The sequence below is a fragment of the Denticeps clupeoides genome, chromosome 11 (genome assembly GCF_900700375.1).
Source record: "Denticeps clupeoides chromosome 11, fDenClu1.1, whole genome shotgun sequence".
Taxonomy (NCBI): Eukaryota; Metazoa; Chordata; class Actinopteri; order Clupeiformes; family Denticipitidae; genus Denticeps; species Denticeps clupeoides.
In genome coordinates, this window is record NC_041717.1 from 18,059,026 (window position 1) to 18,119,973 (window position 60,948).

Below are 60,948 nucleotides of genomic sequence, written 5' to 3' on the forward strand. Positions count from 1 at the left end.
GGTGGAGTCGTTTGCGAATGGTTTGTCTGGAAACTCTAGAACCCTCGCATCTCGTAAACGGGCCTGCAGATGTGTGGCAGTTGCAGAACGATGTCTGAGTGCATAGGTCCTTAGGTACTGGTCATCATTGCGGTCGGTCACTTGTGGGGCTCCACTCCTGGGTCTTTCATGAACTCTGCCAGTAGTTCTGTGTCTTGATGCTGATGACACTCAAGTTCTCGAGCAACATCTGCCTGCCTGCCACCGACCCAAAGGCGGGCCATGGCCAGGCTCGTCCATTAAGTGACATTGTGTGTTCATGGCTGTTTGAATGATGAACTTGGAATGACTTACTGACAATACCAGCTCTTTATATCCACAGAATGTTGATATTGATGTCACATTGAGAAAGGTTGTCTCTTGGTATTGGCCCCAATATAAGACACATCTGCACACAATGACACCATTACATGTGTCTATCACCCCAATACAATTGCCTCCCTATCCCAAAAATGTCTGAAGTGAAACTAACACCATATGTATGACATCCACTAAGTCTCTCACAATATCCCTAACTTATTGTGAGTAGTTATATATATATAAAACTATAAATATAAAAAAACGCTTAACAATTGCACTGTAAATACATACACTTGAATAACTATACATATTATATAGTCATAGATAATATAAAAATTATAGATATATAACATTTTGACAAATGTTAATCTTAGGGATACATATATACATACAGTTGAGGAAATAATTATTTGACCGCTGATTTTGTAAGTTTGTCCAATGACGAAGAAATGAAAAGTCTCAGAACAGTATCATTTTAATGGTAGGTTTATTTTAAAGGTGACAGATAGCACATCAAAAGGAAAATTGAAAAAATTACTTTAAATAAAAAAGACTGATTTGCATTTCATTGAGTGAAATAAGTATTTGAACCCCTACCAACCATTAAGAGTTCTGGCTCCCACAGAGTGGTTAGACACTCCTACTCAATTAGTCCCCCTCATTAATGACACCTGTCTTAACTAGTCACCTGTATAAAAGACACCTGTCCACAGAATCATTCAATCAGGCAGACTCCAAACTCTCCAACATGGGAAAGACCAAAGAGCTGTCCAAGGATGTCAGAGACAAAATTGTAGACCTGCACAAGGCTGGAATGGGATACAAAACCATTAGCAAGAAGCTGGGAGAGAAGGTGACAACTGTTGCTGCAATTGTTCGAAAATGGAAGGAGCACAAAATGACCATCAATTAACCTCGGGAGGAGTTAGTTAATGACCTCAAAGTAGCTGGGACCACAGTCACTGTCACACGAACTGGGATCAGAACGAGAGAGAATTGTAGGAGGAGATGAGAAACCTCGGTGCGGCAGGACGCAGTGAGACAGGTAAGTTCCTCCGCGTTAATCTGCGAACGCGGACGGCGCGAGCCACAACACCACGCTGATGTTGTCGTTCGCGTTTTAAGACACAAGACAGGGCAGAACAGGGCGACAGGAAGGAGTTCGGGAATCAGGAGAACAGAGAGGACAGGTACGGTCTTACTTGGGTTGAGGATTTCGGGGCCGAGTCAAATAACGTGCGTCCTTCAATGACTGAGCAGTTGGCAGCTGCTCTCTAGCCTAATTTATGGGAGTCACGTTACCTCGTTTCCGTGTTACTCCCGGTCACATGATGGAATCATGTGACAATACCCCCCCCTCTCCAGGGCCAACCCCCGACGGCCCCGGAGCGGCGGCGGTACGCTGCCAGTACTCAGTCACCAGAGAATGGTCCAGGATGAAACGACTCGGGATCCAAGACCGTTCTTCTGGTCCATAGCCGGTCCAATGCACCAGGTACTGGACCCCCCGACCTCTGCGCCGAGAGGCAATAATGAGCACCACCATGTATGCGGGTCCCCCGTCGACGATGCGTGGTGGTGGTGGATCCGGAGGATGAAGCGAGGATCTGACAAAGGGTTTTAGTTTGCAGACATGAAAAAACGGTTGGACACGAATGGCAGGAGGGAGTTGGAGACGGTAGGTGAGGGGATTGATCCGGATGAGGATCCGGAATGGCCCGATGTATCGAGGGGACAGTTTTTGTGACTCAGTCCTGAGACGCAGGTCTTGGGTGGATAGCCACACTCTCTGTCCCACTCGGAAGCGCAGTCGCAGATTTCCAGGCCTTTCGGCAACTGCGGATCATCTGACAGACCGAGGGGACCCCACCTGCGGGCACCTGGTGAGTGAAGATGGGGGGCTGATATCTATGGCATGGCAGATCTCAAAGGGGCTATGGCCAGTGGCGGAGGAGACTTGCAGGTTGTGTGCCAGCTCCGCCCAAAGGAGAAACCCGGGCCAGGTGCGTTGATGTTCCGACGCAAAGCACCGCAGGTATCGTCCCAGCTGTTGGTTGGCCCTCTCCACCTGACCGTTGGTCTGGGGATGATAGCCAGAGGAGAGGCTGCAGGTTGATCCAATGAGGCGACAGAATGCCTTCCACACAGCTGAGATGAATTGGGGTCCCCGATCAGAGACGATGTCCTGGGGGAACCCATGAAGGCGGACCACGTGTTGAAGCACGAGGTCAGCGGTTGTGGCAGAGGACGGTAGGCCGGGCAGGGCAACCAAGTGGACCGCTTTGGAGAAGCGATCCACTATGGTCAGGATGGTGGTCATACCATTAGCTTCAGGGAGACCGGTGATGAAGTCCGAGGCGAGTTGGGTCCAGGGGCGATGAGGAATGGGAAGAGGACACAGGGGCCCAGCAGCCGGAGTGTTGGGAGTCTTGGCCCGGGCACAGACGTCGCAGGCATCAACGTAGGCCTGTACGTCCCGCCGTACCGAAGGCCACCAGAATGCCCGGTGAATGAAGGAGAGGGTCCGTTGGCGTCCTGGATGGCCTGAGAGCACGGAGGAATGGCCCCAATGCAGTACATCGGGCTGGCAGGTATTTGGGACGTACAGGCACCCTGGTGGGGTGTTAGCTGGGCCAGGGTCGGACACCTGGGCAGCCCGGACCTTTGTCTCGAGGGACCACCGGAGAGGGCCCAGGATGCGATGAGGAGGAAGAATGGGTTCGGGGTCGGAGGATGGTGAGTCTGGGGTGTGTTGACATGAAAGAGCATTAGCTTTTTGATTTTTGGACCCGGGACGGTAGGAGAGTTGAAAGTTGAATTGCTCGAAAAATTATGCCCACCTCACCTGGCGAGGGTTGAGTTGTTTGGTGGCTTTGATTGATATGAGATTTTGGTGATTGGTCCAGACCAGAAAGGGGGTGTCACTGCCTTGTAGCCAGTGCCGCCACTCCTCGAGGGCCCACCTGACTGCCAGCAGCTCACAGTCCCCCACCCCGTATCGTCGCTGTGCAGGGGTGAACTTCCGTGAGAAGAAGCAACACGGGTGCAATTTCCAGTCTGGACCGTATTGAGAGAGGACTGCACCAGCACCCACCTCTGACGCGTCCACTTCTACAACAAACGGAAGGGAAGGATCTGGGTGTTGAAGAATGGGGGCAGTGGTGAAATGACGACACAAGGATTTAAAAGCATGAATGGCCTCAGGGAGCATCGTTGATGAACTGCTGGAAGACGGCAGGTGCATTGCACAGACCAAAGGGGATGACCAGAGATTCAAAGTGACCAGTGGGGGTGATGAAGGCTGTCTTCCACTCGTCGCCCTCTCGGATGCGAATCAGGTTGTAGGCCAAACGGAGATTCAGCTTTGTGAAGTACTTCGCTCCCGAGAGGGCGTCGAGGGCGGTGTTGGTGAGGAGTAATGGCGTTCGTTTTTAGATAGTGATTTTGTTGAGTCCACGATAATCCACACACAGTCGCAGACCACCATCCTTCTTGGTCACGAAGAAGAACCCTGCCGCGGCCGGGGAAGTCGAGGGGCAGATGGTGCCATTCTGGAGCGCCTCTGCCACAAACCGCTCCATGGCCAGTTGCTCTGCTTTTGAGAGGGAGTACAGATGTCCTTTCGGGGGAGTGGTTCCCGGTAGCAGGTCAATGGCCATGTCGCCTGGTCGATGGGGAGGCAGCTGGGCAACTTTGGCTGGGCTGAAGACGGCAGCTAGGTCGTGATAGCAGGAGAGGACATGGTCTAATACAGGACGGGTCGGTTCTGGGTTCGAGGAGGCAGACGGGGAGGGCTGTGGCAGAAGGCAATAGCGATGGCAGTGCACTCCCCACTCCAACACCACGCCCAATGACCAGGAAAGGTGGGGTTCATGGAGGGACAGCCAGGGGAACCCGAGGAGGAGTGGTGAGGTGATAATATTGGTCACAAAAAACTGAATTTTCTCCACATGTGAGTCGATCCAGAGTTGAAGAGGGACCATGCGGTGAATGATGGGTCCTGAGGAGACCGGTTGACCATCCACGGAGGTGATTGTGAGAGGACTTTTGAGGAGTTCCAGGGGAATGTGTTGTTGCCGGACTAAGGAGCGGTCTATGAAATTTCCAGCCGCCCCGGAATCCACAAAGGCTGTGGTGGAGATGACTCGCTGATTCAATTCCAGGACGGCCGGGAGAGTGAGTCGGGAGGTCGGTGTCATCAGATGTGGAGGAAGGGACCTAGCTGACCGCGGCGTGCCGATCTGCTGGGTGTCCCGTTTCCCCGGACGAATAGGGCAGGTCAGGCGGAGATGTGAGGGGGAAGGGCAGTATGCACACAAACCCTCCCGAAAACGTAGCTGCTTTTCTTCGGGCGTGAGGGTTCCCCCCTATGGTCTGGAGGAGTGACGGTGGGCTGAGGTGGTGAGAAAGGCGGTTGGGGAGTCCGGTGCAGGGTTGGAGTGGGGGCCGCAGTTTTTGGGAGTGCCAGCAGGTGGTGATCAATCCTCAGCGCTAGTTCAAGTCAAGTCAAGTCAAGTCAAGTCAACTTTATTGTCAATTCTGCCACATGTACAGGACATGCAGAGAATTGAAATTACGTTACTCTCTGACCCATAAGAATAACATTAAATACAAAAACAGTAACAGTAACGAATACAGAGTATAAATACAATTTAAAAAGAAAGGCACAATATACAATTTTAAAAACACCATGTACAAATAATGGTGGAGAGTGCAACATCAGGAGAGTGCAAAAACCAATAGTGCAACAGAGTTTTTAGTTTAAAGTGACGAAGTGAAAGTGAGGTAGATGGCAGACCAGAGCTGCACAGAGTGACTGGTGCATGGTCAGTTTGTGTGATTTAGAGTTCAGAAAGTTTGTGGAGCAGAAGAGGGGAGTGAGGGGAGCGGGGGCAGAGCCGGGAGGGAGTTGAGTTTCCTGACCGCCTGATGGGTGAAGCTTTCCTTCAGTCTGCTGGTCCTGGCCTGGAGACTCCGCAGTCTCCTCCCTGATGGCAGCAGGCTGAAGAAGGTTTGCATTGGATGGGTGGGATCAGCTGCTATGCAGAGGGCTTTCTTGGTGAGCCGTGTACTGTAGATGTCTTGGAGGGAGGGGAGAGGGACACCGATGATTCTCTCAGCTGCTCTTACTGTGCGTTGGAGAGTTTTTTGACAGGACGCATTGCAGGCTCCAAACCACACAGTGATGCAGCTGGACAGGATGCTCTCGATGGTTCCTCGGTAGAATGTGTGCATGATGGGGGCTGGTGCTCTTGCTCTTCTTAGTTTGCGGAGGAAGTAAAGACGCTGCTGTGCTTTCTTGGCCAGTGCAGTGGTGTTTTTTGTCCAGGAGAGATCCTCGGTAATGTGCACACCCAGGAACTTGGTGCTGCTCACTCTCTCCACAGATGCACCGTTGATGGTCAGAGGAGCATGCTGAGTGTTTCCTCTCCTGAAGTCAACAACAATCTCTTTCGTCTTCTCCACATTCAGGGAGAGATTGTTGTCTCCGCACCACTTGGCCAGGCGGCTCACCTCGCTTCTGTAGTTAGACTCATCCCTGTTATTGATGAGTCCCACCACAGTCGTGTCATCCGCAAACTTGATGAAGAGGTTGGAGCAGTGTGACGGAGTGCAGTCATGGGTCAGCAGAGTGAAGAGAAGGGGGCTCAGCACACATCCCTGAGGAGCCCCCGTGTTAAGGACGATGGTGCTGGATGTGCTACTGCCAACCCGTACTGCTTGTGGTCTTCCTGTGAGGAAGTCCAACAGCCAGTTACACAGTGAGGTGTTGAGCCCCAGCTGGATCAGTTTTTGTGTGAGCTGTTGTGGGATTATTGTGTTAAATGCTGAACTGAAGTCTATGAACAGCATTCGAACATATGAGTCTTTTTTGTCCAGATGTGTGAGTGCTGAGTGGAGTGCAGTGGAGATGGCATCATCGGTTGAGCGGTTGGGCCGATATGCAAACTGGAAGGGGTCCAGTGAGGGGGGGAGGGCAGACTTGATGTGCTTCATGACTAGCCGTTCAAAGCACTTCATGAGGATGGGGGTAAGTGCAATTGGACGGTAGTCATTAAAGCAGGAAGGAGATGACTTTTTTGGCACCGGAATGATTGTTGTGTCTTTGAAGCAGGTGGGGACGACAGCCTGGGAGAGTGAGATGTTAAAGATGTCTGTGAAGACATCAGTGAGTTCCACTGCACAGTCCCTCAGTACACGACCAGGAATGTTGTCAGGGCCCGGAGCTTTGCGAGCGTTGATCCTGCTGAGGGATCTCCTCACACTGTCCGGGGACAGAGTCAACACCTGGTCACCAGGAGGGGGTGTGGTCTTCTGTGCTGTGGTGCTGTTTTTCCCTTCAAAGCGAGCGAAAAAGGTGTTCAGCTCGTTCAGCAGGGAGATGGTGCTATCACAGGTCTGTGGAGGGGGCTTGTAATCCGTGATGGTTTGTATGCCCCGCCACAGGCTCCGTGTGTCTCTGCTGTCTTTGAAGCGACTAGATATTTCTCTGGAGTACTGTCTCTTTGCCTCTCTGATGCCACGGGAAAGGTTGGTCCTGGCTGTCTTCAGGCTCGCCTCGTCTCCAACTCTGAAGGCAGCGTTCCGAGCTTTCAGCAGTCTGTAGACCTCCCCTGTCATCCATGGCTTTTGGTTGGCACGGACAGTGATGGTTTTGGTGACTGTTACATCCTCAGTGCATTTGTTGATGTAGGCTGTAACAGTCTCTGTGTACTCCTGGAGGTCAATGGTGTTGTTGTAAGTGGCAGCCTGTTTGAACATATTCCAGTCTGTGGTGTTAAAGCAGTCCTGTAACACCTCTGAAGACCCTTCTGGCCACACTTTTATCTGCTTACGAACCGGTTTGTTGACTTTTACCAGCGGTCTGTAAGAGGGCATTAGCATGACAGAGATGTGATCAGAGGCGCCGAGGTGGGGGAGGGGAAAAGCTTTGTAGGCTCCTCTCTGGGTGGTGTAAACAAGGTCCAGTGTGTTATTTCCCCGTGTTGGAAAGTCAATGTGTTGCTGTATTTTTGGAAACACGCTCTTTAAGTCTGCATGATTGAAATCCCCCGCCACAATGAGAAAAGCATCAGGGTAGTTGCATGAGGGCCTCATACGTTGCTGGCATCTCCCGGCTGACCATCTCCCCATGAATTCATGGGGCCAGTCCCTCATAGTACATCATCCGGAGGGCGTGGTCGGCCAGCGGAATCTTTGCAGCCAGGGTCCGGAATCTTGCGGTGAACTGGCTGACAGATGAGAAACCCTGGCGCAGATGGTAGAGCTGCGACGTGACGTCTTCCACACCGTCCGGATGGCAGAAGGTGATTTTCAATTCCTCCACGAATTCGGATTATGAGAGGGACGCAGAACTGGGTGAGCTGATTCGTGCGGCCGCCCACTCCGCCGCGGGACCAACGAGCCGGGTGAATAATAAGGCGATTCGGGACCGGGAGCTGGGGTAGCGGCTAGGCTGCAGCTCGAAAATGAATGAGAGAGTGGTGAGGAGCGCCTCGCCGCTCCCCTCGGTCCCGTTCCAGCGCTCCGAGAGTGGCAAACTGGGTTCGGGAATCATGCTCTCGGTGCGCGACAGTAATCTCATGTAAACGCTGCCGCAGGAAGCAAACCTCCTGCGACAGACATCCAAAAAGATTCTCCTGCCGCGCTACTCGATCGCATAAAGCAGCGAGTTGTGAAGCGCGTACTTGCGGCTCAGTCATTCTGTCACACGAACCGGGATCAGAAGGAGAGAGACGTGTAGGAGGAGACGAGAAACCTCGGTGCGGCAGGACGCAGGGAGGCAGGTAAGTTCCTCCGCGTTAATCTGCGAACGCGGACGGCGCGAGCCGCAACACCACGCTGATGTTGTCGTTCGCATTTTAAGACACAAGACAGGGCAGGACAGGGCGACAGGAAGAAGTTCGGGAATCAGGAGAACAGAGAGGACAGGTACGGTCTTACTTGGGTTGAGGATTTCGGGGCCGAGTCAAATGACGTGCGTCCTTCAATGACAGCAGTTGGCAGCTGCTCTCTAGCCTAATATATAGGAGTCACGTTACCTCGTTTCCGTGTTACTCCCGGTCACATGATGGAATCATGGAATCAAGGAAACCATTGGAAACACATTACACCGCAATGGATTAAAATCCTGCAGTGCTCGCAAGGTCCCCCTGCTCAAGAAGGCACATGTGCAGGCCTGTCTGAAGTTTGCCAATGAACACCTGAATGATTCAGAGAGTGACTGGGAGAAGGTGCTGTGGTCAGATGAGACCAAAATTGAGATCTTTGGCATTAACTCAACTCGCCGTGTTTGGAGGAAGAAAAATGCTGCCTATGACCCCCAAAACACCGTCCCCACTGTCAAGCATGGAGGTGGAAACATTTTGCTTTGGGGGTGTTTTTCTGCTAAGGGCACAGGACAACTTCACCGCATCAACAGGAAATTGAAAATGGGTCGTGGATGGGTTCTCTGGCAACAAAGGAGTGGCTCAAGAAGAAGCACATTAAGGTCATGGAGTGGCCTAGTCAGTCTCCTGACCTTAATCCAATAGAAAACCTATGGAGGGAGCTGAAGCTCAAAGTTGCACAGAGACAGCCTCGAAACCTTAGTGATTTAGAGATGATCTGCAAAGAGGAGTGGACCAAACTTCCTCCTAAAATGTGTGCAAACTTGGTCATCAACTACAAGAATCGTTTGACCTCTGTGCTTGCAAACAAGGGTTTTGCCACTAAGTATTAAGTCTTTTTTTGTTAGAGGGTTCAAATACTTGGACTCAATGAAATGCAAATCGGTCTCTTTCTTTTATTTAAAGTTATTTTTTCAAATTTCCTTTTGATGTGCTATCTGTCACTGTTAAAATAAACATACCATTAAAATGATACTGTTCTGAGACTTTCCATTTCTTTCTCATTGGACAAACTTACAAAATCAGCGAGGGGTCAAATAATTATTCCCTCCATTGTATATACGAAGTGAAGTGATTGTCATTGTGATACACAGCACAGCACATGGTGACAAAACAAAATGTGTCCTCTGCTTTTAACCATCACCCTTGGTGAGCAGTGGGCAACCATGACAGGCACCCAGGGAGCCCCAAAGTGTGTGTTTTAGTCTTCTGCTTTTAGTGTTTATGAAAAATTTCCCAAACCTCAGTGTAGCACCGAACTTGCACCTATGCTAAAAAGGTTTTAAATAGACTGTTTTGTGGGGTCTCCTCGTCTTTTCTGCAATGTTCAGCTCAGGTCCTGGTCCAGGTTTGCTTGAGAGTGATTGAAGAAGAGGAGCACTGACTTCAAACCACCACCTGAGGGAGCCAGAGGGCAGCCAGACAAACACCAAGCAGCCGGAAGCTCAATCAGCAGGGGATGTGATGGGTGTCGTGATGAAAGGATGATAACCATAGAAGTGACATATTTTAATGTGGTGTGTCGATCATGGCCATCAAGTAAAATTCCAAATGACATCTTCCCCAGGGTGACCCAGATGCCACATCACTGATAATGTTCACCAAGAACAGTTACATTTACAGCATTTGACAGTCTTTCTTATACAGACTTACATAAGTGCTTTAAAATGTCTGTAATTAGTTTAATGACTCCAAACCAACGTTTGAAGGTCTTTAGTGATTCAGCTGTCCGAACATCTAGTGGAAGTTCATTCCACAACCTAGGAGCCAAGAGAGAGTGAAAAGAAAAAGTGAAAGTGGTAGTGAAACACTGCAGCACAGACCACGGCACACACAATGAAATGTGTCCTCCATATTCGAACCGGCAACTTGCCGATTATGGGTCCACTTCCTTACTCGCCAGGCCACCACTGCCCAGGGAACAGTCTAGATGTATGCTTTTCATGGCACCTTGAGAGATGGTGGTGCCAGTCGAACAGTGCTGGGTGGTAGTTTCCTGGTGGGTAAGACACTAGCCTGTGAAGACCTCATATGAAGGCAGCTACAGGACGTCAGTGGAGGGAACGTAGCAAGTGGAGTGGTGTGGGAGAATTTGGTAAGGTCGACGACAGGTCGTTCTGCTGCCTTCTGCATCGGATAGAGAGCTTGAGTGTCACTTAATGACAGGCCAGCCAGAAATGAGTCACAGTAGTCTAGCTTGGAGACGACCCTTGGACATGAGTCTGCATAGCCTGTGTCGATAAAAATGGACAAATCTGGCTCTGCAGCCTTGGAAGATGTTGTGGGACAGCTTGCCCCAGGCAGCCTTGAGTCTGGGAATGGCTCAGGCGTGGCATTTCACTTTAAGCACGGGGGGCATGCTGGCTCCCCCGTGTCACCTTTCTGTTTCTCTGGTTTCCTTTTGTGCCACTTTCTTTGCAGAGGAACTGCCGTTCTTTCCAAAGAGGAGATAGAACTCAAAAGCTTCCGGTTTCCTGCGAGGTGGTGAGGGTCTCAGGATCATGATAAACACAAACAAAGAGAAATGGAAGTAAACCTACGATGAGAAAGCTGGAAGCTTTCACCTCCTCTCACAGTTTCCTCAAACTTCTGCGCTGAGATTGCATCAGCTCCTGTCAGGAAGTGACTCCTAGATGGGGGAACTCCGGCTCCGTGATCCAGCTTGGAGTTTAGCTGTGTGAAAGTGAAGTGATTGTCACTTGTGAGCAGTGGGCAGCCATGACAGGCGCCCGGGGAGCGGGGATGGTACTTTGCTCAGTGGCACCCCAGTGACACCTTGGCGGATCGGGATTCGAACCGGCAAACTCCTGATTATGGGGCCGCTTCCTTAACCGCTAGGCCACCACTGGCCCAGTAATGGTGTGTTTCCCTGGTCATGTTTGTGTGCAGCTGATTCAGCTTGTATAAATGTACACCTTGTGTCCCGTGTCTTTGTTGGGCCCTTGACCTGTTTGTTGTGTCCTGCTGTGTGTCGTAATCATCTGACTGTTTTACCCTGAAGCCTATTCCTGGCAAGAGATTGATAATCTGCAAATACAGACCCAGTGGATTTGAACATTTATGGAACTTTGTACTGATCCCTCATCCCGCCATCAGTCATGTTGAAAGTGAAAGTGATTAGTTGTCACATGACCCACCACAGCACAGAACACTGCAAAATTGGGTCTCTGCATTTAACCCATCCCCTGAGGAAGCAGTGGGTAGTCATGAAAGGCGCCCGGGGAGTGAGTGTGTGGGGACGGCACTTTGCTCGGTTCGGGATTTGAACCGGCAACCTTCCGATTACGGGTACCTGTTCATGAACACATTCTGCGTCTTGATTTGACATCAACACTGAAGCCTGGATTTTATGCATCTGAACATCTGCCCCACACTGATGTAATCAGAAAACCAGCTCTACTTTCTGATACCACCGCATCATCTAATCGTCTATTGATGAATAGTTACTGTGATAGTGTGTGACTTGGTGAAGTTTTGTAGGATGTTTGCTGACGTCCTGCCGGTTCTTCTTGGAAGCTGGCATTTCCCTGACATTTGTTTCTCACACTTGCTGTGAAGGTCAGTGGCCTACTGGCCCGCTGACTGGTTACAAACAGCAGAACGGCCATCTCGACACACTGGTCCTGCTGTTGGTACTGCGGCCTATTCATCAGATTTTCACAGTGGACACTTGAATGAGCTTCTGTATTGAATGAATAGCAGAACTCATGTGACCGAGAATTCATAGGTCAGGGACTTTCATCTTCAACGTATAAATCAGAAATGAAAAGACATATGGGCATAAAAGTGACATTTTGCCAAATGTACAGGAGTGTGTTGATTTCGTTTTCTTTTAATCACATGGATGACAGTACACCTACAGTCGAGGCCAAAGGTTTTGAGATTGACACAAATAGTGGATTTCCCTTTTTGTCAGTTGTTTCTGTGGTTTTCTAAGGCTATTGACAACTACATCACGTTTATGCAAAGAGTCAATATTTGGAGTATTGGCCCTTTTGCACTCTCACTTGTGTAAAGATGAGGTCAGCAGGTCCTTTAGTGGCAGGGCAGAAATTTTATTATTTTTATTGTCATGGCAAAGAGGAACTTTGCAATTAATCTGATCACTCTTCATAACATTCTAGAGATTATTTGTTTTTGGTTTAATATCTTAATTCATTAATTATTATTCAAAGATCTCAATTTGTGTCCAAAATGTCAATTATATATCTAATATCTTCTATATCTTACATATCGAATCCCCTTAAAAAAAAAAAAATTGTATGTAGATGTCTGAAGTGCCACACAGTGATGCAGCTCACAAACATTTGAGAACAGAAAGAAACTGGTTTGAATAAACTGGGGTTCATAAAAAAAGCATTTTATTTGTAGTAATATAAATTATGTTACATTAGAAAAGAGGCTCATTTACATATTATCATGGGACATTGTGTGTGCACAGAGTGATGGAAAGTGTCTTCTGTTCATCAATGGGCAGGGTCAAAGGTCATCTCTGGGTCAGCAGAGGGCGACCTGGTTCAGTGTGAACTGCGGAACAGTCAACAGTTAATTCATCACGTGAGCTCTTAGTGTGAAAATGAAGAAGAAGATGATGAAGAACACTCACCTTTTCATCATTAATCTCTTCATCATGTTTTGGGCGAACTTGGATTCAGGGTTCACACACTTCCGTCCCGCTCCGTCCTTCAGAGTCACACTGAAACAGACATGAGACACATGCAGGGTCAGACATGCTGGACCACCTGAAGGAGGTACCTGGTCAAATGGCCACTGGTGCTGGATGCTCACATCATCTCCACGTTTGCACAGGAAGGGCTGGCAGGGGTCAGTTCTACCTTCTCGATCTGGCCTCTGTGAATTATCTTGACCCCAGTGTCCAGACAGAGACACCTGCCTTTCACCCCATGTTGTCCTGTAAAGCAGGCAGAGGAGCAGAGACATGAAAAAAAGGAATGCTGCAGAGAAAACCAGAGCGGAGACACACGAGGACGGCACGAAGGCTCCACTCACCGCTAACTTCCACCAAGAGTTGAAACGCCACAAAGGCAACGGCGACGAGAACTGCAGACTTCATGACTCCTCTGACTCTTGTCTTGATGTCTTGATGTCCTGTGTGATGGATGTGTGCTGATATTTATACAGAGTTTCGGGTCTTCCCCCAAGCGTGACGCTTCACTTTTCACTTTCACTCCTCTTCTTCCTTGAAATGGCTCCTTTACAAGACAAGGCAAAGTATTTATTAATAACAATACTACTAATAATAATGGCAATTGTTGTTTTAATTAGTATTGTTATTACTGCTAGTATAAACAATAATATTATTGTTAGTTTTTATGCAATAATAATAATAATGATAGCAATATCAGTAACAATAATGATTCTGTTTTTATTAATGTATTATTGAAGTGATGCATTTTTAACTTATATTTGTCCTACATCTTTGTGCCATTGCACAATTTTAATAAAGTATCAACATGTGTTGTGTTGTGATGAGACACTCGATTTCACTCAAGCATTTCAAAGAAAGAGGAAGCGGTGACAGTGTGTGTGTCTGTGTGTGAAACCACTATAATTTCAGCACTTTTGAAACCAACCTCATAAAATGCAATAAAAAAATTAACCAACCGCCAATCCGTATTTTTCTTTATTTCACATTTTGTAGTAAATCAGAAACTGTCGTGACTGTGATTCTTGGATTGTCACTGTATTTCTGCATCAACTGCATCTTACAGAGACAAAAATTGCAATGTTTATGAAGATCTCGTCGTACAATAAATAATTCCATTAATAATGATACTATTGTGTTTTAATTTATAATTTTATTAAACAAAAATTATTCATGATTAAATAATTATCATTATAAATGGCTTACCTTTTAAAAGCCTCCCAAACAAATTACCGAGTCTAATTACCTCCCACTGTGCAAGAATGTGCTCTCTCTCTCTCTCTCTCTCTCTCTCTCTCTCTCTCTCTGCGTGTGTGTGAGTGTGTGTTGTTTTTAGAATGTTTTTTTTCTTTTTGCCCCAGGTCAGGTGGTGAGTTTTTCAAGAAAGTTCCCTGTTTTTTTAAACCTTATCTATTAATGAAACATCTCTCTCTCTCTGACATTCTCATTAAAACAGATGAGGACATTTTATTTACTCACAAAGGCCAGGCACTTTACAGGAGTAAAAGGTAGACAGAAATTAGACTGAATCCAGTCATCAGAAAATGGACAGGGTGGATAGTTAGTTGCTCTCCTCTCCTAGAGAGTGATAACTAGACAGTAGACCTTTCTCAATGTTACTTATTTCATCCAGTAAATACAGAACACTTGATGCGATACTTGATGTGACATTAGCGAACATGCCAGTAAGGTTGTAGTAGCACTTAATAAAAGAATGGAGCTTGTGGTTCAGTTCTGATAAACGTTGGGGCCCGGTTCTTCAGAGTGGGTGGGATGAGGGCTCATCTGTACAATGATAATCTACTCTCATGGGCACAGGGTCAAGGAACGGAACTCCAGAAATAGAGGAGAGGATGTGAGAACGGACATTGTGTGTTAGGTGGTAGACATCGAAAGTCCCCTTTCTGTTCATCCCAAGCAACATGACAATCACAGTCAGTTCCTGCGGGACTTTCCAATTTAGCGGAGGTTAAAGTGCTGAGGGACATCTGGGGAAAACCTGTGAATTTGAAAGAAACACATAGGAAATATAAATCTGAGCTGCATTTGGTTAATCACACGAGAGAAAGGTATGACTGGATTACCAATATCTCTTAAACCCTTGATGATCTGGTCCACACGTGACCGGTGGTGAGCCAAATTCCACCCAATGATGGTCAGATCCCGTACCCAAACCATAAACTATAAACCAAATTGAATAATTCTTCTAACTTGAAGCCCCTTTTAGAATTCTTTGAATATTTTTTTGTATTCTCTTTTATTTCAGTTGTATCGTGACATACACAACCAGTAAAAAGTTTGGACACACCTACTGTATATGATCTATATATCTATACGATTGTCACGACTACGGACTTACGGGGGAAGGAAGCGCAGAGGTTTGACATGCTGGGAACGGGGTTTTATTAATACAAACAATAAAGAAATACAAATAAACAGCGGCGCGGTGGCCGAAAACGATTTAACTTAAATAACGAACTGAAACTAACCCGTAGGCGTGTGGCGATTGCCAGAACTCAAAACACTCATAACAAAACCAGGTCAAGTTCGTGCAGAGTCCACGAAAATGCCAGCGACCCCGAACGGGCGGAAACTTCCGGCATTTATGGGGCGTCAGGATTGGGTTCCGGTGTGGAGCCCAGCTGCAGGCAATCCTGACAGAGCCCCCCCTCCAAGGGCTACGTCCTCGGAGCCCCAACAGTACCATCAGTGGAGGCGGCGGGGTGGACGGCGGCAACCACAGGGCTCCTGCCCTGCTGTATCCTCCCCTTGGAGGACCCGGTCCCTCGGGCTGGCTCCCCGGCGTGGTCAGGCGTGGCGGCCCCGGTCCCTCGGGCTGGCTCCCCGGCGTGGTCAGGCGTGGCGGCCCCGGTCCCTCGGGCTGGCTCCCCGGCGTGGTCAGGCGTGGCGGCCCCGGTCCCTCGGGCTGGCTCCCCGGCGTGGTCAGGCGTGGCGGCCCCGGACCCTCGGCCTGGCTCCCCGGCGTGGTCCCGCTTGGCGGCCCCGGACCCTCGGCCTGGCTCCCCGGCGTGGTCCCGCTTGGCGGCCCCGGACCCTCGGCCTGGCTCCCCGGCGTGGTCCCGCTTGGCGGCCCCGGACCCTCGGCCTGGCTCCCCGGCGTGATCCCGCTTGGCGGCCCCGGACCCTCGGCCTGGCTCCCGGCGTGGTCCCGCTTGGCGGCCCCGGACCCTCGGCCTGGCTCCCCGGCGTGGTCCCGCTTGGCGGCCCCGGACCCTCGGCCTGGCTCCCCGGCGTGGTCCTGCTTGGCGGCCCCGGACCCTCGGCCTGGCTCCCCGGCGTGGTCCCGCATGGCGGCCCCGGACCCTCGGCCTGGCTCCCCGGCGTGGTCCCGCATGACGGCCCCGGACTCCCGTACCTGCACACAATAATCAGGGCCGATCCATCTGGGTACGTGTGGGCCCTGTCTCCACATGTCCCCTCTGACACATCTTGTGTCACCCCCTGCACCGCGCAGGGAGATTGTCCCAGAGCCTCCGGCGACTGTTCCAGGCACCCCAGGCTGGTGCCTTCTGGGACTATGCAGCCCCTCTCGCTGCACGGCCCTGGTGCCAAGGGGGGGGCATTGCCAGACCATCCGGCTAGCCCCTTCTGCGTCCGTTGGGACAAGCAGGCCCTCTTCCTGCCTGTCCCAGCTGGGTCCTCATGCCTACCCAGGGGCTCTATGGCGCTCCACCCCTCTGGAGGCAGACGCAGGCCCATGCCTGGCCCACCCTCCTCACTGGCTACCGGAGGACCCAGCTCCATCGCTTCCCCACCTCCCCTCCCCTCAGGAGGAGTCCCCAACCCGAACTGCACCCCCCCAAAAAATTCTTTGGGGGAGCACCCCCCCCGGCTGGACTTCGGGGTACCTTGGGGCTTGTCCACCTCGCCTTGGACCAGCACATTCGGGTCAGGAACCTCCTCCCTGGGGTTCGGCTCCGCGGCTGGGTCGCCATCTGGTGGACACAAAGAGGGGAAGTGGGGGCGACATACGGACACATATGCCACGCACACACACACAGACAGAGACAGACAGAAGAGAGGGTCGTCTGGTTCCCTCTCTGAGCTCTCCGGGACCTCCTCAGGGGGCACAGCCAGAATCTCGGGAGGCACGACCTTCTCGTCGCCCGCCAGTGCTTGGTCTTCTTGTCCCGGATCCTGACTGGCGCTGGATGTGGTGGAGGGGCAGAGTTCGATCCCTGGCTCAGGCTCTGGCCGATCAAACTCCGCCCTCAGCCTCTGCTGGAAGTCCCGAAAACTCCTGTCGGTCTCTCCCTGCTGCCAGGCAGCGTCGCTGGAGATGGTGGTGGGCGTGTGGCGTGGGGGGTGGTGGACGTCTTCTCCAGCATGCGGGGGCGCTGGTGATGCGCTGCCGTTCAGCTGGGGAACGTCCGAGCAGAGGGAAGGCGGGTCGGCGACTGGAACTGAGAGGGCATCTTCCCTGTGAGGCAGTTCCGACAGTGCAGTTGCTGGTTGGCGACCTCCTGTCGCCCTGTTCCACCAGCTTACGCCCGCATCGCTGTCCTCCTCCTCACTGTTGTCGCACCTCTGGGACTGACGTGGGTTTCCACGGACCTCGCAACGGACGGGCACGATGGGCGGAGCCATTCCGGCACCGACTGCCCAATCGGCGTCATCCTCGTGTTGGTCCGTGTCGACCTCATACCCTCGGAAGTCACGTGGATCTTCACGGATGTCGCGACAATCTCGGACGCGCGCGCTGGGTGGAGCCATCCCGGCCCCGACTGCCCAACGAAAATCCACGTCATTGTCGCTTTCGTCATCCGTGTCCTCCCACCTGTGACTCCGAGGGTCGTCCACCCTGCGGACATCCTGGACCCAGGGTGCGATAAGCTCCCATGGGCAGTACTCTGGCCATTCGGGCTGGAGGCTGCCCACCTCCTCGCTGGAGGGACGCCACCGTTGTTGCCGCTTCTCACCCCTCTGGAAGTGACGTGGGTCTCCACGGACCTTGCGACGATCGCAGACTGGCGCGATGGGCGGAGCCCAACTCTCGTCTCCCGTGCTCTCGTCGTCGTCCGTGTCGTCCCAGTCCACAGGGAGCCTGGCCAGCAGAGCGCAGAGTTCTTGGCTCGACATGGCGAAGATCGTGGGGGTCGCATCTTCTGCGCTCGCTGCCCACGTCACTTCCTCGCTGCTGCCGACGCCAACGTCCTCGCTCCGCCCACTCACCCGCCGACGTTGTCGCTTCCGTGTTTCGCGGAGTTTCCCGGGGGTGACGTCATCACGCGGCGCCGCGTACCACGGCTTCTCGGGGAGAAAACGCTCCACCAGAACGGGCGGCGCGTCTCTCCCCTGGCGTCCGCGTTCGCCGCGCCGGGCTGCGTCCTTCGCGGCGTTTCTTCTCCTCTGTTTTTTACCTCTGCGCTTTTGGGGGGGTCGCTGGCATTCTGTCACGACTACGGACTTACGGGGGAAGGAAGCGCAGAGGTTTGACATGCTGGGAACGGGGTTTTATTAATACAAACAATAAAGAAATACAAATAAACAGCGGCGCGGTGGCCGAAAACGATTTAACTTAAATAACGAACTGAAACTAACCCGTAGGCGTGTGGCGATTGCCAGAACTCAAAACACTCATAACAAAACCAGGTCAAGTTCGTGCAGAGTCCACGAAAATGCCAGCGACCCCGAACGGGCGGAAACTTCCGGCATTTATGGGGCGTCAGGATTGGGTTCCGGTGTGGAGCCCAGCTGCAGGCAATCCTGACAACGATTTAGGTGATGAAAGCAAAGTTTGTTATTGCCCACAGTATCAAATTCGCTACAAACAATAAAACATACTTGAAAGTTACTTTTGTAAATTTTCTTTACATTTTGTTAAAGGGCCTAACAAAGACTAAAGATTAAAAAAAAAAAAATTTTTTCCTTCCATTATTTCTTGGCTCAAACATTAAAGGCTTATGTTAGACAAAAGGGATGGTTTTCAACAGTCCTGAAGGTTTATGTTGAAATCTTTCTCATCATTCACTCATGAAGTGGCTTTCGATGATGACAATATTGAACAAACTCATGAAAGTAAAAAGAAGCAACTCTGAAAAAACTCATTCATAAAGCACTGCACTTTCTCCTGCTACAAAATATATTAATACTAAATATGTTTCTTGCGATGGGGTTACAAAATGAACTCCATCATCTCCTTAACTGCCACATGTCCAAACCTTTGAAATGGAATGGAAATTCATTATAGTGTGAAACTCTCACGGGCCAAACCCACAAAGCCCAGATATGCACCCGAGACCACAGGTCCCTGTGTAGGGGAAGATGCCAAATCAGGTGACCTATCTCCACCAACGATGGGCAGCCTCACCCTGTCCAGGGTGGGCAAGATCAGACTCACCGGAGGAAAAGCCACTCCACTCCAAGAAAAGAATAAATGACACTGCACATATTCTGGTGATGTGAAGATATCTACGGAAGCCCTGCCATACATCATCTAAACCCTTGAAACCATGTCCAGGAATGTGGTGACCTCTGGACAGCAGCCCTTGTGTACGTGGAAAGCAGGTGCACATTGCGGAACAATGCGACTCACTGCTGAGAATCCCTCATAAACCCCTCATTGATGCCTGTGAAAAACTGTGCCCACACTGTGTACACTGACAGGGCTTCTCTCCAGTATGTATCCTCTGGTGATTTTTAAGGTTTGATGCCTGTGAAAAACTGTGCCCAAAGTGTGTACACTGGTGGGGTTTCTCTCCTGTATGAATCCTCTGGTGTGTTTAAAGGTTTGATGCCTGTGAAAAACTGTGCCCAAAGTGTGTACACTGGTAGGTTTTCTCTCCTGTATGGATCCTCTGGTGTGTTTAAAGGTTTGATGCCTGTGAAAAACTGTGCCCACACTGTGTACACTGGTAAGGCTTCTCTCCAGTATGCATCTTCTGGTGATTTTTTTTTGGAAGTTGAAAAGGAAAGGTTTTTTAGTTGTACAATACACCCAGTTAGCATGTACTGTGTAACTGTGGTTATTGTAGGTTTATGTCATAAACAAGTTCACTGCAAGGGTTAACTCTCTGCTCACACTGCAAATGTAAGATATTTCTCAGATGCAGCAGATTAATTATCAATTAATTATCTTATAATGAATGATATTATTATAAAAACATTCATTAAATTATTATAAAAAATAATGCAACTAATCACATAAAAAAATTCAGTCACTTGCATAAGAGCCTCACCAGCCCAGTCACCGGAATGGAACAGCATCTGTCTGGAGCACCAAGTTTCAAGTGCTTAATTCTGTCCACAGAAAACTACTTCAACTTGATGCACTTTGTTCACAGAATGATTCACCTTTTACATTTTGTAATGTACATTTTATTTTGTTGGCAGAAATCCAAAGCAATGGTCATCTGAATTATATGAACAGAAAGTTATTTTGTCCACAGAATGTACTTTTTCAAGGACAGAAATTCCAATGACTTTTGAGGGAAAAATTACTGTTGCATTTTGTGGACAAAAGAACATTTTATAAACATTCGTTCCTCTCATTCATAGAATACAGATCATGTCGAGAAAATGTAAAGGTTATGTCAATTACTGTTGTTTTCTGCTAACAACGTAATTATTAAATTATGTACAAAATGTGAAAGGGCTTTATCTTTTCCAGGAGGGCAGTGGGGACAAACAAAGAGCAGGACACTTAACCCTGAGTTGGAAAATGGCATCTATTCTGTTCCCTCTGTGGTGATCATTCTCTAAACCAGGGCTCTGCACCCTTAAAAAGCCGCAAATTCTTTTTGAGGCTTAGCCTGCCTGGCATCGAAAAAGCTTGATAAATATACGACACAAATGTGTCGCATTTGTGAGCGACGCTAACAACCTGCAAGCATGATGCTAAAAGGTACATATTTTCTGTCACAAACAACACTAATTGTACGGCAATGTGCTAAAATCCATCTATGTTCTGTCATGAAACGCCACAATCTACACAAACGGACTAGCGAGGGGCTTACACCTCTTCTCAAATATTAATTAATTAATTCACATATCAATAGACTTTACCTGCTCAATCAACGAAAGGAGATTAATGGCCGCTTAGATTTTCGAGAAGTTTCTTGTGGTTTCAGGCGGTGAAGCAGGGTTGCGTAGAATACACGATTCAATGTATGAAGCGAAAATATTTTGAATATAATGTACCATTACTACACAGACAAAAAGGAACACATTCAAATTCCTCTGATATCAGTACGGTTTGGCATTTCTGGAAAAGGAGGTTAATTGACGGTGAATGAGACTTGCACAAAGTTTCTGAAAGACGCGCGGTTTGGCAGGTCCGCAGGATGTACGCAATTTCAGGCTCTTTTACACAGAAACCGAATGGAAAAATATGAAAATTAATGCAACACGGAGGGGGGAAAGACTCACCATATTTTTAGACATCAATACAATATCAACACAATATTAGTTGGGTTATGCTTGTGTTTTGGCTGATTAGTGTACTCAGTTCATCCAAGCACTAATGTCCCTCAGTAAGACAAAGATGCAAATATATTTCCCCCTCTAAGTACAGGGTGGGTCATTTACATGGATACACCTTAATAAAATGGGAATGGTTGGTGAACACATTTTATAAGTGGTCAGAAAATAACTCATGAAAGAATAAAGTTACCTTAAAACCATTGTTTTTCTTGTGAAATTACCAATAAATTTGATGTGTCACATGACCCTCTTCCTATTGAAAAAACAAAAGTTGGATCCAATGGCCGACTTCAAAATGGCCACTATGGTCACCACCCATCTTGAAAAGTTTGCCCCCTCACATATATTAATGTGCCACAAACAGGACGTTAATATCACCAACCATTCCCATTTTATTACGGTGTAGCCATACAAATGGCCCACCCTGTACAACTCTCCACAGCTCACAATGCACATAAATAGATGGACAAGTAGTTTATCATCCCTTGTACAGAGTACAACGTACCAAGCACAATGAAATTCTTACATGAGTACCACCTCTATAAACAAGACTGCTGGAAACCAGTGATGTACAATTAGAAGCCTTTCTTGAGACAGTGTTGGTGTCACAACCTTGGTGGCAGCTGAACGGAGACGATGAGAAGAGATGACAAGGAACAAGGAGGCATTCGCATGACGTCAAGTAACCGGGGTTTAATTTGTGCAGAACAGGACATGGGAGACATCTGGTAACAGGTGAACATGTAACATAACAAAGACTCGACGGCGAACAGAAACGAACAGGGCGGCTTTATACATTCGACACAGGTAAAAACAATTAGGGAACATTACACAAGACAAACGTGAAACTCCAGTCCGTGTCCCGCTAAAGCCATCTGCCCGTTCCATAGCCAGCACAAGTGTGCGTAATAGTGCGTGTAATACTACGCGTAATAGCGCCAAACGTTTCCGCAAAATGTTCCATTTTCTCCAAGGGCAGTATGAGAGGGAAAAATGCATTTTAATAATCACGTCATTAAAGTCATTCAAAATTTCGATTCGGTGTGTGTGTGTGGTTTTTTTTTACCGGTTGCTGTGACGTGGAGAGTTTCGCTCTAAGGTCAACAGGGAGCAGAAATGTGCTTTGGGCAATAAAATGTGATGCCAGATATGTGCCATGTGTCCAAGAGGCTCATCTCCTCAACACAGAACCTTCTAATTATTCCAGCACCACTGGACATTTCTCAGTGGGAAATGAGCCAGAAGATGATGACAACAACTTCTTCAGCTTTCAGAGTCCACAGGTGACCTGTTCTACAGCGGAGGATGAGGTACAGAGGTATCTTCAAGATTCAGATAAGACATTGGCCTCATTAAAGGCATATCCAGTGATCAGAGCCCTCTTCTTAAAATACAATACGACTCTGCCGCCAAGTGCTCCTGTCGAACATCTCTTTAGCCACGGAGGACTTGTTTTCACCCCACACCATAACCGCATGACAGACAAACACTTTGAACAGGTGCTCTTGCTGCGTTACAACCGCCTTTACTGGACTGGAGACTAAGTGGAACAGATGTAGGTAGGTTGCTGAAAATATCTTGGTATTGAATTGTTCATTGATAAGGCTTGTAACCTAATTCTTTTGTAAACTTAGTGTTTGTTTTTTTGCTAGCATTAGAAAAGCAGCACCTCATATGTTTATGGCAATTGTTAGCCAATTATTGGATTTTTGGGGGGGATTTAATTTTTTCAACCGAACAGTTCAGCACTGACACCTTAGATGGTTCTTGTTGCCTTTTTTAAATGGCCATGAAGTCATGTTGCTGGGTTGCATTAATACATATATTGTCTTGTGTTTCAAATTATATCTGGTGGCAAGGTTTAAAGTGCATTTTGTCATTGTCACATAAAGTTTTAATATCTGATTTGTATTGAAGCATCTTAAGTATTTTGAAATTATTTGTGGAAGAATAATATGGACAGTAAATACTTTTTGAGAATTGTTTTATATATTACCTTTTTTGTCCTAATCAGGAAGAGGGTCATTGAAAATGCAGATTTTCCTTGTGCAAGGCTACTAAGTGATGGAATATGTTGGTGACCATAACAGTAAATACTTTTCAATGGCATATTTTTGTTTGTCTAATACTCTTCCACTTTTCAACTTTATAAATAAAGAAATGGTTAAGGAAAAATGGGGCTTTTTATTATCTGTGATTGCTACATTCATGTACATTTATTACATTACATTTACAGCATTTATCAGATGCCCTTATCCAGAGCGACTTACAATCAGTAGTTACAGGGACAGTCTCCCTGGAGCAATTTAGGGTTAAGTGTCTTGCTCAGGGACACAATGGTAGTAAGTGGGATTTAAACCTGGGTCTTCTGGTTCATAGGCAAGTGTGTTACCCACTAGGCTACTACCACCATGTAGTTGTAAAAAGCATGACAACATATTAAGTAATCCAAAGTATTCAGAATACGTTACTCACATTGAGTAACTTAACGGAATACATTACAAACTACATTTTGGTGCATGTATTCTGTAATCTGTAGTGGAATACATTTTAAAAGTAACCTTCCCAACACTGATTATAACGCAAAACATCTTGTTGAGAATGGTGCTGGAGAGTGTTGCCAAATGTTGAGGGGTTTCCAAAAAATGCACCAAAAACTTCACACTTACTGTATCATGTAATAAAAGTTGATTTGACATTCTAAATAAACATTTTTTTTTTAAATAAACTTTTTTGATTACAAAAGTAAATTGAAAACACTTCCAATCTGACAGAATGGCTCTGTGTAGGCTGGGATGTTGAAAGTATTTACCATAATTTGTTTCGTGCGCCGCTCTACATCATTTTATTACATTTCATTTAAAATGATGTTCCATGTTTTCATGAACAGCATCCTTTGTTCCGCATTTCTATTATGATTCTAATCACATTTGGTTCTAAACTGTTTAGACAATAAACCAATTTGTCCAAATTTTATGTTGTCAAAACAGCAACAGTGTTTTATGTGCATATATATGTGAAGAGTCTCCAATGACAAGAGAAAATGTTTTGTAAAAATCAGCCTTTATTTTTCATTTCTGTAAAAAAATTGAATAGAAAACATTCATAGACAGAATAATAAAATATTAATCAGATGTGCATTCAAGTACACATACATAATTTTTAAAATAACTTAAACATTAAATAAAGACAAAAATAATAATTTTATGTTAAATTAACATTCAATTTAACTGTAAAAAAATGACACATGGTTTTTTGTATCTTTCCCTGTCTGTCCTCATTCAGGACCTGATGTTTTACTTCTACGTGAACTCCTGTAGAGAAAAAAAAGAGAAATTAATAAATATAGGTGTTACATATGGAGCCATGATTTATTAAAGTTTCTACTGCAGAAGAGGCTCTTTCTTCTCGTACCTCTTTTGCATGGCTTTCTTGATTTCCTGGGCGAATTTTGAGTCCGGTTTCAAGCACTTCTGAACTCCACTGTGCTTCAGAGTGACACTGAAGAAAAATAAGAAAACATGGGTGTCAGGGTGTCAGATGCCTTCATCATGAAGGTCTGAATTCACATGCAGGTCTGAATTCTCCTTATGTTCATTCCTGTACGTTTTCTACTTAATATTCAGGAAAACTTACATGATCTCCTGCTTGGAGCAGGATGGACTCGGCATGTAAACTTTTATGTTCTCCACCAGCTGCAGCCGAACAGCATTCTGACCAGGACCCACACATATACAACGTTCTCTTGATTCTCTCTGACCTGGAACAGAGCATCAGAATGAAGGTCCCACATCTGAACTACAGACACGAAAGAGCAGAGAAGATCCTCAGAAACTCACCAGTGACTGGAGCAGAGAGCAGGTAAGCGAGGAGGAGGACGAGTGCTGCTGTCTTCATTGATCCCATGGTTCTCAGTTTCTCAGAGTGGATGTGCTTGTGAGTTTCAGACCAGCTTTTATACTAACAGCCAGGGCTTCCCCCAGCTTACATCACACTGGGCGCTCAGCCCAGCCCAGCCGTGCCGTGCCATGAATTCCCCTTCCTGGGAAATCTCCAGTTTTCAAAAAAGCTCTTGTACACAGTTCACATCTAACATGACTTAATTCTGTTCAACATGGGTCTGCATTTGCTATTTTAAAGAACCGCTGCAGGCAGCAGTTTCATTTAGAGCATTTCATAATGAAGTCTGAGAGTCTGGGGGTTTTCACCAGAAATTACTCTGAAAGGGAAACTAGTGAAGAAAAAATGGTGATGGGTGCTCCCCAGCAAATGAGTGCCTTTTCTTATAACCCCAAAGCTGCTCAGTTCAGTCGGCTCTGAGCAAGTAAAAAGATTGATTGCCCCTCCTGTGCTCCTGGCATGGCAGACACGCCCACAGCCAGGCATTTACGTGGCTCGACAAATACCTGTGACAAATACCTGTGACCACAGCCTAATGCTCTGATAGCACAGAATGTGAGCCAGTCATCTTGTTGTCCCTTTGGTATATGTTGTGCTGTGAACAGGGGCAGAATAAAAGGTGGTGGTTAGTTTGTGTGTTGTGTGAAGTCTCCTCATCGTTTAGGCCCCATCAACACGACAATGCTTTTTTCTAAACCGGGTTTTAAAGATTACAGACCACTGCCTGAATGCTGATTTAAACCCCTCTCCACACCAGTAAGTGTAACAACTCGGTCTCACCCAAAGTGGTCTTCTTGTTTCACGCCTAGTTAAAAAGCAGGAACATGTTGTTGTTTTGTCCTTTCATCAGAAATGTACTCCATAGAGAGGATTTATTGTAGTAGCTTTATGAGGTTCTGCAGCTGCTGCAGCACATCCACAAACATGATATCTGCCATTTTTGTATATATGACACATTTGGACGCAAGGTCAGATCGGATAGAAATTTTCCTGTTCTAGTGAAAAAAGTTCTTGTTTGGAAGGGGCCTTAATGAAAGCTGGAAAGCTAGCTGTTTTCTCACTGTTATGTCCATTTAAGGCATTAGCTTGACTCTGGGGACCTCACAGATGGACCACGTTGAGGTCATCTTGGCAACTCAACATGTTCCAGTATCCAAGTTCTAATATAGCTATGGTCTATGGTCTACCCTTATCTCTTTTTTTAGATCCTTGACCAGACAGTTGCTCATTAAGTTCTTACCTTCTTCACTGGTTGGAACAATTAGTTCTCAAGGGAGTGCGAAGATGCTGTGTGGTCTTGGAGGCTTCCTTAAACTTCAGGGGTCCGTTCATACCGTTCACATTGGAAATGACCTGTTTTATCTCCTAGCCAAGGAGGTTGTATAGTCTGGATTTTCCTCAGTTCTTCCCAGCTAATGCATTATGTTACTCAGCTCAATTGAAAGTATAGATTCATGGGTTGTGTAAATGATCAGTACTCTTTGTCTATTTTAAATATGTAAATAATCAAGTGCCCTAATTAGGGTTAGATATGGTTGGATTTAAATGACTGGTAAAACAATTTTCCAGCCAATACTTTTCCAACTCTGACACTGGTTATAAAGAACTTTTACTTACTTTCCATTATGGTTCAATGAAGTATCTATCCCTCTATCTGCAGCTTATACTGCATCTGTTAATGTGCATCTGTATAGGTGGCAGGTCATCTCCTACATGAGATATCATGGTTTCCCTTGTGGTGGTTTAGAAGAACTGCCCAGGAAACAGCGATGAAAGGAAAATGAAACTGAAAGTAAAAGGAAGGACGTGACCGGCATCCCAGACGAGCATTAGGGTTTTCGTTTTTTAGAATGAATGTATGAATGTATAAGGCAGCTCAATATGTTGCATGAAACACCACACATGCAACACCCACATTGTTCATCACATGGCTGAATTGCTTCAACCTCAGACTGGCTTTTTTTTTGTCTCGTGTGGTGGAAAAGCTAATCTCAGTTTTGATTCAGTTATGTCCATTCTACATTTTACTTTTATCATAAATATAATATTTGTTGTACTGTCTATATTGTCTATTATATTGTCTATACATTCACAATGGCTGCTTTATAAAAACACATTTTTTCAAAGTGTTGGAAATGTGGTCTGGAGAGAATGAACTCCAGGGTAAACAATTGTTAATTTCATTTTAGTGTTTTGTATAGCATTTATTTAGAAATAAACCACCACATTTTAATCATAGAACTGAACAACTTTACATTTATATAATGATTCTAATCACAGTTGGATTGTGATTAACTGTTAAAACATGAATGATTTACCTGATGTTGCTATGTGATTGTTGTGATGGAAATGTTATTAATAAATGTATGTTATTTTGTTACATTCATCAGTGCAAAATTCATGCTCTGGTTTGTTTATGTCCAGGTGTATTAGTCTCCAAAGACAATGACAAAATGATACATGTTTTTTTTTTTTATATAAATGAGCCTTTATTTACATTTACAGCATTTATCAGATGCCCTTATCCAGAGTGACTTACAATCAGTAGTTACAGGGACAGTCCCCCTGGAGCAACAACTCAGGGTTAAGTGTCTTGCTCAGGGACACAAGTGGGATTGCAACCTGGGTCTTCTGGTTTATAGGCGAGTTTGTTACCCCTAGGCTACTACCACCCTACCCTACTACCACCCTATTTTTCTCAGAATGTATATGTACATCTTAATGTGGATTTTTCATTAAGAAAATAACTTATATGTACCACATATAAACACAGCTGTGCAGTCTACTTAATAGTTTAACATTAAAAAATTTACAGTGAGTCCATATACAATATTCACACAGTGATTCCCATATTCTTTCCAGCCTCTTTCTGGTCACTTCTGCTGGTTTTCTTGTTTTCTGTAGAAAAACCAACAAACGCTGGTGTCAGACATTCAGCATTTTCTACTGAAACATTATTCTGCAAAACTTTGCTGCCAATTATACACACACACACACACACACACACATACATATATATATATATATATATATATATATATATATATATATATATATATATATATATATATATATGTATGTATGTGTGTGTGTGTGTGTGTGTGTGTATAATTGGCAGCAAAGTTTTGCAGAATATATATATATATATATATATATATATATATATATATATATATATATATATATATATATATATATATATATCTCTCTCTCTCTCTCTCTCTCTCTCTCTCTCTCTCTCTCTTCTCTTACCTCTTTTGGATCGCAATCATGACATTCTGGCCAAATGTAGATTCTGGATTCAAGCACTTCTGAACTCCGCTTCCTTTGAAAGTGGCACTGAAGACAGGACAAGGGATGTTATAGGCCTTCTGCATCAGGTCTGCATGATTCAGATCTGCATTCATGAATTTATTATTTATTCATGTTTTTATTAATTATTTATTTTCAAACGACTTACATGATCTCCTGCTTGGAGCAGGATGGACTCGGCATGTAAACTTCTATGTTCTCCACCAGCTGCAGTCGAAGAACATTCTGACCAGGACCCACACATTTACAGCGTTCTCTTGATTCTCTCTGACCTGGAACAGAGCATCAGAGTGAAGGTCCCACATCCAGAACTACAGATACGAAAGAGCAGAGGAGATCCTCAGAAGCTCACCAGTGACTGGAGCAGAGAGCAGGTAAGCAAGGAGGAGGACGAGTGCCGCTGCCTTCATCGTTCCTGTGGTTCTCAGCTGATGAAAGTCAGCGCTGCAGACCGGCTTTTATCTGCTTAGTGAGGGCTTCCCCCCCGGTCTTGCATCACACTGGGCGCCCAGCCCAGCCATGCGAAGAAACTTCCCCTTTCTAGAAAATGCCTCAGTCAAAGGAAACGGGACAGATGCAGGTTACGATTTGCATCTAAAACCACATTACTCTGCACAAAATATGTCTAAAATTGATTTGATTTGTTTTGCGTCTTGCAGTGGTTCTGGTCCACAATGCAACTGATTCGCATCCGGAGTGTTTCGCAATGCAGCCTGACAAGACATGATCCACAATCTTTATCAGGAATCATCTTTCTCTAAAAGGGGAACTAGTGAAGCAAAATCATTGTAAAATATTTTAACAATCCTGTCTGCTCTTTTGGATTTAAAAAAGTTCTGTTTCTATGCAATTTGTTAGCAACAGCCTAAACAGTACTGCTGTTTCTTGCAGCAATGCAATTGTTCACACTTGAAAGTGAAGTGATTGTCACACGTGATACACAGCAGCACAGCACACAGTGCACACAGTGAAATTTGTCCTCTGCATTTAACCCATCACCCTGAGTGAGCAGTGGGCAGCCATGACAGGCGCCCGGGGAGCAGTGTGTGGGGACGGTGCTTTGCTCAGTGGCACCTCAGTGGTACCTTGGCAGATCGGGATTCGAACCAGCAACCTTCTGATTATTGTTTTGGAGGAATGTTGGTCTCTTGATGAAAAAAGATGAATATGGACAGTTGGACAGTGTGTTGTATGTAATACACACATATATCTGAAAGCCTCCGATCCTCACAGCACACTGATCCCATCATTGTTGGACAGAATGGACCGAAACTGTGACTTTGCGTGTGTTTATTTGTGTTCATGTGCAGAGGATGTCATGGTTCCTCTTGTGGAGGCTCTTCAGGTTTAGAAGAAATGCGGCGCTGCCCAGGAAGCAGCTTTCAGCAGTGAAAGGAAAATGAAACTGAAACTAAAATGAAGGATGTGGCTGGCAGCCCAGATGAGCATTAGGTGTTTAATTATTCCCCAAAGATGCAGAGGGGAAAGAAGAAGAAAAGTGCCGTGAATAGAACCTCCGTGGCACCTCAGTGGCACCTTGGCGGCTCGGGATTCGAACCTTCTGATTTACGGGTCCGCTTCCTTAACCACTAGGCCACCCATCTGTCGAGAACCCACACACCTACAGGCCGGTTGCCTCTGACCTGGAGCGGTACACCAGATATAGAAGAGCAGGGAAGATTCTCCAGAAGCTCAACTGTGATTGGAGCAGAGGGCAGGTAGATGAGAATGATTATGAAATCTGCCTCAGCTTGAGTTGAAAGTTGTGCGTTGTGGGTTTGATACAGTGTCTCCGACCATTGCACATGATCCCGTCATCCTCGGGCAGCTGAAGTCTACGTTTGTAAGTGTTTATGTGTGTTTATATGTTTCCAGGTTTAGAAGAACAGCAGCAGGACTCAGTAGGAAGAAAAGGAAACAGAAACCGATTTTTCATATATTGTATTTATCAGAAATTCAACTTTTACCATAGTTGTTGCAATTATTATAATAGAAAATAGCTAAAAATGACAATGATGTATTTATTTTTATAAAAATGAATAATGCATATTTCATAAAGGCAAAGCAACAAAACTAAATTGCATAAATCACAAAGTGAAGTATAAAACTACATGATAGTGAACGTTATTGAAACAGATACGAGACATATATTGAGACCTGTAGAAGATTTGTATCTAATCTGGGATCAGTCAGATTAAGCTGGTCGTTTTCCATTCCTTCTGTTCTTCTTTTTCTGTTTGAGATCTGGACTCGGGCCACTGAAAGAGAGTATCATCATCATCATCATCATCATTTCAGGATTTTAGCCTGGATTAGTCATTCTACTACACATTCTCACCATCTCATTTCTTCCTTCTTACCGTTTTGCCTTGAGGACATTTCTTCCCTGTTTACTAGTAGGATCTAGGCACGCCAGCCTCCTTCCTTTGAACATGACCCTGAAGCACACAGAGTTAACAGAAAAGAATTCAAGGGATGAGGAGAAGAGAAAAAGTCATGGGGACTCACAAAATCTCCAGTCGCGGGCAGGAAACGGTGGCAGGGAAAACGCTGATCTCCCTGGCTTGTTTAAGCCTCAGGGCGTTCGCCGTGTCTTTGCAGAGACACCGTTCAGAAGGTCCGCCCGCGACGCCTGGAAAATGGACAGCTCAGGGCCTCACCTACAGCTCGTCGCATGCAAACAAACCCCGGGTCACGGAGGGAACGTCCTCACCTCCGCACTCTGTCACCGCAACTCCAAAAACTGTCACCCAAAGCGCTGCGACAGTGATGGCGTTCATGGCGGGCACCGAGAAGCAGACAAAGAGAGGCGAGGGGGGGGGTTCCCTAGACTTTTATTGCCGGAGCTATACTTTCGTTTTTCCCCGTTCAACGACCAATGCAACATTCCAGAAGAAGTGACCTTGGAACCCTTCGCTAATCTCAGAGTAAACATCTGATTCCTGCTTCTAGCTGGTCTACCTCTATGTACCATCCAACCTTTACAACTAATAAAAAAATGCAGCAGCACGACTAATCTTCAACCTTCCCAAATTCTCCCACACCACCCCTCTGCTACGTTCCCTCCACTGGCTCCCAGTAGCTGCACGCATCAGATTCAAAATACTGATGCTGGCCTACAAAGCCAAACATGGAGTAGCACCATCCTACCTCACAGCCCTTATTACACCTCGCACTGCACCTCGTATACTCCGAGCCTCCAGTACTGCTCGCCTGGTCCCTCCATCTCTGAAGGTAAAAGGAAGACGCTCATCTAGACTCTTCTCCGTCTTGGCACCTCGGTGGTGGAATGAACTTCCCCTGGAGGTCAGAACAGCTTAGTCATGGAGCTCAAGACCTTCCTCTTTAGAGAATATTTAGATGAACTTGTAACCTTCTTATTGTCTGACTTATATATAGAAACTATAACAGAGTGAATAAAAAGATTGTATTCATAGTTGGGGGTCCTAGTGAACCAGAGTTGATCACTTCATTGATGGTAACATGAAAGCACGTTGTAAGTCGTTCTGGATAAGGGTGTCTGTCATATGCCTTGAATGTAAATGTAAATGCTCCGGCCAGTGAGCACATATCAGAACTAGCCGAAACCCCCCTTTTTTTAACAAACAGCCGGCGGGCCAAGACTGGAATCTTGTTTCGGAAATTTTCTCAATGAATCTGAAATGTTGATTAATGTTGGGCTTAACAGAATTAATACCGATTCGATCAAACACGCAAAGTGATGGATCCCACCCATCCGGGTGCAGTGGACCGCTTACTGAGTCACTGAAGGTAACTACAGCAGGGAGCTCGAACTTTTACTATTATGAATATATATCCATGAGGGAGCTTTACACGTTTTCTTGTCATGCGCAACTGATAGATTTTTAATATCAAAAAGTCACATCCTGTGAATGGACCATGAAAGTTGGTGTTTGAGCGCCACCTGGTGCGAGGACTCTGACACGAGTAATGAAGGTGTGAAAAAGAAGCGACTATCACTGCGAAACACACCAGCATAGCATACGGTGACACAACGAAATGTGTCCACTGCATTTAACCCATCAGCCTTGGCGAGCAGTGGGCAGCCACGAAAGGCGAGTGTGGGGATGGTGCCTTGATCAAGGGGACCTCAGTGGCACCTTGGCTTCCTTCCCTTCTAGGCCGAGACTAACTAGCTTCCAACATGGCCCCAACTGATCGCAGCTTTAAACAATAGTTATACATAAAGCCAGTCTTCCGTTAAGACTTTTATGGATACATTTTCATCAATGCGGGGTGTTTTTGCCCTAATATACTTATTAACCGCTTATTATCAATATTTTAGAGATAGTAAAAGCAATTCTAGCCACCTCCCACGTATTAGAACATAATTGCTGAAAATGTATGATGACACTGAAATATTTAGTATATACAGTACAGGCCGAAGGTTTGGACACACCTTCTCATTCAATGTGTTTTCTTTATTTTTATGATCATTTACATTGGTAGATTCTCACTGAAGGCATCAAAACTATGAATGGAGTTTGGAGTTATGTACTTAACAAAACGTGGAGACCTGGCCTCCACAGTCACCGGACCTGAACCCAATCCAGATGGTTTGGGGTGAGCTGGACCGCAGAGTGAAGGCAAAGGGGCCGACAAGATCTAAACACCTCTGGGAACTCCTTCAAGACTGTTGGAAAAGCATTTCAGGTGATAACCTCTTGAAGCTCATCGAGAGAATGCCAAGAGTGTGCAAAGCAGTAATCACAGCAAAGGAACTAGAATATAAAACATGTTTTCAGTTATTTCACAATTTTTGTTAAGTACATAAATCCACATGTGTTCATTCATAGTTTTGATGCCTTCAGTGAGAATCTACCAATGTAAAGGGTCATGAAAATAAAGAAAACACATTGAATGAAGAGGTGTCCAAACTTTTAGCCTGTACTGTATAATATGACCTAAATAATAGCACCACTGCAAGTTACTACACCTGCAAAGTTTACTAGGTAGCTATGCATTCATTCTGCAAGTATTTCTTCCCACGATTTACAGACACGGATACATTGATGAAGATCCCCATGTAACTCTGGAACATTTTACAAAGTGCTGTCAAATGTAGCTGGATTAACATAAAATCCTGTGGTTAGACACCCATCATTCACTTTTCACAACAATTTTTGTAATAGACACTTGAGAAAGAGGCGTGGCTTGCGTGTCTTCATCTGACAATTTAATATTTTTTGACTCATACATAATCATACACGGTATGATATGCAGTGAAATGCTTTAGCGACTGCTACAGACCACAGTATTGCAAATATTGCTAGTATTACAATGAACCAATATGTAAATATTGCAAACATAACTAAATATGTCTTTAACATAGATCATAAATATGTGTAACGGGTAGGGTGAAGGTGCGCAAATTAGTGAAGTCAAAGTAAAAAGTAAAAAAAGGTTTTAAAAAATTGTGCAATAGTAAAAAGAGTAAAAGTTCCATTTTGTATGGATATTGAAGATGTTTTTACACTGTACTTTTTTTTTTTTTTTTTAACTCAGCCAGTGTTTCTTTTTGTTGCCGCTTTAAATGGACTTCAGGCGCACTGCCAGTGTAAAAGTCGCCGCAGGGGAAATTGGCGCCTGCGCCTTTAAGGGGTTACGGGACGTAAACACTGCGTGACGTCACGTGGTGCGCGGACGGCGAGGAGCGCGCGGTCGCGGGTCGCTGTGTCTCTCCGTCACTTCGGCTTCGTTTTATTTTACTTTCTTTTTTTCTTTTTTCTTTTTTTGCCGGGTCCCGTTTGCGGCGCCATGCGGCGGAGGCGCTTCGCGGTCGTCGCCGTTTAAACGCGCCCGTTGCGAAGATGGCGGAGCGCCGCGCCGAGTCCCGACAAGTTCCCGAAACTCCGGAGAGTCCCGCGCAGGTCGCGAGGCCGCAGCCCGCCGACAAGAACGGCGTCGCGGCCGGGAGCCCGGACGAGAGCCTGTCCCCGACGTCGGTCATCTTCTTCAGGGAGGCGCTGGACTCCGCCAGCGTGCAGTTCGGACAGCGGGTCCCTGCCGCCGCCGCACCGGTGCGCTACGAGTTTCACATCCAGAGGTCAAAGGCCAAAGGTGAGTTGTTACCGCGGACAGGACCCGTGACCCCGTGTTGCGTTTATTAAATTACACCTCGTGAGCCGTTCATCACCTGATCCATAAACTGGTCCGCACGTGACGTCACGGTTGGAGCCATGAACCCACGTTTTTTTTTTTTTGCAGCGCAGTGCTTTTGACCCTTGACCTCGTCGTTTTACGATCACATTCGTCTACTGCTGTGCTCTTAATCCCGTGTCACCTCCGAGGCTGCAGAATTTCTATATTAATAACCTCCCTGCAGATGGATCGTATGGAGCCAGTTTCTGCACCTGAGGTCTTTAGGTCTTTTCGCATTTAGAGTTTTTCTTTCTGTAAGATGCTTGAATGGAAGGTTCACTGGTTTAAAGTCCCCTGCTGACTTTCGGTCTTGGTCCTTGTATTTGCTTTGGCCAGAGAATATAACGGCAAGTCAGACTGTGTGCCAGACTGACCGGTTTCGAATTTGATGTCACGGTGGGAGAGAATGCTTGTCTTGAAGATGCACTGAGGAACACAATGAAGCTGGCGTGTCCACCAGAGAGTGGTCACATTTGACTCTGGGCGTTTTCAGACGTCTGATTAGTGGACAGGGAACTGGTTTAGGTGACTTAATGATGTCATGGTGAAAATGACTGTTCTAGAGCATCGGGAGAGGAGGCCAGGCTCAGATCTGTCTGTGTTTTGGAAGCGTTGTCAGCACGTTTTAATATGGCATGAGACACACACACAGAAACAATAAAATCAAATTTATTCACAAAAAAATCACATCTACATAACATAAATGATTAATTTTACATATATTTGTGAATGTTTGTTATTCTATTTATTTTATTTGGGGGGAGGTTTTTATTGGTGATTTTTTTTTTATTATTATTATTATTAAACATATTTTTGTAATGAATTTCCATGAAAAAGGACAGAGGAAATGAGAGGAAGATGCTTTTTTTTTTTTTTTTTTGCGCACCCTCTGGTCATGTGACCACCCCCTCAGACCGTTCAGGCGGCCATCTTGGTCAACACCCACCCAGTGCATTGCGCACAGCCAACCCCAGTTATCCGCGGCGGGGGCTGTGCAGGGCGGGCAGGCACGGGCTGCAATTCCTCTGCGTTGCCGCGGCGACTCCCGACCGCGAGGAGAGCAGCTTTCATTTCTCCCGTCGGCTGGAGGAGAGGCAGCAAGGGGGGAGGTGCTCAGCTGGGTGGGAGAATCGCATCTCGTCCTCCTTTTGTGCCTCCTGCTCCTCGGCGGCGGCGCTGGCCAGAGGTCGAGCGCTGGTTCTCCTGGCGAGGGCCCCCGGACGGCGGCAGGTTGTTTTTGTCGGCATCAGCTGAGTCATCATGTCCGACCTGACGCCCCAGAGCGACGCCCCGACCCCCACCACCGACAAGATCACGCAGGCGGCGCGGGAGACCATCTACCTGTGCAACTTCCGCGTGTCGGTGGACGGGGAATGGCTGTGCCTCCGCGAGCTCAACGACATCTCGCTCACGCCGGACCCCGAGCCGGCGCACGAAGGTACGTCTGCGGCCTGCGGACCCCCCTCTGTCCCAGGGGGACCCGGCATCCCGACAGCGGATCTGGAAACGTGTGTGTGTAGAGATATGTAATTTTTAACAGCCAGGCCTTTACCCATCTCGCTCGCTGTGGGTGTGGCCGCCATTAAACAAAACAAATCTCGTCATTGAGGCGTGTCAGCAGATTCCCCAGATCTTCGGAGGCTTCTCCTCCTCCCCTGCGCCTTACGGTCCCGCCTGCTCCGGTCAAATTAAATCAAGAAGCACGAGGAACCAGTAGACACATGCGCTGTAGTCTTTTTGTTGTGCAGTTACAAGCGGCGGGACAAAATATTTTGTATGTAGGCAAATGCTTAGATTATCGTGCATTGTCATTGGGACCGGATCGGATAATCAGACTGATTCTTTATTCCCGACATCTGGAATCTTGTGGCAATCTGATCCTCTCCCTTCGTGAATTATTGATTTGGGGTCGATCCAAATCGTCAATATCCACAATATCTGAACACCGACCCTTCGGGCCACCCCTGACCGGGGCTTCCTCGTGGGAGGGGCTTGCCGCTGCTGGGCGGAGAGCCCGCCGGATCTCTGATGAACCGTTGACCTGGACGTGTGCTGGACTCCCTGACTCAGCAGGGTCTGTGGCGTCTGATGCTGGACAAGCGCCATTTTTACGCCCAGCCTTATGTACTGTGGCGGAGATGCAGTCTACGTTGGGTTTTCCCCCGGAAATCTTGTAAAAGTACAACGCATCATCGCATTACTAGATTAGTTCACAAAAATATTCCTGTTCCTGCTCTTGCACGTTCCTGTAGACTTTCTGTATCATTCAAAACGGCTTTTAAATAAAAGGAACTTCCCTTCTGGTCTGAGTAGTAGAATTCCCGGAAAACTGAGCATGACTTTTTATTTTTTATTTTTTTTTAGTTATGCATGAATTAACTGCACAAAGATGCATAGCGGTGGGAAGAGTGCCGCTGTGACAAGCCTGCACACGGTTACACGGCACAAAGTAGCTTAGCATCGCAGCGCTACAGTGGATTCCCGGAGGGTGGGGGGGGTTCTGTTGCTTCGCTTTATCTCCGCGGGGTGCGTGACCCCACCCTACCTTTTTCCATTGCTGTTTGCAGAGACTCGCGAATTTCACAGATTTGCTTGAACAAATGCTCATGCGGGATGAGCTGCTCGACCTGCTCAGGGCTCATGTTGCTGATAGGTGCACGTCACACACACTTGGTACCAACATCTGTGGTCCTCTCTTCTCCATTGATTTTTTTTTTTATTCTCTGCTCAGCTGAACCTGCATGGTGCATCAGACCCCACCCCCAGCACAAAGCCCCGCCCTGTGTGAGGTTGTAGTAGAATAAATCTTCTTCTTTTTTTAATTTCTGTGTGTGTAACGTGTGACATCCTTATCACAGGACTGTTACTCACTTCAGTTGCGTAGGTTCCATTCGGAGCTGTGAGTGGAGGAACATGTGTCACATCTTCAAGTGACTTCCTTTTAAAATGATTATGAACCACCGTCGCGCAGTTTCATATGGACGCACCGCAGTACCAGTTTATTTCTGAAACTCTCAGACGGAACAGGAAAGTTTTGTGGCATTTTCTACGTTGTCCCACAGAATCGTCACAGTAACCTAAAAAATCACAGTGCAGAGAACAGTAAAATGTGATTGGTGGGTTCGAGATCTTCTAATTACGATGAGTGTTGTGTTGGTTAGGGGTCATGTGAACTGTAAGATCATAAATGATCTTTGGTTGCATCACATTACATTTACATTTACAGCATTTACCAGACGCCCTTATCCAGAGCGACTTACAATCAGTAGTTACAGGGACAGTCCCCCCTGGAGCAACTTAGGGTTAAGTGTCTTGCTCAGGGACACAATGGTAGTAAGTGGGGTTTGTACCTGGGTCTTCTGGTTCATAGGCGAGTGTGTTACCTCTAGGCTACTACCACCATCACCAGTAGTGATGAATTAAGTGGACGATTCCGAACATAATCAATTGCATCATGGTGTTGCTTGGTGGTTTTTCTGGTGGTAGTTACTGTGGCTGCTTGATCTGCTTACAGCTCCACATGGACTTTATAAATGAACGCCATACGCCGTTTGCTCGTCGCTGTTTAACGTTAGTTTTGATTCCGGGAGAAATTGGCAGCAAGAAAACGCATGCAGCTTTTATTTGAATGTGCAGTTGACGGAAGGCCCATGTTGCTGCCTTGATTTACTCCGATGATTTTACTCTTAATTCCTCAGCATGTTCAGTACGTGCTCACCTGACTCCACAAACGTCATAAGTGAAGTGAAAGTGAAGTGATTGTGACACAGCACATGGTGACACAACGAAATGTGTCCTCTGCTTTTAACCATCACCCTTGGTGAGCAGTGGGCAGCCATGACCCACCTTCTGATAACCTTCTGATGACGGGGCTGCTTCCTTAACCGCTAGGCCACCACTGCCCATAAAATCGCCTGGGACGTCCGTCCATGTGAACGAGACCTTAACTCTCATCTCACTGATGTTACAGTAATATTAAAAAAAATGATGGGCTGCATTGTAATACAACGATAGTCGAAATATTGATAATCGGAATCTAGTTGAATCGTGAGACCATCCAAGGGTCTCATCACTAATCACCATACTGACATTATACGCAGGTCATATGTTTATAGTTTGTGTGATGTCATCTGATGTCATTGTCCCACATCAAGAAGCAGGTGTGTCACTCTGGTGAAAGGAATCAGCATCAATGTCCAGGCAGCTGCCTCCCCGCTTTTCTAGATTAGATCCACATCACCTTTCCCGGGGCAGTGGTCCTGATTGTGTCGCAATGGGAGGTTTGTTTCCATAGCAACCACTACTACTGAACCTGACTTTGCTCCACAGATCCGAAGGACCCCATCGCCATCGAGCGACTCAACCTGATGAACATGGCCAAGCTGAGCATAAAGGGCCTGATCGAGTCGGCACTGAACCTCGGCCGCACCCTGGACTCAGACTACGCCCCCCTGCAGCAGTTCTTCGTGGTGATGGAGCACTGTCTCAAGCACGGCCTGAAGAGTAGGTCGCCCGACAACCCCCCATCTCATCCCGTTGTGGTTTAGTTTGTGTCACGTTTAGCCATCATCAGCAATGTTGCCCTGAAACGTTCTTCTCATCTGCTGAAGGTAAGAAGACCTTCCTGGGACAGAACAAATCATTCTGGGGACCCCTGGAGCTGGTAGAGAAGCTGACACCTGAAGCTGGAGAAATCACAGCCAGTGTGAAAGACCTCCCAGGGCTGAAGTGGGTAAAACCTGCAATTTAGGGTGCTTTCACACCATAGTTCAGTTGCTGTGGTCTGAATCAGTCGGAGAGTTTTGAACATTTCAGGGCTCTCGAGTCCTGCACATGCGACTTAATTCCTCAAATTGGAGGTCGCACAGGAGGGACTAGCCATTCGGGGAGTAAACTCAATGTGGTGCACCCAATAAACACGTATTGGGTCCGTGTCAAATTGTAAACCAATCACAGATCGTGAAGGGTGGTGCCCACCTCTGATTGGCTGTGGTCTAAATATTTCTGTACTGACCCGAGCCCAACATCATTGTGGCGGCGGATGCCGTGCAACACGACTGTACCGACATGTTTTGCATGCATTACAAGTAATTTATACATTTTAACTATTTTTCATGGTCAAAGTTTTTCCCCAACACCTCAGACTTTGCTTTCATAATCTCTAGAAGCAAACGTGCGTCTCACTGCCTCAGATTGCACTGTAGCGCTAATCGAAACGCATCACGTGACCGCTCATTCTTGTGCGCATCATGCATCTATAAAACACATGGCATGCAGTGAAAAGTGTACTGGCCCAGTGTCCCCTCTCCCAACTGCCTTTCAGCAACAAGAAGCAGCAAAGATGATCAGACCGAGACAATGATCACGTTCAAGCCCTTAAGCCCTTTTAATTTAGATTTTCTTTTTATTTCAGTTACCTTGTTTCTAGTAAGTTACCTTTCTTGTAGAATTGTGCTTTATTAACTCTATACGCACAGCGATTTAAAAAGGAGAAAAAGTGAACCTACAAAATTTCATTGTTACATTTACATCTACTGCATTTATCAGACCCCTTATCCAGAGCGACTTACAATCAGTAGTTACAGGGACAGTGGAGGGACATGATAGAAGTAAATTTACATGGGTTGGATTCGTTCGCGTCAACGAAGGCGCATAAAAAGACAACACGGGAGGTGGCGTGCATTACTCATGTGGATCTGTGAAAAAATATGTGAATCATATTGATACCCATAACAATATTTTACCCATAATTCACTGCTCTTAAATCACGTGATTGCATTTGGGCCGGTCTTTAGTTCTCACCAGGCAGACTGCACCAGAGTTTCGTTATTTATTTCAAGTCGAGACCACCTATTTTTGTGGGTCTCGCTGCGGTTCTGGTGTATAACCAGAGTGCGAGAACTGTGTTCACACCAACCGCACCAAGGGGGGGAAAGGCGGTTGGGTTTGGTTGAAGTGCACTAAAGAATATAGTAGTGATTCATTGCGCATATTATGATTATGATTATAACAATAACCAATGTCAGTATAGTGCAGATGCATCGTTTCAGGCGGAAATGTGAGGCTGGTTTAGTGAATTAAAGTGTAACTTTATTCATCTCGTAGATCACGTATCAAACTTGCGGGCCACATACAGCAACACCTTGGGGTGGTAGTAGCCTAGTGGGTAACACATTAACCTGTGAACCAGAAGGCCCAGGTACAAAATCCCACTTACTACCATTGTGTCCCTGAGCAAGACATTAACCCTGAGTGTGTCCGGGGGGGGACTGTCCCTGTAACTACTGATTTGTAAATTGCTCTGTATAAGGGCGTCTGATAAATGCTGTAAATGTAAGATCACTTTATATAAATCTATTATTATAGCACAGCGATATGAAGCGCTGATAACACACAAACTACAGATCCCATAATGCAGTGCACACTTTGTGTTCTTGTTGCTGACTAACAGAGTCACATGGCTCTGTGTGTTATCATTGCTTCATATCATCGAGTCACAATAATAGATCTATAAAAAGTGATCTCACAGGATGTGAGTTTGCGAGTTTGACGTAGTCTTGTGAAAATGCTGCTGGTGAGAGTTATCTTCTGTTATTGAGTTGACTTCCTCCTCCTTATGCAGGACGCCTCTTGGCCGAGGAAGAGCTTGGCTGCGATTGGCTCTGATGCAGAAGAAACTGTCTGATTACATGAAGACCATCATCAACAGGAAAGACTTGTTAAGGTGAGATGCTGATCAGCCAGGCAGATGAGTTCAAATGCAGGTCAGTTTGTGCTGACGCTCTCTGCCCCGGTTCTGCAGCGAGTTCTACGAGGCCAACGCGCTCATGATGGAGGAGGAAGGGGCCGTCATCGCGGGGCTGTTGGTTGGCCTCAACGTCATCGACGCCAACCTTTGCATGAAGGGTGAAGACCTGGATTCTCAGGTCTGGCTCTACTCAGTTGTCAAGGTTTCTTTAAAATCAAATTTAAGGTGGCGATTAATTGTGATGCAAAATATTACCATGAATGATGGTATGTTCTGTTCACTCTACTATTGCACCCTGTCATGGTTTAATAATACACACTCACCTTATGAAGACATTACAGGCCAAAGGTTTGGACACCTTCTCATTCAATGTGTTTTCTCTATTTTCATGACCATATACGTTAAACTATGAAGGAACACATGTGGATTTATGTATTTAACAAAAAAAGGTGAAATATCTGAAAACATGTTTTATATTCTAGCTTCTTTGCTCTGGTTACTGCTTTGCACACTCTTGGCATTCTCTCGATGAGCTTCAAGAGGTCGTCACCTGAAATGGTTCTCCAACAGTCTTGAAGGAGTTCCCAGAGGTGTTTAGCACTTTTTTGGCCCCTTTACCTTCACTCTGCGGTCCAGCTCACCCCAAACCATCTCGATTGTGTTCAGGTCCGGTGACAGTGGAGGCCAGGTCTCCACTTTTTGTTAAGAACATAACTATGAACATAAATGGTCATGAAAATAAAGAAAACACATTGAATGAGAAGGTTCAAGATAATCACATCTGAAATAATCATGATTAAGCAATTACGTAACAATGCGACAGGCTGTGTCTGTAGAAGATGAGAGCCGACATCAAACGATTTTTAAAAAAAATTGTATCTTCCTTAGGTGGGGGTCATCGATTTCTCCATGTACCTGAAGGACGGAAGCCACAGCAGTAAGAGCCCAGAGGGGTGAGTCTCTCTCCTCACTTCCTGTTTCATGGAATTGAGTCTGGTCAGATAGACTCAACATGTTTCTCTCTCTCCCTCTTTCCCATACTAGTGATGGGCAAATCACTGCCATCCTGGACCAGAAGAACTATGTGGAGGAGCTGAACAGACATCTGAGGTAAGGGGCTAGCAGCTGTCAGATGTTTAATTTCTCCTGTTATTTTTTGCCTTATCTTTATCTTTGCATGTCTGCAGCGCGTCCGTCAACAACCTGCAAGCCAAAGTGGACGCGCTAGAGAAATCCAACACAAAACTCACGGAAGAGGTTGGTTTGAGGCGTCTGTGGTATTCATTCTAGAATTAATTTTTTTTTTTTAAAAGAGACAAAGCTACACTGTCGGTGTTCTACAGAAAGTTTCCATCTGTGCTGCTGTTATTTTGAGACTTGAGAACCCGTTCTTCCTGTCCGTCTGTGGCGCAGCTCGCCGTGGCCAACAACCGCATCATAACACTGCAGGAGGAGGTGGAGCGCGTGAAGGAGGAGAGCTCGTACCTGGTGGAGTCCAGTCGCAAGGTGCGTCTGCCAATAATGTCATCAGTTTTCACTCGTGACCTTTGACCATTTTGTGGTTTGATTCACGACATGCAGCGTCCACCAAATCCCAGGTATCAGACAGGTATCACATGCACAAACAAGAACGACTTGGGGCAGTGGTGGCCTGGCGGTTAAGGAAGCGGCCCCGTAATCAGAAGGTCGAAGGTTCGAATCCCGAACCGCCAAGGTGACACTAAGGTGCCACTGAGCAAAGCACCGTCCCCACACACTGCTCATGGCTGCCCACTGCTCACCAAGGGTGATGGTTAAAAGCAGAGGACACCTTTTGTTGTGTCACCGTGCTGCAGTGTATCACAGTGACAATCGCTTAAGTTTCAACTTGTCTTTGCTGTTTTCTTCTTGCTGGAAGGGCTTGCCAAACAATTCACCATCCTTAGCAAGCTTCAAAATTCCCTCAATAGAACGATATATGACACCTACAGGCTTGACTTGAACTCTGCCGCATTTCCCCCCCTTGGTGCGGCTCGTTTTGTCCGGTGTGAACACAGTAATCGCACCGAACACGGGTGGTCTCGAGATCAAGTGGTCTCGATTCGAATCAATTTGCGAGCTCTGGTGCGGTCCGCCTGGTGAATATACGCACCGAACCAAAACAGGACCAAAACGCTATCACATGATTTGAGAACTGTGAATGATGTTTTTTACCCCCCACGGTTCCGTATAATGAATGCACGCCACCTTCCATGTTGTCTTGTCATGCACCTTTGGCGACTCCAGTGCATCAGCGTATTGTCAGCGTGACCGCACTACAGAGTGGTAAATGCATGTAATATAAAATCGCCATGTAAATGTACTTTCATCATGGCCCTCATCGTGGTTCCTGTGTTTACTTGTGTTGTTCCCGCAGCGATACATCTGACCAATCAGTACCTAAGAGAGAAAGTTATTGCGTTACTTGAAGCGACGTATGTCGGTTCGCTTGGATTTTTCCGTGCGTGAAAGGGAACAGACCCAAGAGGAAAACGATAACAATGTTCAAAACTCTTCAACTGATTCGGACCAAAGAAAACGTACTAAGGTGTGAAAACCTCAAGATTGTGTCCATGTTTCTTTCTTCTCACGTTAATTTTTACCTTACGTTTCGCACTTTGCGCTAGTTTACCAGATGCCCTTATCCAGAGCGACTTACAATCAGTAGTTACAGGGAGCAACATAGGGTTAAATGTCTTGCTCAGGGACACAATGGTAGTAAGTGGGGTTTGAACCCGGGTCTTCTGGATCATAGGCGAGTGTGTTACCGACTAGGCTACTACCACCCACATTTCATTGAGAAAATGTTAAGATGGGCGTGTTGATCTGCTGAGCTGTCGCATCATCTTGAAATTTTCAGAGCAGTGTCCAGGTTCTCCACCTGGTTCTCCACCCTGGTGCTTTGGGCACGGCATGCTGATAGGTCAGGTAATAAGTCATGTGACCCCCACAGGTCTCCAGGCAGGATGGAAGTGCGGACGGGCAGGTGCTTGGAGAGGCACGCAAGCAGCTGAAGGAGGAGACGCAGCTGCGTCTAGACGTGGAGAAGGAGCTGGAGGTGCAGATCGGGATGAAGCAGGAGATGGAGCTGTCCATGAAAATGCTGGAGAAGGACATCTGCGAGAAGCACGACGCCCTGGTGGAGCTCCGGCAGCAGCTGGAGGAGCTGCGGAGCGTCAACCAAGAGATGCTGCACAGGTCTCAGGTAGCACGTCCCCCAAGCGAAACACGAGAAGCCCTCAGAAGGTGTCGTGCACCGCGCTCCTCTCGCCGTAGCTGAACGTGTTCCACATTGTTCTATTCACAGAGCTCTGAGACGGGTGTGAAACAGAAGAACGAGGTCATCAGTCGCTTGGAAGAGAAGACCAATCAGATGGCCAGTGCCATCAAACAGATGGAGATCAGGTGAGATGAACGGCGGAAATCCTACTTCACCGCTGACCTCCATCTACGACGGGCGTTTTTTTTTTCTTCTCCGGGTCGTACGTGCGTGGGCCGCCGGTTTCGTGATGTTGCTGGTATCTGCCCACCTGCGGTCGTGCAGTAACCCGTTTCTTTCTCTTTCTGTCCCTCATTGTTTCCATCCTCTGTTCATTTCCATTCCTCCATTTGCTTTGACTCCCCTCGGCCGGTCAGTGAGAAGGATCTGGTGAGACACGCCCGCTCCCTCAGCTCGGCGGCAGGGAAGCTGCTCCAGAAGCCGTAGTCGTTGCCGTTTTCCATCGTACACGAACCGCTAGGATCTCTAATTTGTTTTCCATAATAATAATTATAATAATAATAATAATCATAAAGCTCTTCTTTTCCTCCGTGTTGGGTTGAGTTGGACTGCCGCTCAGCAGGATGTGTGTGTGTGTGGGTGTGTGTGAATTTACTGACTCCGCCTTTAATAGCCCATTTGTATCAGCCTGTCATCCGCTGTGCGCACAGTCATTCCGATACTTTTATTCCGCTACCATGTATTATTTTTTTTTCTCACCATATTGGTTTTCTGCATTAATCAGCAGCCGCTGCTTGTATCATTTGTGCGGCGTAACAGGCCGTGCGATTGGCCGCGGCGAGCCTCGGTCGCGTTGAGGGGGGGGGGGGGCAGGCGACGGCGAGAAGCTACCGTTATGTCTGTGTGCTCTAACCCTTGATGTAAACTATAGAATAGCCAAATAAAAGAGATGAAACCAGCGTTCCGGCTGCCCCGCCTCTTTTGTCCCCCCTCCCCCCACAACTTTCTTTTTTTTTTTTTTTTTTTTTTCTTTCCTTTTATCCACACGTTCATTTGGCTCAACCCAGATCCAAACAGGCGGAGCGCGACCGGGACCTGGCGGAGGAGGCGAACCGGCTCTTCAAGCAGGAGTTCGGGGACAAGATCGAGAGTCTGCAGCAGGAGGCGGAGCAGCTCAGGAAGCAGAAGTACGAGCTTTTTTTTTTTCTACTCGATTTGTCTTCTTTAATTTACGGAGATACGTATTTCATGTGGAACGTTAGTAAAACTCATCTGCAGACATTAGGCAGGGGGAGCCAGCTAACTGTGCACTAATCTTTCTCTCTCTCTCTCTCTCACACACACACACACACACACACACACACACACACACACACACACACACACAGGCCAGTAAACACACGTCAGGTCAAGTGCTTTCATATATTTCTAAACACTGTCCTCAAGTGGAGTGATTTTTAGATATTTTGTGTGTGTGTGTGTGTGTGTGTGTGTGTGTGTGTGTGTGTGTGTGTACACACAGATGTTTTCTAGAACTGGAGCTGAGAAAGGATCGTGAACGTCGGGGGGTCCTGCAGACTGATTTCCCGCCAGGTAGACAGACCTCATCTGCCCCCAGTGACGCACGACAGCAAGTGGACGAGATCAGGAAGGTGACGAGTCTTTGTGTGTCTTTATTTGTGTGTGTTTACGTGCTCATTATGGAAAAAGGTCCTTTTTACAGGGTGGAATCAACCTTTTATTGTTTTGAATTATATAATGATTTGGTAATTCTAAATCCAAACCTATTATCTAAAATCCACACAGGGCCAAAAATGATTCATGCCGGCTCAGATACGCACCCCCCACCCCCAAATATTTGGTTAAATTTGGTTAATAAGCTGTGATGACTGCAACTGCACATGAACTCCTTCCCAGGAGCTGGAGTCGGTGAGGAAAGAGAACGCAGAGCTGCGGACCGTGCTGGAGGAGAAAGGGAGTCTGAGCTCCAGCCTGTGAGTTTCGGTTTAACTGAGAGCGAAATGTTTTTGAGGGGTGGTAAATAATTTATTTAAATTTCTCTTTTAACTCTTTGTTTCATTAAGGTCTCTGTCGCAGAATGAGGAGGATGAGAAGCAGGTGGGTGTTCAGCCTACATAATAAAGACCTGGAATTGGTTGGTTGGTTTGAGATTTTTTTTGTTTTTTAAACTCACCTGGGACTTGCTCTGCCCTCCAGTCCTCGTACGAAGACCTAGACCCAGTCTTGTGCCCGCTGTGCCTGAAAGACGAATCTCTGACCAGGAACAAGGTGCTGCTCTGGTCCTGTTAACATCTCCGCCTTGCCACCCACCCCCTGGTGACCTCTGACCCCTTTCTGCTCTTTTTCAGAAGCAGTGTAGGAACTGCATGGGCGTGTTTTGCGAGTGCTGTGTGGTCCACGAGCTGCCCCTGCCCTCGTCAATCAACCCACAGCAGGTGTGTGACCCGTGCTACACCGCGCTGCTGCAGCAGTACGCGTCCACGCCGCCCTGAGGGCCCGCCCACCAGTCACTGGGCTCTGGGATCATGTGACTGGTCACGATTCGCTCCCATTTGCCTGTTTTATGGACAATGTCGCGCTCCAAGTTCACATCACGTTCATATGACTGGTGTCCAGCAGGTGGTGCTGCCCCAGCTTGACCAACAGGGCTTGAGCGGCTGTTGCGCCCAAGATGAACTGTTGCATTTGATGTTTTTATTTAATTTCTAGATAATAAAAAAAAAAAAAACGTAAAAGTGTCTGCATTGGTGTAGCAGATGAACTGGAGTATGAATATGAAAGAAACTGATAAAGTGATTTGCTTTGTTGGTCTTAAACTCTGGTTTGACAGGAAGCATTTTAGCTGCTGTTTTATTAAAAGTCTTCAGGCTCGGTTTGATCCGTGTTTTGTGTCTCTCTGATTAATGTTACAGGATGCGAGATTCTGTTAGTCTTCATGTCCTGCCTTTATTCCAGTACAGGGTGCTGTGTTTAATTAAAAAAAGATCAGGATTATGCACTGAACTGCACGCGGTTTTATTAAAGCGCCCAGAGCAGAGAGTTGATTGGACGTTTTATTGGCTGTTCTGAGATGTTGGGACATGCCGGTGATTTACAGACAGGTGGGGCGGAGCTTAACAAAGGGAATGTGGTTTACTCATCACGTCATAATAAATACAGGAGAAACAGGAGCCTCGTCTTCATTTCCTCACGTTTGTACCTGTAAGATAATAAATATGGTATAAAAACCAATTCACTCCCAGTTCAGGCCCTTTATGGCCCTTCAAAACCTGAAAATATCATCCACTGTAACATCCTTCACTCTCATGCAGCCTTCCAATAAAAGACCACCAACAATGTGCATTCAAAGGAAAAAGCATTCAGAGACATTTCAAAGCAGTAAATAGTTGGAAATACAATAAAGAATGTAATTTTGAATAATGTGAGAAGTCCAGTACTAACCTCAGGATGTGTCTTTGCCGGACGGTGCGGAGTTCAGGAAAAGCTCGATGTACCGGTCACCTGTTAAAATATCAAAAGTAGGGTTGATATAAAATCACATAATTTTATATAAAATATAGCCTGGTATTTTTTTTCCAGTTTAACGTATGTAACACAACTGGATAAAGTAAATTAACTTGTGACTCTGTTGTGCAAGCGCCACATGAGCAGCAACCAATCGTTGTTCCTTGCAACCTGATTTGATTGGCTGGTACTCCACGCATACCCAAAATTCTTGATTTAAAAAAAAAAATTAATAATTAAAAATAATAAATGGACCCGCATTCAGAGTTTGCTCCACCTCACAGTAAAAGCATTCTGGGCCATGATTGGATTTCAGGGGCTAAATCGACATTGTTGCACACTACGTGCTCAACCCTAGCGATGATGTTCAGGGAGGTTCGATCAAATAACTGCAAAAGGGAAGGAAAGTGATTTCCGATGCCACCAGCGATTTTCAGAGGCTCGGAAGCTCACCCATGTTCTCTCGGTCTTTGGACATGGCCGCCACCGCGTCTTTGTTGGAGGAGAAGTAGACCTGAGCCTCGCCGGTCGCTCTGCCGTCAAAGCGGTACTCGATTAAGATCCTCTGTAGCCTCAGAGGTGAGAAAAACTAACACACACGCAGACAGACAGACTTTAACACGGCAGCTCACATATAAAACTCTCGGCTTGTCAGCGTGTTCTCATCTCACGCCGTGATTGGCTGAGAACTCACAGAGGCGATGTCCGCCGCGGTGGTCTGGTACGGTAGGCCCCTCACGTGGACATAGTGCGGCAGGACCCTGCTGAGCTGATCTGAGGAAGTCACAGAAGCCCTGGATCCTGAGAGAGAGGGCAGGTTGTCACAAACTCAACATAATCATCATCTTCTTCTTCTTCTCCTTCTCAGCCAATCAGAACCTTCATAGCAACTGTGTTGTCATGTTTCGCTCCGCTCTCTCACCATCGCTGTGGTCCGGGCTCCACCCGGAGGCTGCGGGCTGCGGGTCGTCCGCTTCACCCTCGTTGTCACTAGCGGCAGAGGCGGGCTTGCCGGCAGGAGGAGACTCTGCCCGCTTCCTCCTGAGCCGAGTGGGCATTTCGCTCTTTTTGCTGGGGAAAACCTCGATGTACCTGGGAGCAGAACAGCAGCTCAACCATAATACAAACGTAAAAAGAAACTTCCGTTTATTTAGAATTCATTTCATTCTAATTATGAATTTTCCCGACCTGCTTCCCATCAGCCCCTTGTTCCTCTGCAGAGCCTGCTCAGCCACCTCCTGGGAGGCAAACTGCACAAAGGCCACGCCTGTACTCCGACCCTTATAGTCTGTCACCAGGCTGACTCCGCCCTCCACAACGTCCAACCCTGCAGACAGTAAGCGGCCCAGTCAGCCAACGAGCGGGGACAACGCTGTGATCCCTCCACCCACGGCGTACCCGAGAAGAAGTGCACAACGTCCCACTCGGTGCTGGAGAAGGGCAGGCCACGGATCCGGACCACACCGTCCTGCGCCGGAGCCGTGTACAGCCCCCTCAGGATGGCCTCGGCGTCTTGGTTCGTCACCTCAAACACTAGAACACACATTTATTCTCATTCATGGAAAAACCCAAAATTCAAGTGAGACGAGAAGAAAAAGACTTTTCATGAATGTTTCACAGACACATTTTTGCATGTTGCATAGCACACTATTGATGTAGTTGTTTAAAAACACAAAAGTATGATTTATCCGAGTACTCAATTAAAACAGAGTACTCGAATACAAAAATATTCGATGGTTGCAGCCTTAGATTCATAAATACTTTATTACTTCGACCTCCCTCCGCCACTCTCACCTGCCCTCTAGTGGCTGTTTGGCTAAACATAAATATATCAATAACAAAAAGTAAATAAGTGATTCATGATGTCTGAACCACCTCATTTCTTTATTACTATAACAATATTTGATTTTATTATTTTATTACTATAACATTACTTCAGTTTTAGTAATGCTATAGTAATACAATTTTATTCTGAGGGGGCATTTAGTAAAATTTTTACATTAACCACAGGGATCACAATGAATGATTTCTTATTTAAAGTGACAGCACACTTTTTAGAAGCTGGTGAAGGTTATAATAACCATAACCATAATAACTATAAAAAAAAAACAAAAAAAAAACGTAGACATGTGGGGGGGTAACAGTGCCATTTAAAATTCTATATAGTAAATATAGTTAATAGTAATAAATAATTGTTTTTGGAAAAAGCTCATTGCAGTTTCCTGAGAAGCACCCAAATTTGTGTGAACTGGTGTTTTCGGGTGAAACATTTACAAACAATATCCATATTTTCATATGAAGAGGAACTGCATGTGACCCTAAAGGTTTTAAGGTCACTTCGCTCTGATTGGTCCAGACGATGTCCTACCCACCTTCAATGTATCGAGGCCCAAGGTACTGCCTGTGTCTCTCCAAAGCTTTGCTGACGTCCTCCTCGCTCTCCAGCTCGATGACCGCCTGACCGCTGGCCCTCCCGGTTCTGCTGCGCACCAGATGGACTCCTTTCACCCCGTCACGGATCCGGCACTCTGAAACACGCCCACGTCAGGCACCCACGCGCCCGAAAGCTGTTCTACCCAGGGCGAGCGTCCGCGTGTACCTGAGAAGAACTCCAGAAGGTCCTCCTGTGTGCACGACCAGGGGAGGCCTTTGGCCTGAACAATGAACACGTCCTTCTGCTCGGGCCCCGGGCCTGTGTACTCTGAGAGGGGCGGGTAGTCATCCTCCTGAATTGTGGACCCCGCCTGGTGAGTGGACGGCGACACACACACACACACAAAAACATGATCTCTCTACACCAGTCAAATCCACAGTGTTTACAACCAACAGGGTTCCCACTCCAAATCAGACTAAAAAATTCCTTGACCTTTACATTTCTTTATATGGGAGGTGATGGAAATGGCCAGGAAAAGTAATGTCCAAGCTATGTTGAATATAGGCAGTATGGGTGTTAGAAAATATCGATACAGAATTTTCTTTTTGTGGTGATATTGTATCGATACAGAGACATCAAGTATTGTTGTTGTGTATGTAAATTTAGCCCACCGGGTGGCGCCGTCGAGCGCTTTCTTTAGTGAGGTCAGCGTGAGGCTACACCCTCAACGGCTGTAGATGGCGCTGTACGGCGGGGTACTTTGAATTACTGCTTAGCATTTCAGGCAGAGTGAAATCGCGAAACATGAGACCGATCACAGCTCTGCTTTCACGTTTAGAATAACGGTAGAATATCGCAGTATGTACTGTATCGCAATACATCTTTATATAAATAAAAATAAAAGTCATTGTTTTAGTAAGAGTAATACACTAGTAGTGGGTATTAATCGGGGAGAAGCGTGTGGTGGCGGTACCGGGGGAATGTGGTGGCCTAGCGGTTAGGGAAGTGGACCCCGTAATCAGAAGGTCGCAGGTTCGAATCCTGAGGTGCCACTGAGCAAAGCACCGTCCCCACACACTGCTCCCCCCGGGCGCCCACTGCTCACCAAGGGTGATGGTTAAAAGCAGAGGACACATTTCACTGTGTGCACCGTGTGCTGTGCTGCAGGGTTTCACAATGAAAAAGTGGCAGCGTGGCGGTTCGGGATTTGAACCAGTCGCAAATTAAACGGCTCTTTGAAGTGATCGATCGAAGTGAACTGCCTGTGAGCTGGAGTCAAGAGAGCTGCTTTTAAAAAATTTGGTCAACTACACAATGCGTGGCGGGGCGGTGCTACAGGACCGGCTGAAGTTGGACAAAAAAATTGCATCCACAGAAACCGGAGGAGAGGAGACGCACGCGGCAAAACGAGCCATGGCAGGAAGTAAAGTTGGGATACGTTCCAATTACATTGATGACGCGAAGGCAGAGTTCAGAACGTGCAAGGTCACAATCTCATATCGAACAGGCTCTGCAAACAACCATCGCACACGAGAAGAACTCCAGAAGGTCCAGCAGCACCTCCAGCAGTCCAAAGAGAAGAAAAATAAAAATATACTGGATCTTTCTCAAATTCAGATGGTTTTGTTTTTGTACCTTAAACATTTATTATTTAGCCATTTATTATTATTATTTATTATTAAGCCATTCTTAATTAATACAAAGTTGTTATAATGTTGTAGTGGGTTTTGTAAGTTAGTCTTCATTTTTGGTAATGAACTAAATTTAGTGAAGAGTCACTTGGGAGCCGAAAGAGTCGTGAGCCGAGCTAGAAGAGCCGGAATTCCACCCACTTCCAGGCTTATTCCAGCATAGGCTTATTAGGGTCAGACTGGAGTGAAGACCTATCTAAAACACACATTCCTCGGGACGGGACGAAGTAGAAGAACGTCCCATGATGCATTACCCACCACAGATCTTCTCTGTCCAGATCAGTGCTGTACATAAGTTCCCCGCGTACAAATGTGTCCGTTCTACAACGGCCCGCAACCTTTGAGTAACAATAGACGACCAACTCTCATCCTCGACTCACATCAGCAATCTTTCCCTCTAATGTAGATTCCTACTCTACAATTTCAGACAAATCCGTCCTTATCTACCAGATACCGGTTCAGTCCTTAGTAATCTAACGACTGGACTACTGGTCTACCTCAACGTACCATCTGACCTCTACAACTCATACAAAATGCAGTAGCACGACTAATCTTCAACCTTCCCAAGTTCTCCCACACCACCCCTCTGCTACGTTCCCTCCACTGGCTCCCAGTAGCTGCACGCATCAGGTTCAAAATACTGATGCTGGCCTACAAAGCCAAACATGGAGTAGCACCATCCTACCTCACAGCCCTTATTACACCTCGCACTGCACCTTGTATACTCCGAGCCTCCAGTACTGCTCGCCTGGTCCCTCCATCTCTGAAGGTAAAAGGAAGACGCTCATCTAGACTCTTCTCCGTCTTGGCCCCTCGGTGGTGGAATGAAATTCCCCTCGAGGTCAGAACAGCTCTATTCTCAAACGACAGCTCAAGACCTTCCTCTTTAGAGAATATTTAGAATAACTTGTAACCTTCTTATTGTCTTACTTATGTATAGAAACTACTACAGAGTGAATAAAAAGATTGTATTCATAGTTGGGGGTCCTTGTGAACCAGTATCGATCACTTCATCGATGGTCACATGGAAGCTCGTTGCAAGTCGCGTCTGCCAAATGCCTTAAATGTAAAATGGAAATGTCACTTTCCAAGGTGACAAGTGCAATAAAAATGACCGCCGGTCACCTATCTATTATAATTTCCCAACACACGGCATCGTGTTTCAGCCTGGATTCTTTTACCCGAGAAGACAGGAGACGGTCCACCAGAGTCCACGGTGACCGGGCGCCGGCGAACAGACCCCGCGGGGGCAGCTCCCTTCTCAGCGGACAGCGGCTCCGCCTCGCCGCCGAGCGCAGCAGGGAGAAGAGCAGAGCGCGGCCCGGTACCGACATCCCGTCGCGCCGACCCGCAGAGGGCAACTGCAGGAGCCGGCGTGCACACGGGTCCAAGGTGAGCCGGAGACCGAGCGACGAGTGGCGCCCCCTAGCGGCACGGTGGAATGACGGAGAGCGAGAGAGGAGTTCTCACATTCAAACGACAAGTGAGTGTAAACTCACGAGAAGGGGGATTTGGCATCAATACACGTTTTATTATGCATATCAAGAGGTTAAAGGTTAAAAATTAAAGGTTTTCAGCAATGTTATATTGCATTATATTGCAAAGGCTGTGCAACGTATAGCAATTAGGTTACAGGTGTTCTATTGTTTCATCCTACTTATCCAAACGTCCTACCCAAGGCAACTGCTCATGCCCATAACGCATGCGGCCACCGCACGGTTTTAAAAGTTTAGATGGAGTACTTAAAGGAAAATACGGTAAGAACAGAACCAAATACTTGTGTTTCTGAGCTATCAGAACATACCTGTGGTTTTTGGACAAAGTGTCAATTAATATCCAAACAGGTAAAACACTGGTGGTAGGACAATCTGGTGGGTGTTTCTGAGCTATCACAACATACTGCTTGTGGTTTATGGACAGTATTATAGTATAATTATTATTTAAACAAGTTTTGTACATTTGTACAGCTAGCATAAAATATGCTGCGGTAGGAAATTCTGACGCGGTAGGACAGTCCGACAGAACACCACTGAGCAAAGCACCAATTTGATCATTCCATTGATCAGTTCATTGATTGTAACATGGAAGCACGTCGTACGTCGCTCTGGATAAGGGCATCTGCCAAACGACTTAAATGTAAATGCAACCGCATGTCATACTGAGTTGTACCGCGCGGCAGCCGTAATCTCGCGAGAGCAGCGCCGAACGAGACTTGGGACGGGAAGCAGAAGTTTAGACGGAAGCTGCAGGCGGAGTGCGCGGCGTCTTATCTCGCGTCGGGACGGATTCGGGGGCGCATTGAGCAGCGCGACGCGGAGACCCCCGGGCTTCCCGCTCCGAGTTCCGTTCTGCCGAAATGAGTTTCCTCTTGTGAGTATATCCTGTTCGGGCTTTGTGTCTGGCTCCGCCGGCGCAGGTCGGATTGCTGGCAGTGGAGCGGAACCGTTCACATGAGCTGTGAGCTGGTGCGAAGATCCTGGATCACCAGGAGATTCGTACTCGGCTCTGTTGTTTCCCGCGACGTTAAGTGGAAATTAAGGTCCTGCCCGGTCTGTGTTCGTGTAGGATGGGTACATGGCGAGGCACTGGCCAATCGGAGCACGGGTAAAACTCTCCTGGCCAATCACATCTTAGATTGCTGCTGAGTGCTTTTGGTAATTCCGTTCTATTGCAAAGCTTGAGAACAATCCCGCTCTGGCGAACCAGCCCCTTTAAGTGCCTTTAGTGTCAGATAAGGATCGGTCTTGGATCGATCGCCCGTCGTCTGAGATGTGGCTCCCCTTCCCCCCCTACACTGCCAACAGACACCGCGGGGGCAGCTCGCTTCTCCGCAGACATCGACATCCCGTCACGCCAGCCCGCAGAGGGCAAGTACAGGAGCCGGCGTGCTTACGGATCAAAGGTGACCCGGAGACCCAGCGAGGATTCCCGAGGGGCGACGAATGCCTGCATCTTAACCGCCATCTGCTGAGTGCGGATCTCGCAGCACTGACCCTATAAAATTACACCCTATAAAATTTAACAGCAAGTATATTTATGCCTTTACGCCAGAAATACACTTGCTGTGAGCTGCGTGTGCGTCTCCGTACACAGTTGCGACCGAGCTGGGCGTCGAAATCTGTAGTGTGTACTCCTTACCACCAGGGGTCAGTGTCGAAGCAGCAAACCAAATAAATCAGTGAATACCTGTATCTTAAGATATTTACATTTATGCCATTTATCAGACGCCCTTATCCAGAGCGACTTACAATCAGTATTTACAGGGACAGTTCCCCCCTGGAGCAACTTAGGGTTAAGTGTCTTGCTCAGGGACACAATGGTAGTAAGTGGGATTTGAACCAGTGACTCCGTAGTCTTCTGGTTCTAGGCTACTACCACCCCCTTAAGAGCTTGCAACACTGCCCCTACACATTTACACAGGTATTACCTCCGTATACGTTCCATTCATTTTAAGTACGGTACAGGCCAAAGATTTGGACACACCTTCTCATTCAATGTGTTTTCTTTATTTTCATGACCATTTACGTTGGTAGATTCTCATTAAAGGCATCAAAGCTATGAATGAACACGTGGAGATATGTACTTATCAAAAAGTGGAGACCTGGTCTCCACAGTCACCGAACCTGAACCCAATCCAGATGGTTTGGGGTGAGCTGGACCGCAGAGTGAAGGCAAAGGGGCCAACAAGTGCTAAACACCTCTGGGAACTCCTTCAAGACTGTTGGAAAAGCATTTCAGGTGATGACATCTTGAAGCTCATCGAGAGAATGCCAAGTGTGTGCAAAGCAGTAATCAGAGCAAAGAAATTAGAATATAAAACGTGTTTTCAGTTATTTCATCTTTTTTTGTTAAGTACATAACTCCACATGTGTTCCTTCATAGTTTTGATGCCTTCTGTGAGAATCTACCAACGTAAATGGTCATGAAAATAAAGAAAACAGAACACGTCCAAACTTCACAACTTGTGTCCGCTTGCGTCTTCTCAACGTCACCATCCTCTGGTCTTGTTGTTTTCCTCGCAGCGGAAGTCGCTCGTCGAAAACGTTCAAGCCGAAGAAGAACATCCCGGAAGGTTCTCACCAGTACGAGCTGCTGAAGCATGCCGAGGCCACGCTGGGCAGTGGAAACCTCCGGATGGCGGTCATGCTGCCGGAAGGGGAGGACCTGAACGAGTGGGTGGCGGTCAACAGTGAGTTCCTCACCAGTCACGTGGACCAGGATATTATTTATTTATTTCTTTATTTTGTGGATAAAATCTGCTGTCGGGAAGTGCTGTATGTGTTTAAAACAGTCTACCGTTTCAGCCTTATCTGGATTGCGTTCTGCTCCAAAAATTATTGTGATCTGCGGTAGAGGTGTGAACCTTCACTGGTCTCACGATTCGATTACGGTTATCAGTGCCTCGATATCGATGCATCGCGATGCATCCCAGACATTTTCTACATGGTCACATGATGTTAAGGTCTCGCTCGCCTGTGTGGACGCTCTGATTTGCTCCAGAGCAGAAAAACTTGTTACGTCCGCACTCACCTTGTAACAGTTATATATATACTGTTAGTTCTCCTTTAAGTGCACACGGCACTATGTTGTGGGCGGAGTTAATCGTCTGCTCCGGTCCTGATGCAGATCGACATGTCCACCAAGCAGAGGAACCGAGCAGACTGGTCCAAGCTCTGTGGTCCTTGTATTATTTCATTTTGTATTACATAAAAGCAGTAATATTTGGTACGTGTAATGTCCAAATTTTTCTGACACCTTAGTTCCAAATAGTATTCATTACAGAATAATTATTTTTAATTTAACTGAATGCTCACCGCACGAAAAATGTGTGTTTTTGTAAAAATATTGTTGTGTTGTAGATCTCTGAACACTCAGAGAATGATCAGCTTTTCCTCCATTCCCGCTTCGTGTGTCTGTTTCGAAGTGGCGGAAAGTAGACACCCCCGCTTTGATTCTACGTCATGGTCGCCACGCCACGCAGCGTAAAACTCCGACACGGAACGGCACTGTATTCTGTAGAACAGGCCGCCACAGTCACTACCTGCACTACTTTTTAACGAGATTCACCAACAGAAAATCACCAAGCAACATCATTATGATAATCGATTATGCTCTGCACTGCATCGATGCAATATCGTCCAGGTCGGCATCGCGATGCATCGATTATACGATTAATTTCAACACCCCTAATATGTGGTGATAAGTAGTTTGTATTCTTAGGCAGAATACTGTGTGGAATTACATTTGTTGATCTGCTCCGAAATGCAACGGCTTCTTCCTTGTTCTTGGAAATTGGTCCGGTGGTTTTTGTGTAATCCTGCAGACAGGCAAAGATCAGCGCACCATAAACCCCTTGTTTGCTTGGCAAAATAGATTTTATTGGGTCACACTGCTATATTTAGCCTCACTCTGCTTAGTGCTTGCGTTTGACCCCCATATCGGTGTATGCAGCAAACAGAACCGTAAAGTTCTCTTCGTCACTGTCCGTTGCACATCGCTTTAATTTGCCCAACCCCTCTTAATGACCCTAAAGGGCATCTCGTGTTGCATTGTGACCCCTACTTGGTCGCCTGGGTCACAGGGCTTTTGTACATGTATTGATGCGGCTCATGGTGCCCGCAGGCTGCTGGTCCCAGACAGGGCAGGAAACGTGAGCGGATGTGAAGACGCAGTTCATGTGATCCCAGTCCTTTTCGTAGTTAAATCTAAGACACTTTTTAAATGCCAATGTAACACCGCCCCTCCCCATATGATATTTGGATTGGGATCATATAAACTTTCTGCTGGTTTTGCTGTGCAGCGGAAGGAATGGAAACAAAGGTAAAGGCAAACCAGCCACAATAACATAGAAAAAAGCTACAAACGTTAAGCTATACAGTACAGGCCAAAAGTGTGGACACACCTTCTCATTCAATGTGTTTTCTTTATTTTCATGACCATTTACGTTGGTAGATTCTCACTGAAGGCATCAAAACTATCAATGTAAATGGTCATGAAAATAAAGAAAACACGTTGAATGAGAAGGTGTCCAAACTTTTGGCCTGTACTGTGTGTGTGTTTCATTTATGGTATTGGAATTTCTCCTTTAAAAATGTCATTTTAAAGTTGGTCAATCTGACCACTCTCATTCCCCTGTGAAGTCAGTCGATGCTCCACAACAGGAGAAACACCGCCGGGAGTGGGCGGAGTCCGGTTATTGCAGGTCCCTTCTACATAAAAGTGAACTTGTAGCAGGGAGAACAGGTTAAAAATGTGCTACTAGAAATGGACTGGGTTTTCTGTAGTAACATTCTTTAGCCACAAAGGCTGACGTTCTTGAACAGGAGAGTGTGTGTGTGTGTGTGTGTGTATTTAGTGCATTGACGTTGGGAGGTTATTTCCAAAAATTCTGGGGTGGTGATTTTGATGAGTCTTATTAGCATTCTCACACTGTTTCAGCCGTGGACTTTTTCAACCAGATCAACATGCTGTACGGAACCGTGACCGACTTCTGCACCGAGGAAAGCTGCCCTTTGATGTCCGCCGGACCCAAGTGAGCGGAACACGACTACAGGACCCCTAATGAAATTAAAATAAAAAATCTGTAGTGCGTCCAGCTCTGATTTTGTTGTTTTCTCCCAGGTACGAGTACCACTGGGCCGACGGAACCAACATCAAGAAACCAATCAAGTGTTCTGCACCAAAGTACATCGATTACCTCATGACCTGGGTTCAAGACCAGCTGGATGAGGAGACTCTTTTCCCGTCCAAAATAGGTATTGTGTCCGTACCCTGATTATTAAAAAAAAAAATGAAACACACCTGCATAGTTCTAACACCACCTGTGTCTGCAGGCGTTCCGTTCCCCAAGAACTTCATGACCGTGGCCAAGACCATCCTGAAGCGCCTGTTCCGGGTTTACGCCCACATCTACCACCAGCACTTTGATTCCGTTATCCAGCTGCAGGAGGAGGCGCATCTCAACACCTCCTTCAAGCACTTCATCTTCTTCGTCCAGGTGGGAGGAGCTTCAAAGCCTCACCCAGGCGACTTCAAAATGCCACCGCCTCAGCGCATGGCAGCGTTTGTGCTGATGCTTTTCTCAGTCTGCCCTTGTTCCTCTGCTCTTTCCTCAGGAGTTCAATCTGATCGACAGGAAGGAACTCGCTCCTCTGCAGGAACTGATTGAGAAACTCACCTCCAAAGACAGATAAAGGCCTGTCCAGCGGAGCCCCCTGTCTTTTACTTTTTCATTTCGGTGTTCAGTTGTTTAGCAGAAACTCCCCACTGTCCTGCCCTCAAACCTCCACAGATGCTCTTTTAACCAAGTGCCTGAAACTGAAACATCACTACAGTCCCGATTTACTGCGGAGCTGACTGGACTGAAACTCCGCCCACTACAGCCAGGTCATCGTCTGGCTTTCAGCAGGAAGAAACACTTTTTTTTTTTTGTATATAGAAATATATAATGTGCATATAGAAGTTTAGAAATTCTAAGTCATGACTCAATTAGTGTCCCCGCCACTTGATTTTTAAGGATAAGTTTCATTGTTTTGCACTTCAATGAGCTTTTCGAAAAGTTATTTAGTTTGTATGAACCAGCCTCTTCATATTGAACTCTGCATCTGAGAGTTTTTATTTAGATAATTTATTTTCTTTTTAATCCCACTGATGTTAATGATTGTGAATTTAATCATTTAATTGTCCTGCAGATTCAAAATCCCTCTCAGCTCAACCCAGTCTGGTGAACCTGTATATAATGCAGTCGTTTCGGGTGTTTATAAGACAATAAATTCAATTTGACTGATGGGGTTTTTTTTTTTTAAAAAGCACACCACACATTCTCTCATAAGATTGGACGTGCCTGAGTTTTATTCAGATGAATGTCACTCTGTACAGCAGCTGGTGCGGTTGTGGGCAGGGGGTCTCCATGGGGGTGGGGTAGGGATTAAATAGGGGCCGTGCAGGGGTCTACAGTTCTATATTATTCATAAGGGCCCGGAGTTTCATGAAGGACAGCAGTGTCACATCCTGTTATATCTGGAGCAAATGCGGGTTTTAAATCTCGTTGACCTGTATCTTCCGCAACCGGAAAGTGTTTCTGCTGCCTCATCACTACCCTGAAAGAAGACGATCCTCAGGGCTTCTGTCTAAATTTGAAAAAATATTTAAGCTACTTTCATTCACTTTCAACACCAGTGTGTTTGCTATTTCTTTGTTCTTCTGATTAGCAAATAATAATAAAAAAAAACGTTCTGCAATAAATCCTGACCGAGGTGGGACTGACCAGCTTTACAGCCCGGTCAGATGTTCTAAGCTGTATGGTTTGTGAAGTTGTATGGAGTCTTGTATGATACTGGATTTACATTGGTCTGTTTGTCCAAGTAGGAGGAAGCTGCACATTTTTCATATTTCTCCAATGTCTTCTGAGGCTTATTTATAGAATGCAAGTTGCAATTATATGAGGTTAAACAAAAGGACGTCCCCATCACGCTATGATTTCCTGCCTGAGGGTCGGCACGCACCTCAGATTTAACACGATGATGGAACCGAAGCACAGAAGGGTGGATCGTGTAATATCGTTGGACTGGTGCAATGAAACCCAACCCTCATACCCTGGAAGAGCAGCAGCCGGAGGGTCTTCATGTCCCAGCACGGCCGCTCGTTGCCATCTGTTGGCGGT

At 46.5% G+C, this 60,948-nt stretch overlaps 7 protein-coding genes across 10 annotated transcripts; 2 read left to right on the forward strand and 5 right to left on the reverse strand.

Moving 5' to 3' along the window:
- Positions 1 to 12,567: 12,567 nt before the first annotated feature.
- Positions 12,568 to 13,360, reverse strand: LOC114799826 (C-X-C motif chemokine 11-1-like). The gene is made up of 4 exons (XM_028996706.1): positions 13,239 to 13,360; positions 13,017 to 13,140; positions 12,835 to 12,924; positions 12,568 to 12,755 (listed from the first exon to the last, which is right to left on the reverse strand). The coding sequence occupies exons 1-4, from the start codon at positions 13,300 to 13,302 to the stop codon at positions 12,746 to 12,748; spliced, it is 288 nt and encodes a 95-aa protein (XP_028852539.1). The 5' UTR covers positions 13,303 to 13,360; the 3' UTR covers positions 12,568 to 12,745.
- An 11,130-nt stretch (positions 13,361 to 24,490) lies between these two features.
- On the reverse strand, positions 24,491 to 25,249 carry LOC114799862 (C-X-C motif chemokine 11-6-like). Its single transcript, XM_028996767.1, has 4 exons — positions 25,176 to 25,249; positions 24,973 to 25,096; positions 24,751 to 24,837; positions 24,491 to 24,650 (listed from the first exon to the last, which is right to left on the reverse strand). The coding sequence occupies exons 1-4, from the start codon at positions 25,240 to 25,242 to the stop codon at positions 24,614 to 24,616; spliced, it is 315 nt and encodes a 104-aa protein (XP_028852600.1). The 5' UTR covers positions 25,243 to 25,249; the 3' UTR covers positions 24,491 to 24,613.
- Positions 25,250 to 27,876: 2,627 nt separating this feature from the next.
- On the reverse strand, positions 27,877 to 28,963 carry LOC114799863 (C-X-C motif chemokine 11-6-like). Its single transcript, XM_028996768.1, has 4 exons — positions 28,901 to 28,963; positions 28,697 to 28,820; positions 28,489 to 28,575; positions 27,877 to 28,134 (listed from the first exon to the last, which is right to left on the reverse strand). Exons 1-4 carry the CDS (start codon positions 28,956 to 28,958, stop codon positions 28,110 to 28,112), a joined length of 294 nt encoding a protein of 97 aa, XP_028852601.1. The 5' UTR covers positions 28,959 to 28,963; the 3' UTR covers positions 27,877 to 28,109.
- Positions 28,964 to 30,688: 1,725 nt separating this feature from the next.
- Positions 30,689 to 31,339, reverse strand: LOC114798986 (C-X-C motif chemokine 10-like). The gene is made up of 4 exons (XM_028995030.1): positions 31,262 to 31,339; positions 31,057 to 31,180; positions 30,909 to 30,986; positions 30,689 to 30,806 (listed from the first exon to the last, which is right to left on the reverse strand). The coding sequence occupies exons 1-4, from the start codon at positions 31,326 to 31,328 to the stop codon at positions 30,743 to 30,745; spliced, it is 333 nt and encodes a 110-aa protein (XP_028850863.1). The 5' UTR covers positions 31,329 to 31,339; the 3' UTR covers positions 30,689 to 30,742.
- Positions 31,340 to 34,185: 2,846 nt separating this feature from the next.
- Positions 34,186 to 47,595, forward strand: rufy3 (RUN and FYVE domain containing 3). 4 transcript variants are annotated; one of them, XM_028995316.1, is made up of 17 exons: positions 34,186 to 34,629; positions 39,040 to 39,213; positions 39,321 to 39,438; positions 41,333 to 41,434; positions 41,513 to 41,636; positions 42,347 to 42,411; positions 42,503 to 42,568; positions 42,646 to 42,715; positions 42,872 to 42,964; positions 44,430 to 44,681; positions 44,784 to 44,881; positions 45,764 to 45,883; positions 46,219 to 46,348; positions 46,614 to 46,690; positions 46,781 to 46,814; positions 46,914 to 46,985; positions 47,066 to 47,595. In XM_028995316.1, exons 1-17 carry the CDS (start codon positions 34,380 to 34,382, stop codon positions 47,207 to 47,209), a joined length of 1,989 nt encoding a protein of 662 aa, XP_028851149.1. In that variant the 5' UTR covers positions 34,186 to 34,379; the 3' UTR covers positions 47,210 to 47,595. The 4 variants fall into 4 exon arrangements, with proteins under 4 accessions (XP_028851149.1, XP_028851152.1, XP_028851151.1 ...); XM_028995318.1 differs by lacking the exon at positions 34,186 to 34,629 and adding an exon at positions 35,637 to 36,148; XM_028995319.1 differs by lacking the exons at positions 45,764 to 45,883; positions 46,219 to 46,348; positions 46,614 to 46,690; ... (1 more) ...; positions 46,914 to 46,985; positions 47,066 to 47,595 and adding an exon at positions 45,113 to 45,655 and having other exon boundaries at positions 34,188 to 34,629.
- Positions 47,596 to 47,752: 157 nt separating this feature from the next.
- On the reverse strand, positions 47,753 to 54,332 carry grsf1 (G-rich RNA sequence binding factor 1). Its single transcript, XM_028995321.1, has 10 exons — positions 53,468 to 54,332; positions 50,821 to 50,965; positions 50,594 to 50,749; positions 49,620 to 49,754; positions 49,410 to 49,548; positions 49,144 to 49,313; positions 48,916 to 49,022; positions 48,675 to 48,810; positions 48,159 to 48,218; positions 47,753 to 47,916 (listed from the first exon to the last, which is right to left on the reverse strand). The coding sequence occupies exons 1-9, from the start codon at positions 53,618 to 53,620 to the stop codon at positions 48,160 to 48,162; spliced, it is 1,200 nt and encodes a 399-aa protein (XP_028851154.1). The 5' UTR covers positions 53,621 to 54,332; the 3' UTR covers positions 47,753 to 47,916; position 48,159.
- A 156-nt stretch (positions 54,333 to 54,488) lies between these two features.
- Positions 54,489 to 60,072, forward strand: mob1ba (MOB kinase activator 1Ba). Its single transcript, XM_028995322.1, has 6 exons — positions 54,489 to 54,656; positions 56,309 to 56,475; positions 58,725 to 58,818; positions 58,908 to 59,041; positions 59,120 to 59,283; positions 59,402 to 60,072. The coding sequence occupies exons 1-6, from the start codon at positions 54,643 to 54,645 to the stop codon at positions 59,477 to 59,479; spliced, it is 651 nt and encodes a 216-aa protein (XP_028851155.1). The 5' UTR covers positions 54,489 to 54,642; the 3' UTR covers positions 59,480 to 60,072.
- Positions 60,073 to 60,948: the final 876 nt, after the last annotated feature.

Excerpts from the sequence above, each read along its gene's own strand:
- LOC114799826 (XM_028996706.1), bottom strand. The coding sequence starts at position 13,302 with ATGAAGTCTGCAGTTCTCGTCGCCGTTGCCTTTGTGGCGTTTCAACTC. Across the intron at positions 13,141-13,238 it reads ACTCTTGGTGGAAGTTAGCG|GACAACATGGGGTGAAAGGC; the intron begins GTGAGTGGAGCC and ends CCTGCTTTACAG. Across the intron at positions 12,925-13,016 it reads TGTGCAAACGTGGAGATGAT|TGTGACTCTGAAGGACGGAG; the intron begins GTGAGCATCCAG and ends TGTCTGTTTCAG.
- LOC114799862 (XM_028996767.1), bottom strand. The coding sequence starts at position 25,242 with ATGGGATCAATGAAGACAGCAGCACTCGTCCTCCTCCTCGCTTACCTG. Across the intron at positions 25,097-25,175 it reads GCTCTCTGCTCCAGTCACTG|GTCAGAGAGAATCAAGAGAA; the intron begins GTGAGTTTCTGA and ends GCTCTGTTCCAG. Across the intron at positions 24,651-24,750 it reads AAGAAAGCCATGCAAAAGAG|GAGTTCACGTAGAAGTAAAA; the intron begins GTACGAGAAGAA and ends TTTTCTCTACAG.
- LOC114799863 (XM_028996768.1), bottom strand. The coding sequence starts at position 28,958 with ATGAAGGCAGCGGCACTCGTCCTCCTCCTTGCTTACCTGCTCTCTGCT. Across the intron at positions 28,821-28,900 it reads GCTCTCTGCTCCAGTCACTG|GTCAGAGAGAATCAAGAGAA; the intron begins GTGAGCTTCTGA and ends GCTCTGTTCCAG. Across the intron at positions 28,135-28,488 it reads ATGATTGCGATCCAAAAGAG|AAAACAAGAAAACCAGCAGA; the intron begins GTAAGAGAAGAG and ends GTTTTTCTACAG.
- LOC114798986 (XM_028995030.1), bottom strand. The coding sequence starts at position 31,328 with ATGAACGCCATCACTGTCGCAGCGCTTTGGGTGACAGTTTTTGGAGTT. Across the intron at positions 31,181-31,261 it reads TGCGGTGACAGAGTGCGGAG|GCGTCGCGGGCGGACCTTCT; the intron begins GTGAGGACGTTC and ends TCCATTTTCCAG. Across the intron at positions 30,807-30,908 it reads AATGTCCTCAAGGCAAAACG|TGGCCCGAGTCCAGATCTCA; the intron begins GTAAGAAGGAAG and ends ACTCTCTTTCAG.
- rufy3 (XM_028995316.1), top strand. The coding sequence starts at position 34,380 with ATGGCGGAGCGCCGCGCCGAGTCCCGACAAGTTCCCGAAACTCCGGAG. Across the intron at positions 44,682-44,783 it reads AGATGCTGCACAGGTCTCAG|AGCTCTGAGACGGGTGTGAA; the intron begins GTAGCACGTCCC and ends TTCTATTCACAG. Across the intron at positions 46,986-47,065 it reads AATCTCTGACCAGGAACAAG|AAGCAGTGTAGGAACTGCAT; the intron begins GTGCTGCTCTGG and ends GCTCTTTTTCAG.
- grsf1 (XM_028995321.1), bottom strand. The coding sequence starts at position 53,620 with ATGTCGGTACCGGGCCGCGCTCTGCTCTTCTCCCTGCTGCGCTCGGCG. Across the intron at positions 50,750-50,820 it reads CCTTCTGGAGTTCTTCTCAG|AGTGCCGGATCCGTGACGGG; the intron begins GTACACGCGGAC and ends GGCGTGTTTCAG. Across the intron at positions 48,219-48,674 it reads CAAAGACCGAGAGAACATGG|GTGACCGGTACATCGAGCTT; the intron begins GTGAGCTTCCGA and ends ATATTTTAACAG.
- mob1ba (XM_028995322.1), top strand. Across the intron at positions 56,476-58,724 it reads CGAGTGGGTGGCGGTCAACA|CCGTGGACTTTTTCAACCAG; the intron begins GTGAGTTCCTCA and ends ACACTGTTTCAG. Across the intron at positions 59,284-59,401 it reads ACTTCATCTTCTTCGTCCAG|GAGTTCAATCTGATCGACAG; the intron begins GTGGGAGGAGCT and ends CTCTTTCCTCAG.